Source organism: Eucyclogobius newberryi, unplaced genomic scaffold, assembly GCF_026437365.1.
Source record: "Eucyclogobius newberryi isolate DKJ021-1_F unplaced genomic scaffold, fEucNew1.0.hap1 SCAF_3, whole genome shotgun sequence".
NCBI lineage: Eukaryota > Metazoa > Chordata > Actinopteri > Gobiiformes > Gobiidae > Eucyclogobius > Eucyclogobius newberryi.
The window spans coordinates 19,883,944-19,944,891 of NW_027315945.1; the positions used below are offsets into that span (position 1 = coordinate 19,883,944).

A 60,948-nucleotide genomic window follows, 5' to 3' on the forward strand; every position below is an offset into this window, starting at 1 on the left:
TTGTCATATTTTCAGCATGTGTTGATCCATCTGGAGCCAGAGCAGAATTAGAATAAGGACAAGCCTGGCTGCATGTGCCTGCGCTCAGTGGCGGCAGACACAAGCTCACAGGCAAAAAAAAACAAAAAACTGAAAATGTTTATAAGATAAAGTAATTCAGTTATTTTGAGCTTTGTTGTCTGTAATAAAAACAGGGGGCATATTTTAGAAATGTGGACATTTTTTATGACATACTCATACTTTGGTTTGAATAATAATAATAATAATAATAATAAAGATTGACTGTAATTAAAATAAAAGTACTATAAGTAAGAACTAATAATAGAACAGCAATATAATACTGTTGCAAAGGGATCATTTCAAACCAACCCTATTTATTGATATCCCTGTTAAACTTAATAGATATGAGAGTAGAGCCGAACAATTTTGGGGAAAATATAATTGTGATTTGCAATTTTTGTTTTATTAATTGGATTCTGCATCCAATAGAATTGACAAAAAGACTGAAAAATCAACTGACAAGCTTCGTATTTCAGAAGATGTTTGTACATATTTGAACAACAGTATTAGCAGTTTTATACAGAATAAGACAAGACATTATGGTAAGCTACTACTAAAAATGTCAGCCTTTGTGACAAAATGCGCCCATTAAAATTGCGATTAATCTTGCAGCCCTATGTGAGAGTCTTATATGCAATACACTGCACTTCTTTCCTCCTCCAAAGTGTCCTATTTTGTCAAAAGGCTTTGAGCTACAGGGAGTGCTGCCTCTGCTCTTTGTGTTAAACATAAATTAATGAAGCAGGACTGTGGCTCGTGATCACACATGTCAGCCCAGATACAAAGCGAGTGTGTGGCCTGTTCTAATTATGTAAAAGTTGTCAGGGCGTTTGGTGCTCCTGCTTGGTATCTGTGAGTGGTACCGGCCCGAGAAACAACAGGCTGTGTGAGACCTGCCCCGCTCTGCTCCCGGGATAAAACCTGTGCGATCCGAGGCCTCGCCAAGTCACACACGTCCTTTTCAATTAGCACAAGGAGCCTCACGACCACAGCACACGGCACAAAGCTGCTACACACAAGTCACTCCTGTTAAAACTCACTAAATCTACTCCTTCACAACTCGCCAAGAGCAGGAAAAACCTATTAGTGTTATTTGTTAGATTTGGAGGTTCATTTGATCTGCACTTTGATGCAATGAAATGTGTCTGTATTTGTGAGAGGGATAACAGGCACCAAAACTAAAGCATTGTTCTTTTGTTTGTTGAGTGAGAGCCGTTTTGGTTTTAAATTCAAGTTGTTAGATGCATTTCAACGTCTGCATATTCTTAAGTTGTTCAAGCACATTGTTCATGTGTCAAAAAAGAAACAGTTGGTTTGCCTTTAACATCTCACCACACAATAAGAACAAAAGAAAATAAACATTATTCACTAAAGTAACATAGTTCTGCAGTAAATTAATTGTATTTTTCAGTTTTTTGTATTTCCTGCTATCTGAGGAAAATTAAACGTGTTGCAAGAGCAAACAAAGATTACTGTGGCAAAAATCCTTGCAGAACAAATCAATCGGTATATTGTATTCTGTCTGGAAATGTCACATATTTCTTAATAATCAATAACAGACTTCATTGTACATTGCCCTTGCATTGATTTTTCACTCCTATTGTCAAGATATAATTTGTACAAAGTAGAGCTAAAGACAGTGGTTAAATATGACCTAAATACTATTATTTCTTTAATTAGCTCTGAACAGGCACCACCACTATTGTCAGACGGAGAATAGACTGATATATACCAGCTATAGGTAATGCACATTAATGCCATTGCCACTCATGCAATTACATCTAATTGCGTTATTATTAACGTTCAGTTTCATTTTCCACCACTAAAGCAGAGGAAATGAATATCTGACACAAAGGCTTTGCACAATACAGGTGTCATTACAAATGTATGTATGTGGAGATGTAGCTTGGACTTAATGGTGGTTATCATTATGTGCATGGTTCGAGCTTGTGCCATTATATTGTAGGATAGTATTAATGGACAAGTCAAGGGAAAACAGTGTACCAAAAAATAATATGAGGAGGAGAACGAAACAAACTGGTGAAGTGACTGATATTACGAGTGAAATAAGTGTGTTAGAGCGCTCTCTGCTGGTTCTTTTTATTTTCAGTAGTAGGTTTACAAATGTATTTATTTAGTCATTGTTATGTGTTAGATGGCTTTTTAAATGTGCCATGGCCTGTATATTTGCACTGTTTTCAACTGTGACGGGAATTCAACTTGCGTTATTGTTAGAAAAATTATCCTCGTTTAAATGTTAAAAATATGTTGTACTCTGTAACTGGGTTCAGTTTACACTGTGCAGGTTATACCATACACCTATATCAAAAGGCCACATTCTTGTACTATTCTGATCAACTGTGCGGCTTAAGAAAGTAGGGGTGAACTATAAATACAGGTCTCTGTGTAACACTTTTCAGACATCTCTGTACATTCATGTATGAAGTTGTCTCCTTATGCAAGTAAAAACGCGTCCTGGCTCTACTTCAGTGACTCTGTCTTCCTTCTTATTTAAGATTTATCCAACATTATTTTCAAAGGAATGTGAAATTGATTATATAATGAAATGTCATGCAATCTAATGATTGATAACTGATATTATTGTATTTGTATGGTTGAAATTAAATTTGTTTTTAACTACAATGGACCCAGGAAGACTAGCAGATTGTATAGCTTTAAGTGAATAAGATCCATTTAAATAAATGAATTAACTTAGAGAATTATAGAAAAAAAAGTAACTAAAGGACTAAAAGTGTTACATTTGACCACTCCCATCTCATCGTACAAAAAACAGCTCTTAGATTTCTGGTATAATACAAATAAAGTAGGCTTATTTGATATTTCCTAATCCTGCTCTTAGAAAAACAAATTATATTATACTTCAATAGTAGTTCTAGTTCACATCTCATTGATGTGGGGAACACAATTCCCCCCATTTAGCAATTATAATTATTTTATACTAAATATGGTAAATGATGCAAAAGAAAACGGCTCCTGCACACGGGGTTCAAACGGTCAGCTGTAGTACATGACATCCGTGTGTGAGGTGGTGGTCACAGATTGTGGAGGGGGGGGGGAGAGTGGGGGGACAGACAGGGCTACGTGGACAGGCGACACTCCCGCGGGCAATTACTGATTGGCACTCATCACAAGGTCTGAGCAAGGTGCCATTTAATGTGAGACTGTAAACAAGGTCAAAACCGTGTCAGGACAACGGCCGGTCGAACAGTTCCAGCTGTGACCAGTAAGATGTCAGTGAGAGCCTCAGGGTGGTGAAGGTTAGGGAAGTGACGAATAGCTGCACAGGGTGAAATCAAATGTAAACAGCATATTATAGGATAGCATTAATATGAGGTTATAATACCACAATTGTTATAATGCTAAATTACGGTTTTGGAGAAATGAACACTGCCCATTCAGATGGAATTCTTGCCAACCAAACATATTAAAGCATAAAGCATATTTATCTTTATTTTGCCAACTTGTATTTTAGGTCTGACCTTGCAAATTCAGAGGCAACAATACGACCTGTTTTGCACTGATTTGTTGTACTAGCAAGTACCATAACTTATATAAAAGAGTTGTTACACAGTTTGATATGAGGAATACTCATGTAAAGTAATATCTTCTAATAAACAGTATCAAATGTCAGGGAAATTATGAAACAGCGTATTTTAAAAATAATAACAGATATTTTTTTCCTACAAGCCTTAATAAAACTTAAATTTGTGATATTATTCCAAATAAATCAAATACCTAACTTGAAAAATATGCTGTTAATGTAATGTAACACAATATAGATCCTGTGCATCTGAGTGGTGTTGACATCGAGACATATTGATATTTTGTCCACCAGGGGAGGCCTCGGGCAGATCAGTGTTTTTAAAGGGGGGTGAGGGAATGAAAGTTATGTTAGTCTCTCACAGTTGTCCTGAGGGGGGACGCTCATCCTTGGGTATGACTGATTGTGGCTTCTCTATTGATTTTTACACAGGAATGATCACTGGGCTAAAAAAGTTAGACAGAAGTCATTTAGCCACGGCCTCTGGTGGGGCAATGACCTGTCTGGACACTGAATAGTTAATTCCCATCTATTGATTTAACAGCACAAAACATACTTACACCATTGCCACTGACACAATTAATTCAAATAATATGTGTTATTCTTGACTTACTGTAAATGGGTCAATGTGTGCCTGAATTCTCCATCCATTCAAATACCCTATATTGCAATAATATATTTTGACCACCAGAGAGCAATGCAATGCTATAATGCTATACTGCAGATTGCGGGCCCTTTGAAATGACTACTCTGTAATACATATTAGGTGCGTTGAAAAGACTAAAAAATATAAAAACAAAACAATTTTTGGGTCTCTCAGAACATAGGCATGCTTTTTGACAGTTTTATTGTTCTGTGGTAGTATTTTACAGTTGTTTATGTGTACAAATTATTGTCCATATTACAGTAAACATTTTTTCTCCTAGAATAAAATCATGATTGTTTAATAATCCCTGCATGTCTCTTATTTATACAGTTAAAATACCATCTTGAACAAATATTGATATTGCACTTTTTGGTATTGTCCTACCCCTTATGGACCTCCATGTTTTAAAGCTTGCAAGACTGTATGCTCATATTGTCCTCGGGCCAGTGATAAGAGTCCACCACAAATTCCTCATAGTCGGTGCTGTAAACCAGAGACTTCAGATACTCTCGTTTGTCTGTGGGCTCTGGGCGATGGGTGGCCATGTTGTGCTTATAGGCAAACTCCACGATCTAAAATGAGCAATATTTTATTGAAGAGTTGTATGGTTGTGCAGAGAGGCGGACGCAGACCTAACTTTACCTTAGCAGCCAGTTTTAAGGACACATCCTGAATGGAGCTGAGAGGAGGATACAGTCTGCCCTCTGTCAAGTCTTTCTCTGTCACCTGTTCAGCAAGAGCCTAGGGAAAGAACATCAACTACTATAAATACAGTGGAAGATATGCATTGTTGTTGAACAATGGACTGCAACTAATGATTTTTTTGCTAATTAGTAAATGGTAATTGTAATTTTGATCAATCAATTAGTCATGCAATTGCAAAATTCTTGTGAATATGAGCTAAATTTGACCCAGATGCATATAAAGTGATAATACTGTGTATAAAGTATGCTAACTTACATGCTATTTTTGTGTGTGAATTTGATGTAATTACTGCTCTGTCATAAAACATATGAGTTTGTGTATATTCCAGAAGACAATTATTCACAATTATTTAAATAATTAGTAAATGGAGATGAATCAGATTCATTTTTTCAGCCCTACTAACTATGATAATATAGTCAAAACCCAATATCATAAGAAGCACCATGTTCTTTCACTATTCAGTGTTTACCTCTGCAGCTGTGAGGAAAACCTCCTCAGTAACATGTCGAATGCCACACGCTGTGACCCCAAGTCCTACTCCAGGAAAGATATAGGCATTATTTCCCTGGCCAGGAAACAGGGTCCGTCCATCGGGCAATGCAACTGGGTCAAAGGGACTGCCACTGGCAAAGATGGCCCGCCCCTGAATGGTGTAACGTCATAATAGTTTAGAAAACAAAAAAAAAAAGTGCTATGAAAATGTTATTAACGGTCCAGGTCTCTACCTCAGTGAGTACATAACACTGTTCAGCAGTGCACTCTGCTTTACTGGTGGGATTGCTGAGGGCAAAGATGATTGGACTCTTATTGAAAGAAGCCATATCTTTGATGATCTGCTCTGAGAACGCCCCAGGTACAGCTGCCACACCTAAAACAAGTCACCAAGTTATTTTCTATTCAGTCAAACATCAAACGGCAATTTATTTGCACTAGCATCCATAGGCTGTTGTGTATAGGTCATGATCATAAACACATTCGGTATTCTAAATGCCTGTCTCAAAATAATGAGTAAAACATTGGCATCTGTTTTACCAATGATGGCCGTGGGTTTAATCTCCCGAACCACATCCTCCAGTCTGTTCATCTGAGGGTGCTCGTGGGCGAACCTTTCCTTTTCATGTGTCAGGTGGTCTCTACCCTACGAATGCATGAAGAAAGGACAGATCAAAAACAACCTGCTATCACTCCCAAATACTTTTATTTGACATAAAAGCATCACGACAAGATGGATGGAGTGAGGAGGGAAGACAAGCTCAAAGGAAGGCCAGGAGTGATGAGTAAGGCAGAGACTGAGACAAATGAGGAGGAGGGTTGAGGACAAACTGTGCAGATCAGGGATACTGTGGACAAACCATATGTAAAACAGATGGGCTTCTCTGTGCACTTCAGAAGAAATCACTGTTACACATTTAACTGTGACATTATTCATCTTCAGGTAGGTGGCTATGATGTCATATAAAACGTCATTTTCAATCTAAAATATTACATTTTGGTCTCTCCTGTCAGTTTGAATCACACCTTGACAATGAGGCCCTTAGAGTCGACCATCCAGATCTTTTTCAAGCCTTGCTCCTTTGGAAGTCCTTCCTTCTCCATTGCCATAGAGATAAGCTCTGCAATCCCCATCGCTGCCTGGAGGCAACAATAAGAATATTAGGATCAGAAAAAGCTTAATTTACATACAAATGTATAGTTATATAGAACCTCTACCTCTCCTGCTCCTTGAAATACAATTGTGTGGTCACACATTTTGCTTTTAGTGATTCTCAGAGCAGCCAAAAGTCCAGCCACAGCCACAGCAGCAGTACCTAAGAGGCGAGAGAGCCACACACATTATGATACAAAAGGGGAAATGTTTTGATAAAATGTTGTAATCCGATTATTACCTTGAATGTCATCATTAAATGTGCAGTACTTGTTTCGGTATTTGCTAAGCAGCCGAAAAGCATTTATATTTGCAAAGTCCTCAAACTGTATCAAACAGTCCATCCCATACCTATGGGCAGAAAAAAAAAGAGTATATCAGTGAGGGGTACTCCAATGAGATTGATGTGCCCCACTATGGTATTAAACACATGTATTTTATTATTTTTTCATTATAGGTGTTTTTATTGCTCAAAAATACAGTGAAAAACATGCAATCGAAACATGCAATCAGTTATCAGTGACACCTCTCCACAGATCTCTCTTGTAACTTGGCCTAGTGGTGTCACACGCTTGTCTCCATTGAGAAAAATAAGAAAAGAGAGAAAAATAATATTTTTTGAAGCAAAGCAATAACATCTCCTTCAGCACAGTTACGTATTACACCTTTTAAAAAACAAAACAAAAAAAACAACATACCAACGTTCCAATGATGTATAAATATGCACCTACACTCCACAACATGTTTTTTGTTGGCTCTCCCATAAAACAAAGCATTTGAGAACAGTAGGATTTGACGAGCCGACACCTGTTTCCTTGATTTTATGACTACAGCTAATAATCAGGAGGTCAAACTCGAACAGAAGACAGGGATCACAGAATAACAGCATATGACAAAACACAGGGCCCACCCAACCTCCCAGTAAAGCAGCAGTGGACAACTTTACAAGATGTTACAGAGACCACCTTTAACACATACAGTTATCATTAGGACACAGAGCTGTGATATAATACAATACAGTGTGCCTGCAATTCAGATTTAGGAAGATCTCTGAATTCCCATGGATTTCAGCAGATGGATCTTGCAGAAGAATTTATGGCTCGCAGCATAACTGTTAACTACATCTTTGGAAAATGTCAGTTTTGCAAACAAATAACAGGCAAAATGCTTTAGGGTAATTCATTAACTTATCCATTTCAATAAGTTAGTATAATAAGTATGTTCTCCATTTTCCTGAAGTCTGCAAAATCGGTTTCTTTTGCTTTTTATCCAAATCTGTTGAGAGGTTTAGGATCAGGATTACAAAGCTGAGAGGAAACTGGGTTCATAGGAAATGGAGGATACTCCTGATGCAATAAAATGGTAATATCCACAAGATTAAAGAGTGCATTTGAAGGGTCAGTGCAGCTTCCACCACCACATATCAGACTGTGAAGCCTGATACTCAAATTGACAGCTCAGCAGAAGAGTAAAATGTGTTTTCTTTAAGGCAGAAAGTCCCACAAAGAAAAGAAAAAACAAGGGCCAAAATGGGCTGTAAACTTTTCATTGTGCTGTGACCAAGGATGGGCGAGGACTATTACATGCCAGGCTGCCCAATTATAAATCATTGCTATACAGAATTCTATGGGCTTGTATGGCTTGAATTAGGCTGTGTTATTTTACCCCAAAAATAAATAAACATGAAAGTAGCAAAAGTAAGAAATGTAATGTAAATTCAAGTATTGTAAAGGGATTAAAAACAAAGAAAAACAAAAAAAAACATGAAAACTATGTGTTGCTCTGATCTGATACACTCTACCCGTGGACCTTTTTGGATCTGGCTCCAAAAGGCTGGATGTAAACTATGTATTTGAAAATATGACACAATTCATTATGGCTGATAATCTGTCTAAATTAATTTCACCCAGGAGAGAACAAAGAAAGAGCTTTATTACATGGGTTATTTGGCGCTCAGACCCCAGCAGAAGACATTGCGATTATGGGAGCTCCATAATGGAATTGTATTAAATGTCTCCCCCAGGGGCCTGGAGACTGGTGGTGGTAGATATGGGGAGAGGGTAAAGAGGATGATGAGGACGATGAGAAGGATGCAGAGGAGGAAAAGGGGAAGTGGTGGGTAGCAGTTGCATGAGGGTTTAAATGGGGCCAGCTGTGCGCTGATTGGGAGCAGAGGAGGTGCGCCGTGCCGCGGGGAGGTGCGTTGATTGAGGCTGGAGAGCGGTGGACGTAGGTTGGGTTGAGTAAAGTCTTCCAGGCTGAATTTTCGCAGAATGAATTACTGTTATAATGCTTCAGCATATCAAATTTTCACCCCAAATAATATAGTACGGGTGTTTTGACTGTGAAAAGGTGCTTCTTCTGGTCTCCATTCAAGTCAGCCAAGCCCTTTCCTCTCAAAATCTTCTCCTTGACAACTTTCTGAATGAATCACTCAAATCCTGCTCTTTGCCAGTTGGATCAGGACAACCCAGACAAAAAAGGGATTTTCTTTTATCTGAAGGATCAAGTCTGAATAAATGAGCGGCACACCCAGGTGAAGGCTACACAGGCCTTAGACACTGACACTACACACACTACACTGACTCAAAAAGAGAAAAAGAAAGCTGGGCTAATAGAAAAGGCACCATTCACCAGCTCTTGTTGATGGAGATTCTAGTTTTTATAATGGATGAATTATGGAAACTTACACTAAAATACAAAATTTTGAGTAAACAGTTGTGCTATTGCCACTGTCAGCAAAAAGTCTGGAAACAGGGAGGAATGACACGCAAGACAACACAAGGAAAACTACTGTAAAACTCTAAACAATTTTATTTTTGAAAATGTTTCTAGATAAACGTTTCTGGATTTCCTCAGGGTGCAGAGATGGAGCACAAGGTGAGGGGAATTTATTAGGATATTGAGTGAGCAGACCACAGAGAGCGCCTTTTTCATGTGCTTTATTTACGAACCTATACAATCTTGTGAGTAAAACTCCCGTAATGGAATCGATAGATGAATATCTGTGGAATAACAAGGAGATGGATGATGAGGACGGACCTGATGGTCAAGGACTGAAGCAAAATAACTTTGGACATTAAATAAAATGGAAAGACTAACTTTTGGACTGAATTTCAAAATTAAAAAATTGCCGGACATTGTAACAAGTTTCAAAAAAAAAAAAAAAAAAAGCCAGGCTGTGCAACATTGGTACAGGTACAGAAGGAGACGTATGCTTGACACAGACTATTCTTTTTTGTCTTTTTGCTCTGTGTGTTTTTATCATATGTGATAAATAGAGCTCTCGCCTCCCAATAATGAGATCATGGGTTTGATTCCTGGGCCAGACCACCATCACATGGTCTCTGTGACTTCACTGAGAACAACAATGAATGCTATAAAAAAAAAAAAATAAAAAAAAAAGAAAATATATTAATAATGTACAAATTGAAATAAGATTGTGTGGTACTCTCAATTGGTGTATTAAAGAAAACATAATTCCAATTATAACGAGAAGTCTCCAGTGGGACGTGATGAAATGCAATGCAGTGGGGAGTAGGAGGAGGACACAAAGTGTGGGTATGAGAGATTCTTGAGGCTGCTGCTCGTAGAGGGCAGGAGCAGGCAGGACCTCAGCAGAAGGTCACAAACAAGGGTGCTCTGTCCAAACACAGCTGTCCAACCTGCACATAGTGGAGTTTGTGTGGTGCACAAGCAGCCTGTTCAGGACGTCCCACCGGACTGCAGGCATTAATAAATCCTCAGTCTCCAGAGAGCCAGCATCTCTCAGCACACATTTCTTCTCAAATCCCCTAAATAAAAAGAAAAGAATATTCTACATTTCCCCTCCATCCTCTGGTTTTAAATCCTGCATTTTTATAGACAGCACAATCTTAGGGAAAACGCCTACTTTCATTTTCTTTCCCCACATTAGAGAATGTGTGGCTGCTATCTTGACTGACTCGGTTCTTTCACGCAAAAGCCAATAATGTAAAACCCAGACAGTCTAGGTTAAATTTTCAACACAAGCCATGAAGAGATCTTCTGTGATCATTTAAGTATTATAGCAAAGCTTTGAGTGAGAAGTTAAAGGGATTTGTGACACTTGCAGGAGATAACCACACCGCATCTAACGTCAGCTACAGCAGTTTGTTAAAAGCAGGCACCATATCTATGAAGTTTTTCAGAAATAGTATGACATTTTATTTGTTGGTATGGTGGTCAATATTGCATCAATGTTTTTGAAGACACATAAGCATTAACATGCATATTAGGATATAAATCTTGTTTTAATGTCACATGAGTATGTATTTGTGCAATAAAGTCTCAAGGGAACAGAAGAAAAAGCATAGACGTGTTCAGACAGTAGCACGTGGCAGGGTTATGGTCCATTGCATCATCAACCACAGCATCTTTTAAGTATTTTTTTTTATAGTAGATTCAAATTATGTCTGCTCATGATGAGTCAGACTGGTGAATTTATCCCATGCTTCTTAGAAAAGTAAACATCAATATTCCTAAAAATACTGTTAAGCTGTAATCATTCATTCAATCCGTGAGCCCATAATTATCAATTTTCCGTCAATCTGGCTGTTTTTGGAGAAAAGTGGGATGATTCTTGGTAGTGGAGAAGCTACCCAGTTATTAGAGCAGTGGCTTTCTGTAGGCAGCTGGAGGAGGCCCAGACCCAGGACTCTGCCTCCGGACTGCAGCCGATTTTGGGTTTGTAGTTTGGGATCAGACCTAACCATCCCCATGTGTGTGGTTCTATACAGACACATGTGTAGAAACGCATGCCAAGGAAAGGTATACAATGGTCATGGGACGATAATAAAGACATATAAGCCCTAAGAGCAGACAAAGAGAAAGACATTTCTAATTTCACCTCAAAGAAACAGAGAAGATAAAATGAAATGGGACAATATGGAGTACTTAAAACGTCCTTCCTGTGTCCAGTCGAAACACTGGCCAAGCGCTGTGGCACATGACATCAGTCTGAGGGATGAATCTCTATGCTAAATAGATAATATATTTAAATACATACACTTAAAAACAAAAAAATATCAATCCCTCCACTTACTAAAGCCCTCGCAATTCCGATAACACGAAGGATTTACTGCTGAATGAAGTATGTCCTGTCAGTGTCAATATTTGGTTCATTTGAATTGGCAGGATTAAGGATACAGTTCACTAGTAAAATGCAGTAACTCTCAAAAAAAAATGAAAAAATAAAAACCCCAACAAAAACACAAAACTCTTAAAAAAAACACTTAAAAAATACAGGCCTTAAGAATCCATCAAATGCAATTGATATTTTAGGCAGGAACACTGGGACCCCATTTCATAACACCCGAATCCGTGCTGACAGAGGTTCTAGGCCCTCATGTGCACCCCCAATGTCCCTCAAATTCTTTTTGATATCGTCCATGTTAAACTCCTTAACATTTTTCTCTCCAAACTTCAATGTACCATCTGTTATGAAATGACAGCAACAGACAAGGCTCACAGAGGAAGTGAGCAGAAGATGAACCAGAGGGAAAATGGCTGTACCTGTCGGACACAGCCTTCATGAACTCGTCCAGAAGGTCGTCGTAGGCCTGCCCCCTCACTCTGCGATGCCTCAGGCCAATGTAGAGAGGGTCCTTTAACAGCACCTGGAAAATATCAACAGGACAAATTATTTACTCATGCAGTTATATTCTAATACCATTTCAGAAATCATAGGTAACCAATTACGTTTCATCAACAACTTGGCTAAATCACACAGAGCAACTTGGTGCCCTGGCAAATGTAGGTCTGAAATAACTCATTGTAACGCAGGGAGAACATGACAGACTCTGCAGAGAAATTGTATAGATGGATAGTTTGAGGATTGAACCCACAACCTCATTGCTAGAAAGGAAAAGGACCAACAGGTCAGACATCTACTTCACTTGTTAAACATGTAAATAAAATTGATCTTGACAGTCCATCTCAGAAACACTTACAACAATTCATCAGACATGTAGTCTTTTATATCATGTAACTTTAGTATGACAGCTTTAAGTTAAATCATTATGTCAGAATGTAAACTTCAATGGGCTGTGGGACGGACACGCATGAACCTGTGTCTACACTTGTATTGTATTGTATTGTGTGTTTCACAAAGCACATAACTCGCAGCCTTGTTATGTCCAGAATAAGTCAAGTGGTTTGTAAATATGTAAATGTTCAAGAATTTTGACAGAGGTGTGTGTTGGCGATAGAATCAATCATCAATCAATCAACCTTTATTTAAAGAGCCCTTTACAACACTCGAAGTGACCAACGTGCTTCACAATAAAAATCAAGACAATACAAAACATAAAACTAAGAATGACTGCGAATAACAGGCAACAAGTTACTTTGAAGGACAGAGCATGTCATTTGTTCAAAGAAAGAAAAAAAAATCTCATGTTTTAAAAAAATTAATAATTGTCTAAAATTTCATAAATGCATAATGCTGATTGTTATGAGTAAAATTTATAACTGTAAAAACTACATGTAGATTCATTCATCGCTATAGTTTTATACTTTTAAAACAAGAAAAGAAGGGATACATTTTCAAAGTTTCCTGCTTGACAGTCTTCGAGGAGTTTTTTTGTAGAATTTATACAAGTGACGTGGAGCACTGTGAAGCCTCATTGAGACGGCTGACCTTTCATTTCTATGGGATTGAAGAGATTGGTAATTACAAGTCGCCACAATGATGAGCCTGGAGACGACAGTGGCAATCTTTTCTGTGGCAGGACAGAGACATGTCATATCCAAGAACAAGTTTATTTGAAGCATAGTTTATTTAAAGTTGACAAAGACTTCTCTTTTAAAAGATTTCAGTCACTATTAGAAGACCAAAATCTGCATAAGCATCAGTAGACAGCCTTAACCTACAAATTTAAACTGATTTCTAATGAGATGTGGTCATATAACATTATAATTCTTCAATTTGGTAGTAAGAAACAAGCAATTTACAAGACATTTTCAGAGAATCTATTGTCTTGCCAATTGCTTTATTTTCTCTGTACAACGGTTCCTAAACACAGAAATGGAGAAAATGAGAAAAACACCACCACATTTTGTAGTGCTGTACTTTTTAACATGGAAACTTGAGTGATAAAATGCAGGCTGACTTGTAGGACAAGTGCCTGTGGAAAAGGACACTGGGTTTACACTTGTGAATGGCCACCCACCTGCCCCAGAAACAAACAGCATATTGTCCTGGCCGAAGTGAGCAGCTAAGTGTGTCTGTAGTGTTCGGTTACACGAGATGACAGCAGAATCACGGAAAAAAGGCTTGGTCGGTGAGAAGACAGTGAAGCAAATGTCTGAAACTCATCCAATACAGTTCTCTGTCCACAACTGAATGAAACACAGACCAGGGGTTCTCAAGCTACTGTATTTACACCAAGTACGTCACCAGAAAATAAAACCAAAAGAGAGAGTTATCATTGACTTAAGCAGGACTAATACAGGATCATTACAAAGACCAAACAAGGTCTTAACCAGGAGCTAATCCATCACTATGTTGTGCACTAATGGGCTGGAGGACATGACATGAATCTAATCCTAGACAATATGAAGCTTAAATGTGCAGTAAACGTTTCTGATGGAGGATTTTTGAAGTATACTGGTAGTTTAGCAATAAAACCAATTCAAACCAAATGTATCCATATATGGGACTTTCAAGGTAATAGCAATAAGTAAATAGGTTGATCTAATGGACTATACTTCCAATGTATTCCAGAGATGAGCTGTCACCTGGGCTCTCTCACTAAAATCATGACTTGACCAGCTCAAAGACCACAAGAAAAGTGCTGTGCCCACGATCTGAAATCCCTGTAGATAATCAAACAGCCCGAGAAGTGGTTAAAATTATGCAAGGATCCGTTTGGCTGTTTGGACGTATGCCAGTTCACGACTCCTTGTACCTCACATCTCCTCAAGGACAAATATAATCCCATAATGACAGCTATTTCAATAATTGGCCTGTGCTACTGCGGAGCTCACGTACTTCCTCATCTGCTCCCAACATGAATCCACATACAAAGCACATTGGCCAGCGGTCTAGACTGACTCGCATATGGATTAAGACGCATACCCAAACACAGGCACCCTATTCTACTCATTACAGGTCATTTAGCCTGTCATCTCTTCAGAATCATGAGGAAATGAAATGGAAAAGTTGGGTATAGACAAGTGGGCAGCAGTCAAATCCTTACTAAGGCATTTTAAAAAATCTAATAATGGGAATATACTATGATTAATACTGCGGCAACAAATATACTTTTTCTTCATAGCTTAAGTGACATTTTTTAGGGGGTTTGTAATGACCACAATGCACATGTTACGTTTCTGCAGCGATAAGGAGCTACAATCAATTACAACCTAAAAAATTGTAAAGAAAAATGAATAGATGATTAAATGCAAACCTTAGGATCTTAAACAATGACTTGTGGACCCAATAAATAATGCCCAGAGCTTCCATTTAGACTTGACAAAGCACTGTAGCAATGTACCATGAGCTTTTTATCCTGATTACGGTATTTATTGGCACTTAAAGCATCTTAAAACTTCAAAAAGGACTTTTTTATGACTGTCGGTACATAAACAGATTTGTGAAGAAAAACTAAGAAACAGTAGGAGATCCGGAGGGGAAACTTCATAAAGATAACTGAGGCCGGTCAAAAAGTACATAATAATAAAGATAAGTTCAGTGACAAAGGAGTTTCCAGTAGCACACATCTAACCATACACATTATGTTGCAGAGAGCATATAATGTTTAATTTAGGGTTTTCTTGGCCCTGAAGCTACAGGCCAGCTATTTCTATCTGGGTACTGCACCACATGTCAAATGCAATCCACTTGAGACACATTTGAATTACACCTGCAGGCCACAAGTTAGTTTTCTGTTGCTTATGGTAGTTTATTATCTCTGCTTGGCCTGCTGCTCCTGCATCCTTAGGCTATAATAACTAGTGTTGATATCGAGGCACAGACTTTTTTTCTCACAGTTTGAAGTATTAGTAGCATATGTTGTCCAGTGCTTGAGTTGAGATGTCAACGTGGAAGAGTGTTCATAGGTGGGAAGCAGAATGGTGCTGGCAGAGGCAGGGGTGCTTTCCCAGCTGGCACTTCTCAATGGAACCGCTGAGCTCACTGGTACAGAGGGTGTTTCCTGCTTCAAAACTGCCGGTTTTATCCAGTGGCATAATATGATGTACTATGACATTTGTAATTGAGGACAGCCAGCAGTGCTTAATGGTCTGAGAGGTGAACCCAAAACCATGCTAGGATGTTGACTATGACTATGATAAGAACTAACAACACACTACTGTCTTCTCTTCAGAATAGATAAATGCAGGTGCACCAAGGCAGAGGGGCACGTCTGTCTTTTAACACATTCAGGGTCTTGGGTTGTCAAATGGCATGTTTTGAGTGTACAAATATAAAAACTCTACGCCTATCATGATCATTACTACCGGTATATTGACTTATACTGATCATTCAATAAATAATATTTTTGGGGGGCTCAATATTTATCATGTGTAATTTTTTTGTGCAAACATTTTTGTTATTGCCGGTATGTAGTGCAACAAGATTTGAGCAGTAGAGGGTTGAGTAACTATAGATACAACTAAAGTAATTATGGATACTAAATCATTAAGTGTTTAATTATGTTATTTATTTATCTATTTGTTGCAGCTCATCTTTTTTCAACAATATTATACATTTCAAAAAGGGTTTACTGTGATTATCCGGCTGTTGAGATAATGTGTCAGCAACGTAAAATTGTTTCAATATTATCATTTATTGCGATAATATTCTGTAGCAATCTCTCTTTATAAACGATCTCTGGATTCAAAAATCCTAACCCCAGAAAAAGTGTATGATGGTTATTATTTGTGGCTATTACATGTGACTAAGATGAGGTTAAGTGAAGTTATTGTGGTGCATCTCACCTCGTTTTCTGTGCCCACATCCAGCATGACAGGCAGACACTGCTGGGGTGGCACCCCTCCACAGGCAGTGTACAGGGCCAGTTTACCTACTGGGATCCCCATCCCATTGCAGCCCAGGTCTCCAAGTCCGAGGATCCTCTCTCCATCTGTCACACACACAGCCTACAAACAACACAACAGACTGTAATGCTTTTAAAATGTAATGTTCTGGATGCATCACACACTTTCTTTGACCTCACTCAAGTATTTTTATGATTAGTTGATTACATTTTGTTAACCATGCAACATCTTTTACGTTTTCTTTTGCATTGACTGCTTTGTACAATATGAAAGTAGACCTGTATGTAATGAAATTAGCGTTCCAAACCAAAGTCTGCCTAAAATACTTTCCCAGTTTCTGCTGAGATATTAAAAGTAGGGCCCATTAGGTGAGCCCTGGATAAGCCCCCTGTGACATTGCGCTGCAGTGTGTCAGGGCTGTGCTAAATGCCCAGCTGCTGACAGCAATGAACAGGTGTTAGCGACTGCAAGTACATTAGACATGCCAGGGATGCCTGCTGGTGTCGTCATTGTGCACAGGGCAGATTATGATGTGCAAATATTTGAACTATACAAGAGCCAAGGAATATTTCTTAAGGTATTTTTGGGAAATTGGCCAAAATCAGCAGGTCAAGGGACACAGAACATTTCTGGTATAACCGAGGTAAGTTAAGACGCTAACGTTAGCATTTTAAAATAGGCTTTTTTGTTTTTACCTTGATGTCTTTTTCTGGCCAGTTCTGGAGAATTGAAGCAATGTGCCCTCGATCATGGACAGTGATGAACAGGCCCCTGTGATGAGAAATAAATACACATTTGGAAGATGAAACCAACATTTACAGAATAATGTAAGTTTAAAGTGTTAAAATGTCATTCGGTGACACGGGTCACATGCATTAGAAGATAATTTATCATAGACAAACATTTTCAAAATCAACCCTACAGAGAACCCTGTATAATGTCATAAATACATTTGTCCTCAAAAAATTCATCAATGTATTTCAGTAACCCATAGTTTAAGAGCCATTTTAAACATTAATCTTATGTCTTTTGTCAGTTATCATATGATGGCATCATTCTTAGGACCCTGAATGAAGTGGACCGATTTGGCCCCTTAAATTTAGCTGGTGACACTTTTGTCCAGAGAGTATCTCAGTTGTGGTTGTCAAAGGTAACACATACAAAAACTGTTTAAAATGGTAATGATAATTAATAAAATATTTGGAATGAATGCTTAGTATGAACTGTCAATATTCATCCCTGCTTTTCTCAATAAAGGATAAATTATAGACCAGATTACAATAGAATGATAGGACATTTTCCATTCGTAATATGTCATGTGTTTCTGTGAAAAGCATCAAAACATTTAGTGCTAACATTCTTAAGTTTTAATAACTTTTACAATTTTAAAATGTTGTAAACTGTTTGCCAATAGATCTCAGTGTGTGTTTTTTGTAATTTTCAATAGTGTTAAAACAGAATTTTATTAACCAAAAAATAAAAATACTTTTTTTTTACAAGATATACAAAATAAAATATAGAAACTATATATCTAGCATGCCTTTACATTTCCATTATGGGGGATATTGAAAATTATAAAACTTCACTGATCCTTATAAACCTCCACCTAGAGGCTGTTTCAAGATAGGGAGTGAATTCTTCTCACCTTTTGAACTATGGGTTTTCTTCAACACGGACGGCACACAGAATTTCAAAGTTGTGCCCTAAGCAAGAACTCTTTGCACGGGAGTTTGTTTAGGCCCCTTTAGGCTGTCCAAATCTGCGTCCTGTTGCTACCCCCTCCTGACTGGTTCTCTTACTCAATCCTTAGTGTCTCGTGCTTCTGGACAATCCATGTGTGAAGGGATTATGTCAGTGTGTGAGGTCCCTTTTGCAGGCAGCACATCCAACTGGAATGGGCTTTCATATGATCCACACAGCATGATAGTAAAAATGTGGACTGCTCATTAAAAGGACAGCCTGGTCAAAAAACGCAGAAAATATAGAACATAGGTAAAAATGTCCAAGCGTGAAACTACTTCTTGGAGAATGAACAGATGTTTTTTTTTTTTTATTAATGGTACTTGTAGCAAATCCATAATGTTTTATTATGTGTGAACATATAAGAGAGCAAATCCCCTTTAACTGACTCATTAACAAGCCATGTACAATATGAGCTTCAAGAATCACAAAGTTGTAAGATCAATGATGGCTATATTATTCTCCATAGGCCAACATGAAAAACAGAGACTTTCACACAGTTATCCACACATTTTAGATCGTTCTAGCATGAGTGTAAAACTGCTTATTAAACTTGGAGAGTGTAGTAACTCCTGCCTGTAAGCAAGAACGTTTGATGCTAAAGCCAAATGACCCAACCAAACTGAGTAGAGTCAAATATAGGTTCTTAATGAACACATAGAATGCACCAAAAACAATACAACATGGAGAAATGAAGGTTTCTGGCAAATCACTTAATACCAAAGATCTTTGAAGGCCAAAAATGTCACTTGAGGTCTACAATATATACGTACTTGGGAGGTGGGATGAACCTTTGTCAGAGCAAACAATTGGAGGAATGAAGAGACACAAACTGGCACAGTGCAGTAGTGCAATACAATTACAACAATTAGAGCTAAACTAAAATAAATTACTGCCATTATTAATACTGAGCAAGCCCACGCTGTAAAACTAGTGCCCCATTTAAATTCATCAGTAATACTAGAAAGGTAGAGATAACTTCAGCCATTATGTCCTCTAAAAGGCCAACTTGTATCTCCTCAAAGAAATTCTCTCCCTAATTATAGATTATTTTCTTAATATAATAGATGGCTCATTAGAAAGCGGTTATGTCCCACAGTCATTAAACCATTATTAAAAAAGCCTTGTCTTGATCCTTGAAAGAGTCATAGTTAAACAGCTTTGTCGCCACCTACAGGACAATTATTTATTTGAAGTTTTCCAGGTTCAGAGCTCACCACAGCACTGAAACTGCACTCGCTAAATTTGGAAATGATTTTAGATATCTGCTGAAGATGGACTGGTCCCAATCCTGGTTCTACTGGACCTGAGTGCAGCGTTTGACACCATCGGCCACAACATTACTACTGCAGAGGTTTATCAGATAGGTACCAGTTTGTTAATGTAAACCAGAGCTCCTCACCTTAATCTACTCAGATTACTCGATTACCGATCAGGTAGACAGATAAGTGCTCGCGTAAAGGATGAAAAAAACTGGATGATACTTAATTATTAACTTAATCCTGTAAAAAAAAATATCTGTGAGACTCTTTATCTGAGCAGATACACTGGACAATGTCAGTGTAGCCTCCTGTTCTACTTTAAGAAAGCTTGGAGTCTTATTTGACCAGGAGCTCTCATTCAAGGCACATATAAATCAAGCCTGTAAAATAGCTATAATTAGCGTAATATCGATAAAATTTGAAAAATCTTGCCTAAAAGTGATGCTGAAAAACGCATTCATGCATTTGTAATGTCTAGATTAGACTACTGTAACTACCTGCTCGCAGCGTGTCCTAAAAGCTCCATAAAAAGCAACTGGTTCAAAATGCAGCAGAAAGATTACTAACAGGAACAAAAAGAAGAGCGCACATTACGCTGGTGCTGGAGTCTCTTAACTGGCTCCCTGTTGAGTTTAGAATCAAATTTAAAGTTCACCTCCTGACTTATAAGGCCATACATAACTTGGCCCCATCCCACCTCAAAGCTGCTGTAGTACCTTATCATATATCATCCACCTTCTGGTGGTCCCAAGAGTCTCTAAAAGCACAGTTGGAGGTAAGAGCGTTTAGCTACCAAGCTCCTGTATCATCTCCTGTCCATGTTAAAGAGGCGGACACAGTCCCTTCATTTAAGACCAGACTTAAAATGTTCCTCTTTGAATTAGTAACATACATAAAAAACCTATAGTTTTTTAGCTACGCTGCCCTAGCAGCAACATGCTGGAGGAAGAATGGCAGCTTGAGCATTATCCTCTCCTTTTTCCTACTTTCCCTACCAACAATATTTAATATTTTAGTTCATCTGTAGTCTGTTCACATGTTTTTCTCCTTCTTCCACTCCTCTCGGAGAGTCAGACACGACTGATAGTGATGACTGCACTTTAGATGCCCCATCTCATGACCCTGACCTATAGACTATAGATGCTCTTCAACTGCCTGGAGGAACGCTTTCTACTCTAGATGAACAGCACTCATCTGCAAATGAACATCTGCAGCCTGTCTGTCTGTGGGAGTAGGATCTCTCCTTCACTGTGGTTCTCCCCGACGTTTCTACTTTTCCCCTCAGGGTTTTTTATAGTTTTTTGCCGAGAAGGAGGGTCCAAGAACAGGGGATGCTGGGACAGTTATCCATTTGATAAATTCCTGTTAACATCTTTTAATCCGCTTCTCTATGTAATTGTCGCCCATTGAGGAAACTGCTGTTGTGATTTTGGTCATTACAAAAACAAATTGAATGGAACAACAGATGGTGTGTTGGTGAAAAAATCAAGACAGACCGACAGAAAGTAAATGAGAAATGTCTTTGAATACAGATTATACTGATCTAGACTGATCATAACTGAAGAATGCTACAAAGGGGCACTGCCGTCACTGAAATAATGTTTGGCCTCAGTCATCACAGCCTTTGAAGATAATCACAAGATGTTTTGCACCAAGGAGTATAATATATAGAATATGAAAGCTATCACTGACAACATACAGCAACCTTTATTGTTTAATGTTTTAAAAATTCTAAACATTTAACAAAAACACAAACAAGACCAGACATTACAGAGATAATTTTTTTTTAATTAAATTAGAAGCCATCCAAAGAAAATTGTGACATATGAATAAACTGCAGAATTAAACATTGAAAGTTTTAAACAATAATCATTGTAGCACAGGTGATTTGGGCAGGTATTCCAAGATTGAAATTGTGTATCTTTAAGTTATAACTTTATGTTGTTTACTGTTTTGTCTGTTAGCTCAGTGTCTAGGAAAGATTACTACCCAGATATTCCTTTGCAACTCAATGTCCTTTGAGTCCAAATATGCCCTATTGCTGGTGACCGAACAGCAGTGGTCTAATTTTCTGGCAGAATGAATGGCTACAAAGAGTGTGGCTGCGTTCAGAGGAGGAGAGAATAAAGTAAACAACCTGGCAACCAGAAAGTGTTGTGCCCAATGACCTGTGGTTCAACACAAAACACACCCAAGTGACCAACCCGGGATGATGGGTGGAAGGGAGCACTGAGGAGAAACAGTGTGACCCCAAAACAGAGCGTCCCACAAGCGTTGACCCGTGTTCTCACAAAACACCTCCAATCGCCACCTCTGAAGCCCCCCAATGGCATAACCTTAATCTTCACACTGCAGTTAGCAAGCCACGCAGGGTTGGACTGACACAATGGGCACAAATCACTGAGCAAAGCCTGTGAAAATGGGGTCAAAGATCAGCGGCTGGAAACACTATGAAGTTTTGCCATTGAATTAAGCTCCAAATGGGATAAAAACAGGACACTTTTGGGCACTGCAACAGTTCTGCTTGATTGAAAATGTGTTTGATTGGACTTGAAAGAACTCGCCTCTTTTATTATGATTGTGCCCAAAGGAAGCGAAAATGTGAAGTTAGTAAGACTGCAGTTTTTATACATTTATGTAACCAGGATATTAGGAATTTCTATTGCAAGAGGGACAAAATATTACATTATAACAACTATTCTCTCGAGAATCAATAAAAAGGTTATTAGCAGTCAAAGTATCTATTCCTGAACTCAAAGGTAGCTGGGTTTTAAACTGGAAGAGCAGACCAGCTAGTCCAGGATGTTTGGAACAATGTCCTTGTCTTATGTAACAGCTAATGAAAGAGAAACACAAAATATAGACATATATCAAAGTAACTATTTGTATTTTACAGAATAAAGTTTAAATTATTATTATTGGACCAAATAAAGATGTAATGCCTCATATTGTCAAGGTTGGCATGGCTGATGGTTCAAATGTTTTACTATGATGCAATAGAACAGTTTTATCAGTTATACAGAGACAGATTTAACTCTGGGACTGATGTAATCCTCTCCCAAAGGTCACTGCAGTGCTACACACACAATTAGCTCTGACATGCACTGGAAGATATGTCTGTAAACACTCGAGTGCTCTCTGCGGCATTAAAATCCACTGAAAGATAAAACCTCTACTGTTTTAGTATAGATCTGATTTTTCTTGAATTATTTGCAACGTACTGCAAATCATCTGGGGGTCAGCACGGGGACTGTTTCTACCTAGTAAAAGGATTAAGTGGACGTTAGTTGAATCCGCACCAACTAATTCAGAGCAAATATTTTGATGAAAGAGTTCATACAAGTTTACAAAGATTATTTTAAATATATCATTTGGACGTTAGTGATAAGTAGCTTGCAATGAAAAATATTACAGCACAGTAGGAATCCTTTGGTTTAACATCAAAATACAGCTGAAATGACACATCTATTCTGTGGGGGGGTTCCTTGTGGTGATCCAGAGCACTTTATGCAAGTTTCAACATGGCTAATAGGCCAAAGTTAACACAAAAGAGCCAGTCACAAGGATGCTATTTTCAGGGTTTGGCAGTTCAATGTACAAAAACAGCACAATCCTAATTTGGAAGAGCACTAAATGTTTCAAGCAGAAAACAAGAGACAATATCTGTTCATTCTTAAAGCAGTTGGTATTTTTTGTACAAGAGGTAAAAAATAAATAAATAAATAAATGCTTATTGACCTTTTGTAACTATCCAACTTCTAGTGCTGATGCTAGTACTTTTTCTTTTCTCCGGTATAGTTTCTTTATCCATTGTTGAGCTCCGTGCACCTTGAATTTCCACAGAGATTTCCACATTTTTCTGTTGTTCCTTCAGAAAAAGAAGCTTTTGTGCCATACTGAGGGCTGGACGTTTGTGTTTTCACAAGCAACAAGAAGCAAGTGTACTTTGTCATTTTTGTTCAACACCAAGCTCTCATCACTTGGAAATGAATAATGACGGGCAGGAATCCTCTGTCCAATGTGTATTTTCCTATTACCGCCTCGTGTCTAAGTCTGAAGGGACAATGCACTCTTCTTCTCCCCTCACACTGTCCACGACATGCTCAGGCTATAACAAGAATTCTGCACAAGTTCTCCAAACTACTCAGCACTTCATCTGACTTAACCTCTCTCTCTGCACAGACATGGGACAGTTCAATGTTTTTAACCCACCCTTACTTCATTCCACTGCATCTGACTGAAATCTATCTTCACACTGATCGTTCTTTCTGACGTAACCAGGATATGAGGGTATTTGAGGGCAAAATGAAGCCAACCCGATGAAGGTTTCATCACTTTGGGTTACATGCCAAATGGAGCATAACGTAAGCCCCTTTTAAAATGTGTCTACAGAGGGATTTAAAGAGGGTGATTAGAATGACAGAAAAGCAGTGATGTATTACATGTGGGCGCAGGCAGTGGTTTGGGCAGGAGTCGGGCAGTTTACTACAACTTGACTTCTAGACTTTGAGCGTGTTCAAAAGATTGATACTGGCAAAAAGGTTATTGGGCTACAGCAGAAAGAGAAAACAGCAGATATTATACCGGCAAAATAAACAACATATTGTCTAAGTATAATGTATTTCATGATTATAAATTAGAATATATATATATCAAATATTAACGACACACAAAAAGAAGTTCAATCTTGAGAGAAAATTATGGTTTGAAGGAAAAGCAAAGTGTGTCTTGGAGAGACATTTTGAGACTTTAGTTTAAATCTTTATACCCTAAAGATGCACAATAGATTTATTAAATACACTCCCTTTTAGGACTGGGTGATATGGAAAAAATAAATATATACATTTTTTCCTTGTATTGATCAATCTCGATTTTCAATTTGATTTGATTTATTCTTTTCAAAAACAAAAATATATTTTAGTAATGGTTTCATGAACAGAAACTACACAGGCCTTTGATCTGTGCCATTTAACACACCAGTAAAAAAAATACAAAAATCTTTCACCAAAATCTCATTCTGCTCCAAACCCCATGTTTTTACTGACAGAATATTGGCCGTGGACCTCTAGATTCAAAAACCCTCACTGACAACATGACTGAATGTCGATTAATTAATTAATGAATTTAGTGCCTAGCCCTAATCCTTTTGTTTAAATGTATACTATCCAATCACAGGAAGACAATCACCAGTATTCTTCTCTAGCTGTGCCAAAGCATGGACAAATGAAGATAACTGCAGGAACAGCTTCTGGCGTAAAGCATTATACACCAAATCAACTTCTAAATGAGTGCCTGTTTGCTTTGATGATCCCAGAGTGAAAATGCAAAAGGGAATGCATACACGCAGACAGGCAGAGAGACTAAAAGGAGACGTTTTAAGACAGAAGAGAGCTTGATAATGACATCAAGAGACTGGAATGTAACACTTCATATGTAACCAAAGCATATGAGTCATCACCATCGCTGACTACTGTAGCTAATGGGGTTGAAAGAGCAGTGGTCAAACGTCCAGACGACTGCAGCAGATACAGTATCAGCTTCAGCCAGACTTACCTAAATAAGAGGAGGAAAAGTCTCGCTCCAAACCCTGCAAAAGAAATCAGAGCCACAAAACCTGATGAACTCAGTGGCTATTAGACTCTACTGTTAGCAAAGTTTCCAATCATTTCTAACCATTTCCGGACTTTATGAGAATGCTGATAGTGATAAGCTTGACATGCAATTAATGACATTAATGTTTATGTGCAAACTGAGGTTTTCAGCAACTGTGGCCAGAACAAGTTCAAAGTTTGAATGGAATTTGCAGAATCTTACAAACTAAAATCCTCCAGAAATATTACAGTATTATTATACAGTAATTATACAGTATATCACAAAAGTAATGAAGTATTAAAGGATCCACAGAATGCATTACGTTTTACAAGTACAACGTTAATGTTAAAAATGTGAATGGCTAAGATTGTATGCTCTTATTGATTAAAGCACACACACACTCATTTGAATGTTTGGATCTCAGAAAAGACTTCCTCGGTTCCTTGGATGCGGTGTATATGACGTACAGTCCTGAGGTATATCTCTGAAGCTTACAGACAAATCTGGATCTAATTTCATGGGACATCTGGGTTAGAGGCAAGAAAGTGTCAGTCTGTTCTTTAGACAGACGGAGAAGTGCTTTGAGAGTATCCTTTTCTTATAGCAGGACATATAATTCACACTCGACGAGACTACAACTGTCATATTTTGCTTCTCAGTAATAAAACTATAACTTACAATACACTTTTATCCACTGAGGACACATTGGATTAGCTGAGAAACATTGGAAATACTTCACATTTTATATCAGTCATGCATATATTTAAAAAATATGTGCGGCTTAAAGATTTTGGAGGGAGATAATTGAAAATGACATGACTTAAGCTGTAGCCTTAAATAAAGAGATGCAGGTTTCTAAACCAAAAAGTGATAGCTCAGGGCTTAGGTCACTGCCGTATAAGGAAAAAGGATCAAGACCTGCAAGTTATCGGAGGTCAACCTCCAGTCACACTTATCAGACTGTCATGAAATGTCATGAACCTGGACATTTTCTAGAAACATTTTTTCTATTGAGAGGAGCCGAAAAACTTTACATAATAGTATCTACAGAAGTATATACTACATTTTACATGAAGCAGCCGGTTTTAAGGATTCTCAAAAACACATGATCGTACATACATTATATATCCAGTAAATTAAACTAAAGATTTTGTCAGTGTGAATTGTCTCTTTATGTTGTAAATCTGACAGTGAAAGAGTAAAGTCTGAATAAAGATGTAACATTTCATCCAGGTTCACAAAAAAATAGCTCGACTTGGCCACTATTATTTTTTCTGTCCAGACTCCAGCGAGTGAGCAGAAGAAAACACACAGCATGCATGACTAACTTATGTCAAAGGCTTTGCTTTGTTAGAACTGATCCAATATTCTGAATCAACAGCGCTTTCTAATATAATCAGTTGCGAATCCAACAAGCTGGACCATAAAGTGCGGGGTGACAGTTTTGTGGCAGAAAGTATTTGCTCAATCAAGCATTAAATTATTCAAACAAACAAAAACTTGTTTAGATATTCACTCACGTCTGAGATATGTAAATTCAGACGTTTGTGTCATCATGAGACTATGCACAGCCCAAAACATGTGGTGTGGGAGCTAGTGGATATTATCAAGCTAATGCAAGACAGTTCTGCTATAGCTCTGAGCCAAGCCTTCTGATTGGTGTAAACCATCCAAGTGTCCCCTTTCTTTTTGCTAAATAAAGCTAATAAAAATAATCTATGGTCAAAGATGTCTTGGCTATCAACAGTAACAAAGTCCTATCTGTAGATAAGAGATTAACCGTGGTTAGTGAATAATTGTTTTATTATAAATCAAACTTAACTTCTAGTTGAAAGAAAGTAATCAAAAAGGTAGATTACATTTAGGAGCAATCTGTATAATCAGATGAGTTTTTCTAACTAATCTGACCAACATTGATAAGCATACAGAGTTTTCTGTATTGTGTCATACCATTATATTTAAACCTATTACAATCCCCATGAGAATAAGTCCAGAGGGTCACGGGGTGAAAGGACTGCACAAAGCCAGTGCTTTGCTTTGGCTTGTAAAATGTCATCTCCAACATCTGCTCTTTTGGCACTACGGCAACACAAACACATTTCAGCCATGACAGGGGCAATAAAGCAGTGATAGATGCATTGAAATTCACAGGCACTTTGAGGGTTGTGAGAGCCACTGCAACAGTCATTATGGCACAAATAACATTGTTAAAATATATAGAACAGAAAGGAACAAAATAGTGCAAGAAGCTAAAATATAAAGGCAGGAAAATGACAGAATTTAACACTTTAAATGATAATAATAGTTGTTGGCAGGGAAACTTTACTTATTTTTATAAGTTTGTTCCGCTCTCTTTTCCACATTTTCAAATTGACTGCTTAGGTCAGTCTAACTGATATTGCCTACATTTACAACACTATGGTATTTTTCATAACTTACAAACCAGGCTGAGAGGTTCAGAGACATCAGAAATGGGATCAGTCCTTTTTCCACCGGAGGAAGGCTGTAGAAATACTGCTGTTGTGCACCAAACAAACCAGTGGAGACAGTAAGGAAAGCAGCCAAAACGATCTGCACTCTGTAATTTAGGTCTTTAGTGATGGCGTCTGAAAAATGCACTGGAAAAAGCAGTTAATAGCATCTAGCTGCATATTACTCTGGACAGTGAATAATCTTAAGTCTTTTTCCTTGCAAACTAAAATCTGGGGTCTTTGTTTAAGCAAGTTTATTAGAAAGAACAAAGAGATTGGAAAAAATATACAAAAAGAGAACACAACAAGAAATTGTATACAGCAATAGTGATTTCCAGCTGAACAGACAAGATTCCTTCAGATATTTAGCAAAAATATACTGCATATGAATCTGTTTTATGCAGCCCGAGTGATTCTGGGAGAAAGTGTTCATAAAAATATTTAATTACACTACTTCCACCATGGTCTCACGCAATTTGTTATATAACATTGAATATAATCAGTGTAACAGATATGAACAAATACAATTAAAACCATTATTGTCCAGGCAAGTATACTTAAATGTACAATATGGTTCTGTGAAACATCACCAAATCCTATTACCATCAATGACAAGGCCGCCAGGTTTTTCAAGCCTCTTGTTTAAAACGTGTATTTAGCTTGAGTGCTTTCCGTTTATTCAACGGTGCAGTGGAAATGGCAATCAGCTACATTTGTGTTTTTTCTCATGGTGTCAGTGGTAAAAATGTACTCCATGCCATTATAAGTGCTCTGGCTATTAATGCAAATGTTTACTTCAGCAGAGGTCAATATAGTTTCAATGTATTCCATTCTTCCCACATCTGAGTATTTTGTGTCTTGGAGTCAACCAAAACGTCACAACAGCAGTAAAAAAATACATCGACCTAAGTCACGTAATCAGTCATAACCACCAAAAGGATAATCAGTGGAAAAAGTGGTTGAACCAAGAGTTCTGGTTGTAATTAGGTCACCACAGTTCAATAAGCACATCGTTTTTTGGATGTCATCTTTTTGTGTGACTCTATACACAATCCAAGTAAACTGTGAGTATTCTACAAACTGCATTTTGTGCTCAACAGTGTCACGTTACAACTTAATCATGCTTTTCAATTGGCTTTATGATTTAAGAAGGGCTTAATTCTTTGACTATTAAGGAAAGGCTTTGCAATATAAACTACTAATATTTAGTCTATACTATAGGAAAGACCTTTGGCCACTCCAGTCCCAGTAAAACCTCCCGGACCAGACTGGGTCTTCCTGTGTGGATGCTTTCCTCCGTGTCTGGGTGTATTTCTTCTGGTTTCTCCCATGAACAAAAAACATCCACAAGGTAAAATCATCCAGGTACAGTCCTGACCAAGCCTAGCACAAAGATCTGGAGATGAGGCTCCAGGTACATTGACCACTGCTCCTGAGGAGATGCCCCAGCGGCACTGGATAATGGGTCAAAGCAGAGGACAAATTAGCCTATGGGGAACCTTAACCTTAACCTCAAAGAACTGTAGGCTTTGCGATGTGATAATTGCTGTAGGCAAATTAGTGATTTTACTTAAATTGGGACATGGTACAGAACATAATTCTGCCATCTATAAAAAATAAGTTTATATAGTTGCAACCATGAACATGATTTATTTGAGAATGTGCACTGCATTTGGTTATCTACAGTAAGTTATTCCCATGTAATGCATAACCTTCCTTATCATATATAAAAGAGGGTTTTTCTTCTTTGTTTTCATGAAAGCTGAACCAATCTTAACACCAGCACATCTCCTGGGAAGTGGTGTGTATATCATACTTTCCACACTTTGACAGGCAGCCGTAGTTGCACACACAAGCGCTGAACATTCAACCTGAACCAGGAATTCACTAATGCCTGGCAAAGATCATCTATCACCATCAGCATGATAAATCTGTTTCTGTCACTTCCCCCGGAGCCCCTTGATGGAGCTTGTGTCTTACATAAAAAGCGCCTTTTATAAGTTTATTTAGACTCTGGGTTGCACTACACCACAGCATTAAGGCAAACACTGGCAATGACTGAAGTATACCTAATTACTTTAATGCAATAGTTGGGATCATTTTCCCTCTACAAAACATTATCATTCATCACCAGTGAGTTTGGAGCTGTCAACCAAAGCACACAACCTACATTTAAGTTGAAAACAAAAACGTAGTACACAGTAAGTTTCTGTGCCAAAACAATGTGTGCGCTTATGAGCTTAAACAGTAATAAACGTCAGCGTGTCCACAAATCTCCTCATGCGGTGAATGTAGGGCTTTCTACTCGCCCTCCTCCCTGCCTCGGAACTACTCGGAGATCACTGAATCATCACTGAATCAACCCTGTTTTGACACCTAATGACGCTTGACATTTGACCCTGGTTACTGAGCACCGTGTTGAGGCAGATTAGCAGTTCAATTCACAGGGAGAAGCCGCTACTGTCATTCATAAAGGAATTGGAACTGGAAGCTTATGATTAACTGTAATCGGCTACAGTGGTGGTCCTATAGGAAGACACACAATGGTAAACTCTTAGTAAAGTAGCTATGGGAGTTTATGGACCAGATATCTTCAGCAGGTAGCGCACTAACAGGGGGCGGCCGGTCTTATCCCCCGATACAGAAACATCACTCCTGAGCTTCTGGCAGAGAATCTTGGCCCACTGCCCTTTGGGAGGGTGGGAGTGTATGAGATGACTCCTTCAGTCTGAGCATGAGAGAGCCAGCGAGAATGCTAGGAATATTTTTTTCCACATAGTTGTTCAGTGCTGAGGGAGAGGGAGCTGTTAGGAAGTGTAATAGAGAATGAGAGTTTCCAGGTTTTTTAAGTACTCAAGGTGACTATTAAAAGAAGTACTTATTAGACACCATTAGAAACTATACAGGTCACAGCTGCTGTTGAAAACTCGCCCAATAATGCATACAGATTTTTTCTGAGCTGATGTGTTAGAATCCATAAATCTAAAAAAAATGTCTAATGGCAAAGGTGTGATGTCTGTAACCGAACAGAGCAACGTATAAGAAGATTTGTTTGTTCAAGTCAGAATGGATGTCGATTATATGGCCTCTTTGTCCACAAACCAAACGCATCTGAAGCGCAACACCGCCGCTATACACGGTCAAATTAATTTACCATTTCTTGTGTGAATATGATATATCAGAGCCGCAGTCACGTTGCATCTCAAAAGTACTGCTGCTTTTTCTTTTTCTTACAACCTATAACTTTTCCCGTTTGTAAAATAGTACTAGTGTTGTTTCTCTTACCTATTCTCAGTGGACTATGTAAGTGGTGGATTGTTCAAAAGTAAATGTACTGTACTTGAGTAAAAAGGCCATTGTGACATTCTGCCTAAAAGAATTGAGTTATAGACCGGATTTTAACAAGATAAATTAAGTTATGAATTCAGTTGCTTCATTTGACCAATGTTTATCACAATTCTTTATCAAAATCATATTTGATGCTGTAGTGCTCAAATATATATGTGAAATATATATAAATTAGATCTTCAAAGTGACTAATCCACAATGCATCATAAGATTAGTGGGGTTAAGAGGCTGTGAAGCTCAGATCTGGGTTGTAGAGGGATAGGGCCAAGTAAAACACTATGCTATGCTGGGCTGAACCCCGTCAGAGAGAGAGGTTACTTGAATCAAATAAAAAAGCTGGGGGGAGAGCAGACACTTGCAGAGCTCTGAGTGTGATAGACTGAAGCATGTTTGCAGAAGAAGATGGTCTAACAGGAGCCAAATTCACTCAAGGTGAACTCATTTCAACAGCTTAAAGCAGTCTGCCTCAAGCTCAGCTGTCCAACCAAACTGCAGCTGGAGTAGCTACCGCAAAGTACAGATTGGGTTCAGGGCTAATGGCATTACTGACAAGCAATACCAAAATATAGAAAAGGTTAAAGTAATTCCACTGCCTAAAATACAGCCTACTACATTTATATTTTTTCGAAGGCCTCAGACCCAGATCCTACCTTAAAATTTGGAAGATACCTGGTCCAGCTTTGAAGCCAGAATACACACTTCTTCAATTCTTTATGAAGAGTGAGTCTGGTCACCACTTCCTCCGTCACGTCTCGAGCCAAAATCAAACTGATTTATTTATTTCAGTGACGTATGTGAAACAAATTACTTTGATTTGGCAAAAATATGCAATGTTTTCAGTCCCCTGAGAATTTTTTGTCCTTTATTTCTTTTGTTTAAAGGTTGAATGGACGATTTTTTTTGACCAAAACTGAGTTTTATTTCCTCGTGGAGTGGACTGCCGATTAGTCCTGCCACGTATCAATCATAAAACGCACTTACCGCTCACCTGCAGCCGCGTGTGGCTCGTCCCCACGTTTCTGCGTGTCTAAGCGCATTGATCTATCATAATATAGTTCCCTCAGTGTACGAGACAAAATGAAGACGGAGAATGACTGTTCGAGCTGACGCAGAAGAAGAAGGAAATCTACGGGAGACGAGAGATGCGATGAGATCCGTTGCGCTAATAAACAAACGCACTTGTGTGTTGTATCAGTTCGCACGGGGGAGTGCGTATGCGCACTTCTGCCTGCGTTCTCAAATCGCCGAAAAATCGTCCATTGCGCCTTTAAGCAGCCATTTTGTTTTGATATGGACGGAATTTGTGGAGATGAAACTAGTGACCAGACTGATATTGATTGATATTGTATAAAATCAGGACACTGCTCTTACAGGTTGCCCTTTAGACAAGAAGACAACAATTAAGTGACAACAGGCATTAAAGTGTATTTCCACTTGTACTCATTAACTGGATCCACACAGTAATTAAATTCTTTATTTTGGCGTATTAATTAAAGAAAAGTCTAAAGGTGTGGCTATATTGGCCAAAAATGCAATAAGATATAAACAAAGGGATTAATTGTTTGCAGATGGCTTTTGGAAGGCTGGAAAGAAAAGTTCTTAACATAATTAACAGCAGTAACTAGTGTTGGTATCATAATAAAAATGAAATATCTATTTATTTGGATAAGAAGAATGTGGAGAGAGGAAACCCTTTGGGCTGACTCACCTGGGCCGTCTGAAGATGAGGCCGTACTGCTGGCAGGCGAGGCCCACTGTCGGGGTGTAAATGACAGGCATGAAGCGCTCGATGTTGGAGGTGAGCACTCGGTAGAAGAGCTTCTCACTGCGGTCCTGGAGCCCCATCAGGAAGATGTATCTGAGAAAACATGACCCGTCAACCTCAAACATCTGAGAGGGTTTGGCAGCACGGATAATTCAAGTCAGATGTGGAGCATTTACAGTATATGAGAGTGAGATGTAACAGACATAAGAGGTGAACACCATAGTGCTGTAGTACAGACATTACAGTCTCATTTATTGCACATGTTCCAAATAATGGGGAAAAATACACACTATGAAAAGTTTCCAATTGTCCCATTGTGCTCTGACAGGAGATTGACCAGAACCTAAATCTTTGCATTTGACCTAAATGAAGTTGAGCATGTAGAGTGGAGTCTACTGTTGAGTTTCCATAAGAGCAGCACAAGGTGCCTCTTGTAGAGGTGGATCAAGGACTGGAGCAGCTGCACAATACACCATGGTGACAGTTGCTCTTAATGGAAGGCCTTCATATTGAGACAGAAATTAGCTTCTGTTGTAAGTCATTTATCACATGAAGGGCCAGTGTTTCCCCTCAAACAACAGAGCTCAATGACTATGTCAGATGTTCTGTCTGATGTGCAGTAGCTTTCATCTCAAAGTTAAAATTATGTAGGATAACACTGTATGGGCTGTGCGTCAGTGCTTTGCTTATCTACATACTTGGTTCTATCTTGGGTTCTTTTGTTCAAGAATTATTGCCAAAAGCTTGTCAGGCTTTATTTTTGCTGGCAAGCACTTGCTTGTATAACATGATCCACTCCCAGGAAATGTTTCTATTTACAGTACACAGCATTTAACATGCAGCTTCATTCTAATACATATTTGAAAGAGGTGCAATCAATGATCAGTAAAATTATGAATCTCTTTATGAGTCTTGATTCACTCTGACAGAGACACTTTGGGCTTTCTTAAAACTCAATGAATTGAGGAGGTTTTTTTACTTAACAAATACCTTCACATAGCACAAAGCCAAAGCCCATTTCCTCTGTTGACAACACAGTCACAGTGGGTAATTAACTTACTCTATCATCGAGGATCAGAAACACAACCCTGTTTGGTTGAGCTAATTTGTTGCAAGAATTTCACAAAGCAAGAGGGGTTAAAGTAAAATGGTGAGCATGATAAGTTATGCTCAAGGACAATGTCTAGCATGAACTATGTGGACGGATCAGACTGTATGTAAACACAGCTTGTGCACACTGATGATCATTCATACGCAGAGCATGTTGTACTGGACCAGTTTGTCAATGACACTGATTTGATAAGGCATGGGAACGGCATGGACATAATCACTGTTATTGTGAGATTTCTATGGGAGAAAACACTTCTGAGGCTCTGACTCTCTCCACTATTAGACAAAGAGGAGTCATCTTTCACATAAAGGGTAAGCACAGTGATGGGTAATTAAGTATTTTACTTAAAATCCAGGCTTCTTCTTTTCACAGTTGAAGAATGGGAAAATATATGTACTGTACATTTCAATGGAGAACCACAGGGTCACATGGAAAGAATTCTATTGGAAAATGTGTCACGTTTTTTCATAACGAAGTGCACTATTTTATTCTACCAGTTGGGAAAACTATGGCAGCACACCATTATCATGTGTTCTGGGACTGTCCTGTTGCTCAAAAATACTTTGACATCATCATCCCACTCAATTTCCAAAGTATGTTCCTGGGCCTCCCATTATGGACACAGTAAATGGATATCACTGGAACATTATTCTGGCTATAAGGAAAAATGGCATTACTAAGAAATGGAGGACACAACCAACAATTAAGGACTAAATCACATTTGGACTTAATTTGAAATAGGGCAAATTTGTTTGACTTTAGACCTAATAGAACAATCACTCCGGGCTGATTTAGGACTACGTATACAGTCCCAACTTTCTGTCTTGTTCAATTGTGTTGTTTTGTATATTTTTAAGAAGAATAAATAAATAAATAAAAAGCCATGCTTCTACATTTTACATACCGTACTTTTTGGACTATAAGCCGCTCCTTATCCCCATGCTATGAATAAAATGGTGTGGTTAATTTATTGATTTTTACTGGCTAACGGCTAACGGCCACCGGGGGGCACTCTAGCAGGAAGCGCAAGCATTTGACACACTGTAGAAGAAGACGTCAGTGGACAGTGGTCACTTTATTTAAAGCTTCAAAACGCTGTTTTACTACAGTCATTCTCATATTCAAACTTGACCTGATCATCTTTCTTTGTGAATATCATATCACAAATGATACAATGGCAGCAGCGGCCTGAGGCGCAGCAGATGTGCTGCGGACCTCGGGTGCGAGACCCCCGGTTCAAAAGACAACCAGCGTGTGTAAATATCTCATGTTACAAAGTGGGCACTTGTGGCTTAGTGCGGCTCGTATAGTAACATTTCTTGTTTCTTTGTAAATTTTGTTGGAGCGGCTTTTAATCAGGTTTTCCTTGTCGCTGTGGATGTTGTAAAAACACTTGGAGATATGGGAATGCAGGGAGCTGATGCAGAGGCTGAGGTGATCTCAACTAGGGACGTCCCGATCAGGTTTTTTTGGCCCCGATCCGATTCCTAGTCATCTGATTTTGAGTATCTGCCGATACCGAGTCCCGATCCGATACTTTTGTAACACATTAAAAAAATTCACAAATGCATCAATTACGAAATTTCCCCATGTGTGGACAATAAAGGAATATCTTATCTTATAAACAGGTTGTCCCCAGTTTATTTTTCATTTTTTTTTAACACTTTAACAGTCTTCTTTGAGGTAGCTTGAATAATAGTGTAATAATAATTTGAATAGTGCAAAATTTGAATTAAATAAAAATAGCAGCTCAACTTAAAATACCCAGCAGGCATGTAAACAAATTAGCAAAGTGCGTATTAAATGAAAGTGCAACAGTGTCATAAAGTAAGGCCAGCAATGTGCTTTTCAGAACTGCTCTCTTAATTCTCTTCTGGCTTCCATCCATCCATTTTCTACCGCTTGTTCCCTTTCGGGGTCGCGGGTGACTGGAGCCTATCCCAGTGACTTTGGGCTTTAGGCGGGGTACACCCTGGACAGTGGCCAACTTGTCGCAGGGGCTTCTCTTCTGTCTTAAATAATACAATTTATGTTTTTCTTGATGAAATCCGTCTGTGTCTTCGAGTCGAGAGTAAGCCAGGGGCAAGTGTTTAAAGTGACCTACAATCTTCCTCGCGTTAGCCACGGTGTCCATCACGCCGCACAGCCCGCACTCCGCACCCCCGTGTCTGTGCTCCGGAATGGTGATGACGCCCTCGCCCAAACCGCACCATCACGCAAAATTACATCGACCCGTTGCTTGTGGAAGCCCGAGTTGTTGAGCATTTTTCCTTAATCTGTTCGACGCGCTCTGCTGTGTGGGATCCTCGATGATGCAGGGTTGCACGGCGTAAACAAAACTAAAGTTTACTGCTGTAAAGTGTGGGCTTTACGACAGTAAAATGTTGTGATCCATTCATGCATTATACGGAGGTGAGAGACTAATAATAAGCTTGAAATGTATAGTGCTGATCAAACTAATAAGAGTAAAATTTATATCCGATCACTAATCGGGACGCACCATCCGATTTCGATCGAGTCTGAAACCACGTGATCGGGCCCGATTTCTGATCACGTGATCGGATTGGGAAATCCCTAATCTCAACCCTAAGTTTTGTAGTGTTTTGAAATCTTCAATATGAAATTCCAAATAATCAAATTTCAGACAATGATTAAGAGTTCTTATGGAGGGAAACACGGGGACGAGTGGGAATCACCGGTCAAGGTCATCTCTCTTCATTTCATAGTTCTTGAGCACTTGCAGCAGTTGAACGTCCTGGCTGAGAAAGCAGGGGGGCAGCAGGCCATGGATCCCGAGCTGTTGGCGCTCCTCCAGGGAGAAAGCCATGCCCTGAAGAAAAAAACAAAACCATAACATTAACCATTGAATCCATTCGACAAATGATTTGACAGGGATGAGTGAGATAGAGCTTTTACACAACTGTAGCTCTTGTTGGGTGTTTGGCTTTGGAATGGTCATATTCAATTAGAAAGCAGGAAACATAATGTCTCATAATTATTTTTTATCAATTTCTCATCAACAATGCGTCTCTCACATACACACTTCTGATGCTACAAACATTGTTTGAACTTTGAACAGACTTTTTAAGTTGGCCAATCCTTTTCAGTTCAAACATTCCCAACAGATGATCGAAGAAGCATGTCAAATATGTTGCCTATGTTTGCTCTCAGAAGGCCGCTATGAGGACACTCAGAGAGGCTGCTGTTTGCTCACATTTCAGTGTGATTTCCATCCTGAAAGTTCAAGAACAAAACACACCTACTAACAAATAATCTGCATCCCTTTCCTTTGACCTCTTTACCCTCTTGACCCAAGAAAAAAAATATTAAGACCTCACACTTCTGACCTCTAGTGGATGGAAGAGCAAGTGATTTTAAAACCCAGTGAAAGGTTAAGAGACTCTAAGGTGTAACATTTACCTTTTTGATCAAGTAGGAGCCTGTGTTACAGCAATTGTATGAAATGTGTTACACAATGAGGTATTAAGTGTATTGCTTTGTAGCTTTGATTGTCTTTTGAAACAGCGTAGCGTCTTATTGGTCAGAGCCATAGTTTACCACTGAAAAGAAGAGCATGCTGTTATTACTTTAGGTCTCAACTATTCATATACAGTATAATGACAACATGAGACAACACAATTTTGAATGTAAAGACATCTTCCATTATGAGTTTCCTATTTTTCAAGGAGTCTGTCTCTGTTTAAGAAGGCATAGAGCCCAGCAGACTGGGATGAACATGAGAGAAAAGAGGGCTCTTAAAATACACAAGGCCATCTATAAAACAAGTCACTGAGTCACCCTGCTCTTTCATTAGCTGAGATACATGCACAGTGCTGTTTACAAGATGTTTGACTTTCGCTTTTTGACCAAATCTTGACACAGCCTCTGCCCTAAATAACCCAGACGAACACACACACACAGCTACTCTGTCATTAGAAAACCCTTTATTGTGTATAGCTGTTTGTACATTTACAAAATGATCAATTTGACGTTATTGTATGTGAAAGCAGTGTCTCATTAGAAGAAATGAAAACACATTTCTAGATGATGAGTGGTGTCAGTGTGATAATGACCAAATTAATCCTCCATACATTGACTTTAGAACAAATGACCAATTAGCTTTCAACACAAAAGAGCATGTGTTTTTGGCCCTACAGATGAAAAACTTTGGTCCATGGAGTGAGGAGGATATGGCTGGTTGGTTCCAATGTGAACTGCAGTGGGATTAGGCGACACGGTCTGCAGGGTTTTGGCAGTGGCATCATGGGAATGTTTGCCAGTCTGAGTTTTGTTTTGCATTGCATAATACCATATCAATCCCTAGGTGTTTTAATCACCCTTGGATTTACCCTGGAACTGCCCTTATGTCCTTTATCCTTTTTTGGGGAAACTATTCTTGGAAAATATTAGTTCTATTTCATCCCTACTGACCGCCAGAGGCGGTGCATAAAGCACTGGATGATCATCCTTGCGCATACACAGGTCGAGAATTAATAACAAAAAAGTCACCTTTGACCCCCCGGAGTCTATATAGTCACGTGACACCGGGAGCTCAGTCCCTTTTCACCTTCTCGCATGCAGGTTGTATACGTGGTTGTTCGGCTAATATTGCTGTTTTCCCACAAAGTTTGGTTTGTTTTGCCGCTTGTAGCCTGTTAGCCCTGTGACTGTGGTACAGTCGGTGCAGCGAGTTCGCTCGCCCTCCTGGGGCTGCACAAGCGTGTCGGACCTGTTGCAATAGGAGGTATATTTACGTTGTTTTCTACGACTGGTAAGTACCCCTTTAATGCATTTCGCCGTAGCCGTGCGCTCGGTAGTTTTTTGTTAAATTTGAACCGTACAATTGTACCCGGTTCTGTGTTTATCCGTGCTAAAGCCGGTTGTTTGGTTTACTGATACAGCCGCGCGGCTCTAAGTTCTAACTATAGCCGTGTTCGGGTCATTAGTTCTGAACTGCTTTGTTTTCAGCCAGTTACACACCAGCGGTGGCGTTTTCGGCTCGACCTGGTGGTTACATGTAGCTGGTTTTGTGTTTACATTGGGTCATTAGTGGCGTGCTCAGCTCAGTCTGATCCCGCGCGTCTCATTCACATAGCGGGTCATTAGTGGCGTTCACTGCTCGACCTGACCCCGCTGCGCCCCTCTTACTGGGGTAGGTAAGAGGTTTTACATCTTAGAGTCGCTAGTGGCGTTCCGCTCGACCCGACTCTATTGGCTCCGGTCTTATCATGTTGGAGTCCCTGTGCTGCCGGTCCTGCCTGGCGCCGCTGCAGCCTGACGATGGGCATGATCTCTGCCCTGCTTGTCTTGGAGTGGATCATCTTCGGGAGGCACTCTCCGATGATGCTTGCTCCAACTGTTCAGTTATGCCCCGGTCTGTGCGCGTGGCGCGCTTGGCGGCTTTCGAGGACGCTTCAGACTGGTTGTCTGTGGCGCCTCCGAGTCAGTTACCAGCTGGCCAGACTGGGGGCCTCAAGCGGCCGTCCACGGCTACTCAAGGCGGCCCCCCATTTAAGAAAAAGAAGGGCCCCGGGAAGTTAGCGGCTCAAGTGAGCACGCTGACATCTGAACTGGCCCAAATGCGGGCAGTTATCCAGACTCTCCAGACTGATGCCAGTCGTGTGGTGGCACAACGGCATGAGGGGCATGGCACAGCCTCAGTATATGATGACGTCATATCTGTGGCTGCTTCAGACACGCAGTTTCAGCTGGAGTCTGACCTTCTGAGCTCCAGAGTTTCAGAATCTGGCTCACTGGCCTCTGCCGGCTCTCAGGCCGACAGTGATGACACTGTCACAGCGGCTTTGCGGACAGCACTTTCCCGCTTAAAGCTGGATGTTCCGCGGGATGAGGCGGCACCCTCGAGCGCCTTCTTTCGGCGCCAGGCTGCAGCGTCCCACTTTGCAGTTCCCCCCTCGGAGGAGTACATTAAGGAACTGCATGCCTGTTGGACAGACCCAAAGGCATTTTCGAGGCCTACTTCAGATGGCAGGGTTTTGGCACTGATGCAGGATCCTCAGAAGCTTGGCCTGGGACATATGCCGGCAGTGGAGCCGGCTATTGCCTCCTTCATCGTCCGCCCAGAGGAGACTTTACGGACTAATGCCCGGTGTCCACGACCACAGTGCCAGGTTACAGACGACCTTCTGTGTAAGGCGTACGACATGGGAGCTCGTATGGGTCGCATTGGGAACTCATTGTCTCATTTAATGCTTGGCCTGTCCGTTTCCCTTGAGATGGTGCCAGTGGACCAACCAACACATGGGCTGGTTGATGCCTCCTTGCAGGCTTTTGCCCTCATGTCAAGGGAACTAGGGCGACTGCTCTCTACATTACTGCAAGCTCGCCGCCAAGTATGGCTGGCACAGTCTCCGCTCTCTGAGGCCAGTAGGAAGACCTTGAGGGGTGTTCCAGTTCTTCCCGGAGAACTATTTGGCCCGGCCGCCCTGGAGGCTCTAGAGCGCAGGGCCCAGGCTTGCCGTACACGGCAACAGTTGGCGGGGCTTCATAGGCGGGGGTCTCATCGACCGGCTCAGGCCGCCCCTCCCGTTTCTTCACGGAGATACACACCACCGCCCCATCATGATTCAGACTTGCAACAGGCCCCAAGATTTGGATTTCGTCCGTCCCGTGCGTCCCGTTCCTCACAGCCCGGCCGTGGCCCCCACAAACCCGGGCGGGGTCGAGGGGCCTCCAGATGAGGCCACAGGGCCGTCGGTAGGACATTTTTCCCCAGGACAGCTGGAGTACTGGATGGCTCACTCCCCAGATATTTGGGTGCTGGCCACGCTGTCCGAAGGGTATCGTCATGGTCCCAGAGGCAGAGCAGGCTGCACATCAATGTGCTGGAGTTCTTGGCTGTCGAGCTAGCGCTGCGCCATTTCTTGCCACACCTGCGCGGCCGTCATGTCATGGTACGGTCCGACAACACCAGTGTGGTTTTTCACATAAATCACCAGAGCGGCACTGGGTCGGTGACCTTGTTCAGGATTGCACAACGGGTCCTGACTTGGGCTACCCCGCGCCTTGCCAGTCTGAGCGCTGTTCACATTCCGGGGGTTTGGAATGTGTCCGCGGACTTCCTGTCTCGCCATCGGCCGCTGCCGGGGGACTGGCAGCTTCACCCGGAGGTGGTGAGGGACATTTGGGAGACCTTCGGCAGGGCACAGGTGGATCTTTTTGCCTCCCGCGACGCGACACACTGCCCTCAGTGGTTCTCGCTGGCGGACAGGGCCAGCCCACTGGGTCAGGACGCACTGGCTCACGACTGGCCGAGGACGATGCTTTATGCATTTCCCCCATTCCCCCTGATTCATCAGACGCTTCTCAGGGTCTTTCAGGAGGGCCACAGTCTCCTGCTTGTGGCCCCGTTTTGGCCAGGGAGGACATGGTTTCCTTTGCTGCGCAGGCTCTGCTGCGGCACAGCGAGACGTCTCCCCCCCAGGCGGGATCTCCTCTCTCAACTAGGGGGTCAGATTCTGCACCCCAATCCCGAGCGCCTGAAGCTCTGGGTATGGCCGCTGCAGGGCCCGGCCTGACCTTCTCGAGGTATGCCGGGGAGATTGGGAACACAATAAGCAATGCTCGTGCCCGGTCTACCCGTCTTCTGTATTCCTGCAAGTGAAAACTTGCAGGAGGATCCAGTGCATTGTGCTGTGTCAACGGTGCTCGCATTCCTGCAGGAGCTACTTGGCCAGGGGCGCTCTCCATCTACCCTGAAGGTATACATTGCCGCAATTTCTTGTGGGCATGTGGGGTGGAATGGTTTCTCGGTTGGCCGTAACCAAGATATTTCCCTTTTTCTAAAGGGTGCTCGGCGTTTGCATCCGCCGGCCCGGTCTGTGGCCCCAGCGTGGGACCTGTCCCTGGTGCTGGAGGCGTTGCGATCCTCTCCATTTGAGCCTCTGTCGCAGGTTGACCTTAAATGGCTGTCAATGAAGACGGCATTCCTTCTGGCGATGGCCTCTGCGAAGCGGGTGAGTGAGCTCCAGGCTTTGTCCGTGGCAGACTCCTGTTTTCGTTGGCACCCCGACAACTCTGGGGTTTCCCTTTGGCCGAATATAGATTTTGTTCCAAAGGTGATTTTGTCGGAGGGGCACAACCGGCCGCTACAACTTGCACGTTTTGGTGCGGGATCTGCCGCCGAACAGCGGTGTCCTGTCCGTGCGCTTGAGGCATATGTGCGTGCTACAGCGTTGATACGCAAATCTGAGAGCCTGTTTGTTTGTTTTGCCGGCCCGCGCAAGGGCCAGGCTCTGTCCAAACAGCGTCTCGCGCGCTGGATTGTTGATGTAATCACGGAAGCCTATACTCGACAAGGGCGACCGTTGCCGTCCGGGGTGAGGTGCCACTCCACAAGGGGGCTCTCAACTTCGTGGGCCGCTATGAACGGGGTGTCCTTGGACGTGATCTGTGCGGCGGCCTCTTGGACATCCCCGAATACATTTGCAAGATTCTACAGAGTGAATGTGGTTTCTCCACAACCGCTGGAAGAGGTTCTCCGGCAACACTCTTCTGCGTCCCATTGAGGTATGGTTTTGTCTATTCCTCGGGACGCTGCTGGTATTCGTCATCCAGTGCTTTATGCACCGCCTCTGGCGGTCAGTAGGGATGAAATAGAACGAAAGTTACGACTGTAACTACGGTTCTATGAATCCCGGATGACCGCCAGAGCATCCGGTCCCTCGGAATTCTCGTGCTTTGCGAGAAGGTTTCCAGGGACTGAGCTCCCGGTGTCACGTGACTATATAGACTCACGTGAGCCACCGGGGGGTCAAAGGTGACTTTTTTGTTATTAATTCTCGACCTGTGTATGCGCAAGGATGATCATCCAGTGCTTTATGCACCGCCTCTGGCGGTCATCCGGGATTCATAGAACCGTAGTTACAGTCGTAACTTTCGTTAATGTTTGTCTTGCTTGAAGTCCAAATGTATTCGAGTGTACGACATTTTGTTATACACCGGTTGTTCACAGCCTTTTATGTACAGTAAACTACAGCTCGAGATAGAAAGCCACACATTGACACCCAGCACTCACAAGAGTGTACCATACGGCTCATGGGGCCAGTGTTGGCTCTGTTCAAGCTTTTACATGTAGGGTTGCTGTAATACACACTCCTGTCCCACCGTGAGCCCTCATCAGCACGAGACAGGACAAGCCTTAGAGAGCTTCCACATGTCTTCGACCACATCTGACGTCCTGTACTCTGTGCCAACACATGGGCCGCCCGCAGGCTCATGTCCCAGCAGTGGCGGTTACAGGCCCAATCTGTAATCTGCACAGTGGGCAGTGCCACCCCTAACCTCGGAGTGCAGTCATGCCCACCCCGAAACACCCAGGGCAGAGGAAACAGGTAATTAGTCCTCCAGATGGCCAAACAAGCAGCATCAAAGTTCTTTGAATCTGATAAAGTGCATTTTGTGCGTACCAAAGGTCTATGGGGAGAGAGCCTGAAAACTAAACAGTGCTCAGCCAGGCTTTCAATTTTCATGAGCCACAGCCACTCCCTTCATTACAGTCGTCTCCTCTGAAGCCAACAACTTAAATTCTTTACAACACTGTTTGTGCTACAACATCCCCAGTAATAGGCAGTTTATGTTCATATTAGCACATCTCAAAAAGCAGCATGCCCATAGTCTTTCATTTACATAAAGTACAGCACAAAAACTACTTAAATGTATAAATGGGAGTAGGGATTTGAGCTGATGCTGCAAGAGGAGACTACAGATTTAACTATTTTAATGTACAGGATTATTTTATTATTTTATTTACTCAAGTAAAAAAGTTCTCAAAATACTTTAAATCTTGAAGAATATGTCGAAGTGGCAGTGATCTGTCTTTCTCTTATCCCACTAAAATTCGGTTGCAGTTGGATTCCCAGGTGTTGTTTGAAATGCATCTCCAAGCGTCATGCCCTCATACTCCCAAACAAGCCCTATTGAGAGAGAGCGTCTGAGCTCAACACTACTCCAAGTCCATTCCCCTTTGTGCCACTCTAAACCACAATCTCCCAGCTCAAGGACAAAGGCCTGCAGGAAGGGCTCAAATGTTAGGCAATGTGACGTGTGTGGCCACTTCTCTACGGTTCTCTCCATACAAAAGCCTTTGAGGATGACCGTTTTATCAATGAAATCATGTAAATGATTACAGAGTCTAACTTTTAAAATATGGACATCAATAGTTTCACACAAACTTATTTCACCTTCACAGAATTATTGCAACAATCTTACACTAAATGGAAACTATAATCAGGACTGCACCTAAGTAAACCAACCCAGGATTCAGGGGATGAAATTCTTCAATTCGGCCAAACAATAATAGACATTTCAAAGGGTGCTAATAATGGTTTACCAAATGTTTGATTAAGATGGTTTACAAAACGTTAAGATGTAAAAGGAAACACTTTTAGTGGGTTGATAATTACTCTAATGATGACAGAGATTCAGTTCCATAAATTCTAGGCTAAATTTGAGCAGAACTGTGGGAAAGTCCTCTAAAGTGGTTGTTTTCATCCCACAGTATTATACCGTGGGCCAAATTAATCTGGATTCACTTGTGCCGGTGATGTCAGCGCACACTTCAGAACAGCTGACCAAACAAGGACAAGACCAAGGCTCTCACTGACACTGCTAGTATGTCACAACCTGCTCTGGTAGACAAGTAATTTATACAAACAAGTACAATAAAGCAAAAGGGGAAATGAGTAATTGGGTGGGGATTAAGTTTGTCTCGCTTTAAAGCAGAATTAGGTAACATTTTCACCTTATTGAATTCCTTTATAAGTCTCTGTGGCGGTTGAATATGTAGTTTCGTGGCCTTTGAAGTGTTCATCGTCGCTCCCTGTTGTCTTTGGGTAGAAAACCAGCTTTGCCACATTTGCAGTCATCGACTCGAAGACAACTCGGCTGAGAAACCCTGGCTCTTTTTTATGATTTGCCATGTGAAATGTTTTTGTATGTGATTATACTGTCTTGTTATGATAAAGAAAAGGGGGGGAAAAGAAGCTTTTGTGTCTATTTTCTGACAAAGTATTCTCACAACGGAGCTGCAGTGAAGCTCTATCGCTAGAGTTACTTTGTTCTGCTTTAAATGACAAAACTATTCTATCTGAGGCAGTGTTCAGACTTGCATATTAACAACAATAAAATTAGTTTGAAACCAGGACTAAACCCAAAACTAAACCTAGACCATGATTAAACAAGGATTAGAACAGGACCAAACCAAGTCTACACTAGGTCTAAATTTAGGACTAAATAACGACAGATGTGAACCCACTCTTAATGACTCTGAGCCCCATATATGCACAATAAGCACATTTGAGAACTGCAAAGTCATGCAGAAGATTACGCAGGCCATCAAAGGAGGTAAACTGGTGAGTTCCCTAAGGATTGTGCTGATAATGCTGAGCTCCAGCTGGAGGAAAGGCGGCGTCATCCCTTCTCTTCTCATTGTGAGTCCATGTTCAGGTTTCTTTTTATTGTCTCCTCTGTCAGAAGCATTACATATATAGACAGAATAGGACATAAGATTAAAACAATACATTTAAACATCTTGGATTCTCTGTTAACAAACATGAACTCCATTGGTTGGTTTTCTACAAATGCTGCATGCCTTCTCCTCTTAATTAAATCATCTTTATTCTGAATAATTACATACACTTGATTACCTAAACTTGATTTAAGACAAAGAGCTGAACCTGTTTAATCAGGCTGGATGCTCCAAGAGCCACACTTCACTCCTTACTGTGGAAAAGCACAATAAGAGAGTTTGATCATAGGCGGCTTGTGTGTCTAGACGCTGTAAAAACAGCTGCTGAGGGTAAGTGGGTGGACAACACAGTGGAATGACAGATTCATCCCACAGTTATCACAGTTGGGATCAGAACCCAAAGATGAGCCAAACAGTGGACAGCACAGCCAGAGGAAAACAACGAGAAACGCGGGAAAGAAGGTGGCGTCCCACAGCAGGAGGTGGGGCAAGGGTCAGCCAAAAACAAACTGATCAGTGCATTGGCGTCTGGTCATGGAGAGACCTCTCAGGCTGAGCGTATTTTCACAGCTTTTCAGAAGAACAAAGAAGAGAAGTAGTAATAAGAGGGGCTCAGTAGTCCACCAACCCAAAGGTTGGAACCCTGCTCAGGTCGGTGCATAATGTTTTTCATCTTGTTCGTGAGAGTGACAATAGATGGAAATTAGGCCATGTTTACCTAATGCTTAGTGGTGGGCAATATTGACTTATTTTTTTTTTTTTTGAGTATCCTGTTAACATTATGCGGACAATATTGTGCAAATCTAAAATGTGTTGAATGTATTTGTTGATGTTGAAGTACCAGATTTTACTTTTTTTATACTCTACTTTAATTTGCACATCTTCAACAGAACATTCACAATATTATCTACATTTTGATAGATTGCCACCTCTAATAATGTGTCTCTTTACTGTTCATTAACTTGCACTGTGCCCACCCAATAAACAAAAATAGACCTAATGGGGAAAAAACAATGATATAGAAATATCATATCTGAGTAATTTACACAAGTTTTGTATGAGTGACAGGCTTTGCAAAAGAACTGGATGACCCTGAACTAATCATATCTGAAGAAGTGGGGGAGGGCCCCCGCTGACACATTGCTATGAAAACATAGCTGACCTTCATGGACTTCTTCAGCATGAACTTCAACTTTTTGGCAAAAATAGTCTGACAAATGCAAGATGGGGACACTCAAGTACATTTCTCACAGTAGTTCAAGCACTGTTCACTGGACATGGGACGCATCAATTCAGACATTCTACTACATGTTCAAAAAATGTTTCTGCCAATGCTTGTTTTTATAGAAGCCATCTATAACAAACAAACCAAAGTGAGGAGTGGTTATCTTAGACAATTGTTGTTTTGGGAACTGCTACAAATCAGTTGCTTTGTCAATCATTTTAAATTACATAGGCAAATGGAGACCACATGTGTATTTAGGTATAAGAAAGAATACTTTTCTTTCTAAACATGGTAAAATTAAACCACATATTTGCAAAATCATGCATCACTGAAATGTCGTACCTTATATTCAAGGGCAATGGCATTAATGTTCTAATCAAGCACACTCCAAGTGTTGCATTTTACAAAACACAACTCAGTGTTCTTATCAGGACGTTTACATCCATGAAAACACATTTATTTCAATAAATGACATAATACAATGGAATACTCTTTTAGGTACATTTCGACTGGCTTCACTGGTTTACCAGTTCTCCAGTTCAGTTTGTGGTGCGTTATGCATTATGCACTAGAAATACAATATTTTGGGTCTTAGTGCAAGAGTCGTGTGTCTATTAACAGGAAACAGCTAATGCTAACGTTTGCTAGCTTTGTTTTGCTAAGTTACTCAAGTTGTTCTTGTTCAATAATCTTGTGCTTAAGTGTTCTATGGGAAGAAAGTACTCTCACGGCCCCTTTGGACCCCTCGAATGGGGTGGTATGGATCCCTTTGCTCAAACAGTAACATTAACATAGGACCACACCGCTCCGCGCAATACCGCTCCTATGGAAATGTGGCTTTTGTCTATGGTCAGGGAGTTAGTTTCATGGAACGTTGGGTTATGATTTTTAACTGTGAACCTACACAATAATTTGGCAAAATCTGTTGAGTCCAAATCTGTCAGAATAAATGTATAAACTAAACAAACAGAAACTAATGAACGTACATCAGTGGTGTTTTCATAACTACTGTCCCTCTGTTACTGACATGAATCATGATATTTTAGAATTAGGGATAAATATAAGAAAACAAACAAATGACAAACCAACCTTTGACACAAGGTCTGTGCGCAACATGCCATGATTTAATCCAAGTCACCTCTCTGACACCTCAATGCTCCCCCCCTTTTTGACAGAGCAAGTGCAGCTCAAACCGCAAGTCTCAAACCTATACAAAGGTTTGTCCCAAGAAACTCCTAATTGTGCACAGTGAGTGAAGGGAAAATGTATTTATGGACTTGACTTGCTGCCCGCAGGTGTAGGCCCAGGCTTGCATAAATTGGAGTTTGGAAGCGAGTGTGTCCAAAGTATTTAGGGGAAATGCTGAAACAGCCCAGAGTCACAAACCAGAAGTTCGCTCTGTTGGAAATTCCATTACAAAACAGCCTGAATGAATCTCCTGGTACGACTCAAAGAACAACAATTTGCCAAGTGCTGCACGAACCAACATGAAAAAGGAAAGACATGTCATTTTAGTTTCATTTATTCATTCAACATTGGCTGAACACAGGAACGGCGCACATGGGAACTGGGTATGGCTTTGCTTTTCAACCACATGAAGTCACTTAGTTCATAATATAAAACAGGTAAGAATTGCCTACGGAAAATAATTTATTCAATATGTAGGGGCTACACAAAACAATTGTATTATTTATTAATGTATGTATTAATTTATGAAGATACACGTTTTGTTTATTTCCCCCTCTGAAGTTTATTTAAAAAAAAAATCTGTCAGTAATTTATGCATAATAAATACAACATTTGAATATATGGCATATTATTAATAGTAAAATATGCCACAACAAATAACATTTTAAAGAAAAATAGTTATGTTATAATGTTGAGATATTATCTTGTGTCCATATTCCCCATCCTACATGAAGAGTATTAGGAAATACATTTTTTTTAGAATGAAATGAAATTAAACTTTATTACCATGCAGTATTATTTCAATTCTGTCAGTTATTGTTATATGAACACTTCAAATTAATAACTTTTTTGACAGTATACAGTATCATTAGTGTCTCTAGGGTATCAAGTTTAGAACAACCCTACCCATACAATGCCACTGTAATAATTTCACACGAGTTGAATTTTGTCCATACTGTGCAATATTGCTTTTGTAAACCCATTTCATTTTTCTCCCCACAGCGTTAGCACTGCAGAGACAGCCGTCATGTCTAAGAGGGCTGTGACAGACAGGACTGCACTCTGAGGCCAATAGAGCTGCCAGAGGGAGAAGACCACCTGCAGTGAAAAGACAAACACTTCATTCATAGCAACATACCTAGCAACCATATTGTAAACGAGCCAAACTCCATATAAATTACACACTAGTTATGATTTGACACACAATAAAACCATATAATAACTTATTTTGTTAACAGTGTATCAGTTAAGTGTAAATTGTATCCGTGTTTTCAATGGCACGTCGCATATTGATGACCTGTGTTAATTTCAAACTCTTATAAAGACTTTATTGCCTCTTATTTGTCTGTATTTAGCAGCGTTAAACTAGAGGAAAAACAAAAATAATAATCAAAAGTTAGACATGGTGCTTGTCAGTTGTGCATTGGTTTGAGGCATTGCATGTGTGGTTGTTGTCCCCTCGGTGGTGTGGGTTTACTTCCTGGCCTCAACTGTTTTCCAAATGTCTTTACCTTTTCATGCTACAGCTGTACTCTCAAATAAAGCATTTGGGCAAGAACATATTCAATAAAAAATACATTTCCTGCTCATTTATGAACATATAGTGTCATACAAAGTGCACGTTAATAATTAGTCAAGCAGATTAACATCAGATCAATGTACAAACCATAAAATGCTAGAATAGGTCATTGAGTTCAACAAATATTTGCCAAAGAAGCTGTCATTTTAAATATGAGTATGTGTGCCTAGTGTTGTTAAACAGGTTGTCATTGTGTTCAAATCCGACAGCTCTTCTCTCTAAAGAGCATCTGTTTCCTGCTAAAATGGCAGCGTACAACAGGGTTCAGGAGGATTGCCCTGCAGATAAAGCCCTTTAAATCCATCTCTTCCTCTCAGGAGGAAGAGAAAGAGCACACATCAGCCCCTGTCCCGCTCTTGTCAGGAGCCTGCAGCCTGACGCAGCTTTTCCCATTCATTTCCTCGCAACAAATGGGCCCTGCGGCCAGCAACCCTGCTAGCATTTTGGTCATGAAATTTAGTTTAGAGGGCCAAATACCACTGAAACTGATTTCAGGAAAGTGAATCAGTAAAATATAGCAAACTGGAAAGTATTGCAATTTGATGCACGTTAACATACGAGAAATACTTACATTTGAACTGCTAAATTAATACTCCCTTACTTGTTTCCATGCTTGTGTGGAGTGTTGTACAGTCAAGCATTTGGCATTCATTCATTCATTCATTCATTGATTTTCTACCACTTTTCCTGTCGTCATGGGTGATGGAGCCTATCCCTATGACTTTGGGCCTTAGTAGGGATTCACCCATTCACTCTCAAGGGGGAATTTACCAAACAATAGTTGCGAATTTACCGAACACATACAGGTGTTTGGACAGTAAGAGAAAACCGGAGAACCTGGAGAGAACCCACAGAAACACGAGAGGCCATGCAGACTCCACCCAAAGGGATCATGTGATCATTAGAAATTTAGCATCATATTAAATGGCAGATGTAACGAGAGTTTCTTCATGGCTATGCCTTGAAAAACAAGAATTCTTACTGTGAGCAGGCCCGCCTCTCCAAAGATCTAACCCATAACATGGCCTGTAGATGTTATCTGCTTGTCTTGCAGTAACAAGTTTAAGCCCTTTCCAGGCTAAGTCTTCATGGAGACAAGAACTTTTGTGATAAAAAAAAAACCCTTAAGTCTTATCACAGTTTGTTTGATGTAAATTGCAGCAGATGTCGAAATCAATGAGCTAAGTGCCTCTCATCATGACGGTCCATTAGGAGAGTTTAATGTTATGAGAGGAACACGGAATAATGTAAAGTGCTGAAATTATGGTCGCTTTGGTGAAAAGGCCAGAACAGAAAAGAGCAGAAAAAGACATCCGCCGAAGGCTTGGGATTTATTTTGTTGTAGTCTTGTCGGACCCCATACATTAAAACTTCAAACTCGATTTTAATACTAAGAAAAGGACTCGATTCTCAATACAAATTTGTTGCATGCTGTCTCGCTCTTATAATAACCTTTTTTCCATGTATTTATTTATTGCATTTATTTCATCAATCGCAAACCTGGAAAAAAGAGCTGTGCTGAGAGAAGACTGAGAGAAGCTGATGTTTGTGAGATGGATTTAAACAACAATTGGGTGAAGTGTTTTTTAGAATCATTCCTTTATAGACCAAGACAAAAAATATTCATGAAATGTAAAAAATATCTCCTATTTTAGATGTTTTTTTCGAATTAATTATGTATCAATATACTTATTCAATTAAGTATCTAGTTTTGATACCTGTTTTAGTATCGATTGGTATTGCTAGTTGTATTAGTACTATTAGTATTGATTATCATCTATGATAAATCTAATAGAGTAATTCTGCTCAAAATGATCAAGATTAAAATATAAAGGCAATGATGCTTCAACTATAATCTATCTTTACCACTTGAGGAGTAAGATATTATTATTGAATGTATATCAGTCTCACACCGCCACTTTGAAGCAAGCTTTGAAGCCACCAAAGAGAGCTTCTTAAATTCCTCATCCTAAGCAAATATGCAAACGCCGCTCTCTTCAAATCAGGAGGTGTCAACCTGTGAATGTACAGACACACTTGTTAGTCAAAGAGCCTTAAAAACCGCGCTGTTGTTGACTCAGGGAGGGCAGAGGGCGGAGGCAGGGGACAGGCAGGAGCTCTTCAAACGAAGATCCCCCTGAGGCAGGCTTTTCATGCAGCCAGCAGGTCCCCCAGGAGCCAGAGTGCTGCTGGGAAAACTGGCAAAGTCCAGAGAGATATAAGCAGAAGTGTAAAAGAGAAGTAGTACTTAGTAAAGGTCAGTAATTGTAGGACAGCTTCAAAGTAAATATTTATAACGGACATATTTTGTTAAATCGACTTTATAAGCTTTTAGAGGTGCTGTACCTGATTTTTAGTCTCGTAAAAAAAAATAACTAGTTCATTTTAAACTGTTTGCAGTGGTCCAAACCTATTCCTCTCTTTTATATCCAATTCCTAGCATCCAGATTATTTCACATTCACCGCAATTAGTTTAAAAGAGCATTTCACAACTTTCCAGAGCAGAGTTCCGCCACTAGTTTTCTAACAGATCACCAGTCTATTCACCTTATTACGCAAGTCCCCCTGAACGCCGCCATCCAACGCAATCCTCCGTCAGGTTGTATTAGCTACCGACCTCGAAATGAAAACAAGTTCTACACAGACAAAAGACGTTTTCGGGCCTCCCAAGGAATCTGTGCTTTGTTGACTTGTTAGTCACATGAAAATTGAACATTTTGCACAAATTAATCTACTTTATAGCATATTTTAGCGATAAGACTTTTCCCTTGTTCTCCACTTAAGGGAACGGAATTCCCGCTCGCGCTATTACAACGGAAGTGTCAATCTGTGGCAAAAAGAGGCTAAAGTGGGCGGGGCAGAATAATCACAGTGGTGAGACGAAACAAACACACACAAAAAAGACAGCTATAGCTCCTCTATATTAGAATGGTGTTCCATTATCATTACTCAGAGTTGTATTTTGATTGATTCTGAAAATACAAAGAGATATCATTCTGGACTTTCCTGGCAACAGAAATATTCCATCTTTCAGCTTATCTCTTGGCTTGACTACGACAAAACTTGAAAAAGAGATAAAGCCAACTGCAACAGATAAAAAATAACCATGCCAAAGTTAAAAGCATGATCTGAGCCAAAACCTCACGACTGCTGGAGGAGAATATCCTTTAATTCTGACGCTGAAAAAACATGAAAAGCTTTTTAAAAAAAATAAACATTTAAAGACTTTTGAACAATAGGAGTAGTTTAACTGCAACTTCAACGGACTTGTACAATGTGAAAAATGTGTCTCTGAAAGATGTACTAATCCTACCACACTAAGCCCTCTTACTCTTGTGTAGCCCCTTTTAAGGCTCCTGCATTGAACCGTCATAAACCCTGTCAATCATTTTATAGTGTAGCAGCAAAAAACATCTCCCTAACCAGGAGCATTTGTTCATCACCTGGACTATCTTGTGGACCACCGAACTGAAATTCTAGCCTAAAATGCTCTGACGACAAGACCACCAGCACTCCAAACAAAAGTGGCATTGAGGCTCGGCAGAGGGGAGACTTGGTGGGATGTTTGGGACGAGACTCCTCACTATCTAATGGAATTTCTGTTGTTCAAAAAAGACAGCTCGAGTTACGTGTTTTTAATTGAGGTGTTTTTTTTCACGGTTCTTATTTTTACAGTCCAACATGCATTCTTCAGTCCACGGTGCAGCTCATGTTCGTGGGTGGTTACTGACGAGGAAGTCTGACACCTGGCCACACCCGATGCGCTCAAACTTTGTGGGTCACCTAAAAAGGACATTGGCAAGTGCAGCTGCTCCACATTAGAACAGATACACATTTGTGCTGCTTTTGGAGTTTGGTTTAACTCAAGACAAGTGAACACAATTACATGGGGACTTTAAACAACATTTGAACCATGCAGGCCATTATTTCATTTTTCCTAGAAGCGCGTTAATTACTATATGTTTGTTGTAATTTTAAAAAACAGATCCCTAATCCTGTAAACATTAATTTATTTTATGTACAATTGTGGGGAAACTGAACTTGCTGGAAGTTTATTTTGAGTGCTTAGTATCAGAAGGATGCAAGTGTACAGAATAGTCCTTATTCTGTGTGAAACAAGCTCTGTGCATGTCATGAATTAGATTAGTGAAGTCATACACCAAATTGAAATCAAATCAAAGATGAATTATTTCTTGACATGTGTTTGTTCAGCTCAGTTTCAGTTCAAATAAATAGGAAGACTCTTATGTTCGGGCCAAACCAGAGTGAATCTAGTGGAGGACAATGACTTCCAGTTGTAAAGTATTACCGGCAGAGTTGTTATCATTGCATCCTCACAGTCATGTCAGAAATGTGGGTTATTTGTTTCCCAAACTACAATGCTATGACCTGAGAGAACACATTGTATTTATCTGGGGTCAACCTGTATTAGTGACACAAAAGACAGTGATAAAAAGATGCCTAAGCCAAAACGAATAGCATTTGGAGTAAAAATCAATTCACAAATATATAAGCATATAAGCCATTTAGTGCATGGCAATGGAAAAAAAATAATAATAATCCGAAACGATACCGTTTCAAAGTTACTGTAAAACGACTACTAAAAAAAAATCCTGGGAGCATTCGTTGCAAGCCTCATTCCTTTTATCAGTGACAGCAGGTCAATTGATTGGATGCTAAGAGTGTTTGTAGAGAGTGTGTTGTTGTTTTTCAAAGGCTGAGCAGCGGAACCGCGTCAGAGAGTCCATCGCACAGATGCCTCATTAACGTGTGATCAAGCACAGACAGAGACAGGTTTGTGCATGGAGCCGGGCCAGCGCTCTCTCCTCCACAGAGGGGCCTTTCTGTACCTCACTCCCCTCTCCAGCTCTTTATTGCACCCTAACCCACCTATAATATCCGGTACGACCTCCGCACGCTCAGAAAGGAGAGCAACGCAAGAGGCAGTGTATTTGTGCCATTGTGTACCTGAGTATGAGTTTGGGGGCGGAGAGATTAACAGGATATCGTGACCTCTAGATGTGAGGACAGCCAGCTTTTAGCACTTGCATCCCTCTGCTTCAATTAGCAGGTTGTGCTGAGATTGGCTCCATTTTGGAGGTGTAGTGGGCCTGCTGAGCGAGGTAAACACACCTCATCCCCAGGGCTCAGTCAAATCACAGGGGGGCCAACAATACACCACAAGTCCAACCACAGACGCCTGCTTGTGTGAGCCCCCAACACGCTTTAGCAGTCATTTCCTATCTTCTACTCCAATTTCCTTGGTCCGGTTCATGCATAGACGCGACAGTGGATGGTTCTGCGAGGTGCATAAGAAACCTTTTCTCTCTGGCAAAGTGTTTGAGTTTGAAGTCATTTTGGCTTAAGAGAAGGACAAGCTGATTATAGACAGCCACATATTGAGATCAACACAAGCAATGTTTGTTCTGCTCAAGCTCAAACCCCTAAAAAGGTTACTCTGGTGTAGGCTCTCATTAATGTATTCTGACATTCAGACTTTTTGGCTTAGCTGTTTGAGTCTGTTTAAAATTATAGCAGCAAAATTATGATATGGGCCAAATAGCTGATCAATGACACAATTTAAATGTGGTTTAATCTATAGCTGATAGCGGAAAAGGCAGCTAAATATATAGCCTACATTATGTCCGTCACAAGCCAATTTTCCACAACAATTCAAAATGCTAATGGTGGGATTATATGGATTCCCAACAAAAGACACACTTGCTGGTTTCGGCTGATCTTTTTGAAGCCCCAATAAGCACAAATAAAAACAAACTGTTGTAGTAGTCACACACACTGACCTTAAAACATGTTCAATATCATTAGCTGTCGACCAGCCACTACATGAATTTGGGTCAACCAATGCAGCCGTCCTTATGAAGCCCGCCGTACACTGGGCCTATTGAGAGCCAAAAGTGTAAATTGAGATGTAAACAAACAGTTTACTAAAGCAGGCTTAGGGTAATGGCCTCCTGATTGACCTCTACCACTAACAGACATCCTCTCAGTTTAAGGGGAGTGGTAGAATTGGTTCATATGAGATTAACTTAAAACCTCACACTAGAGCAACATAAATATCTAGATTTAATTAGGGTACATGTAACTTGAAACTGAGGTGCCGCTAAGGAGAAGGCAATGCAAGTACTACTCAAGAAACGTTGCAGAGTGTATTTTGTCAAACTATATTCATCCCTCCCACAAAATAACCAGAAACATGGCACATATTTAAGGGGTGGGCCAACAGGGAAAGTGAAAGCAAGTATAAGACAGCCAAACCTAATGGACAGAGGATGTGGCTTACTTTCAGCTGCTAAGTGTTGGACACCACAAAAATGTGCTATAGGCAGCGGCCCAATTTGTTTCGGCAGAGAACACACGACGACTGTCGGTAAACCGAATACGATTTTGGATCAAAATGATTCCTTTCCTCGAGTAAAACAACTTCAAATCGAGAAGTCCACAAACTGATAAAGCCATTTTTGTGATGGCCCATACAACTCTTTACCACTCTGTATCACAATTGATTTATTCACTGGGTTCTTGAATTGGTACTTATTCAATTACTTAAAATTATTACTCAAGCATTGCTTTTGCAGCATAACAATTAAATAATGAGTGTAGCGTAGTGGTTTACGGCGTTGTCTTTAACCTCTGCGTCGTGGGTTCCCTTACTGGCCTTGGCAATTTGCCGAATGTCTCTAACTTTTCTCGACCCAAGCTGTAAAAACAATGGTGTGTTAAGTAGATCCTTGTGGGGTCATTGGCTGTCCAACAACTGCCTCTGTATCAGTCTCTGTCCCCCTTTGAGTCCTGCTGGGACACAGTTTGAACCAAACTGTTCGTCTTATCAGTGCTGATACCAGGCCATACACCAGCCGCATCGCCTGTGGTCATTTATCATTTCAACACGCGTTGGGCTAAAACAACCATAAAGACTCAACATTTCAACATTTCATGAGGGTGACATCGGGGCAGCAAAAGGAAAGACATGTTCAGCCTTCTACAATAGTGTATAATAACACACATTTCAGAGTGCTGTGGTACTCAATATTTATATTGAAAACCATGCAGACTCAGATCAGCTTTTGCATTGGCTAGAGAGAGTTGTTTTCATTCTTGTTTCCCCATGGCTACCACAGGACAGAAAAAATAGCTCAGGGGGCAAGAGCAAATATTCAGGGTCTAAATTTAGTCTGACTTTGACAAAGAGCCTTCAGACTGAGGCACTCTGCTTGTAGGGGACACTTGACATATACATCAGCTGAAATGGGTCGGTTGTTTTGATAGTCAGTCAGGACCACGGACAGAGGTGTGTGTGGACTGGCCTTTTGACCTAAGAGGGCCACGAGTTCAACCACACATTCAAGAGAAAACACTGGAAATACTGAATGCAGTACAGTGTCACACGCTCTTTTGTTAAATATACTGTACTGTGGGAAATAAAAATGATGAGGTAAGCATTTGGAATCGGAGCTTGTTTCACTGCCATGCTGAGACCAAACGTCATCCTGGGACTAACAACAAAGTCACCAGATCAAAACAAAGCAATACACTGGCCGAAAGCAGGTCTAACATTGGCCTACAACAAATAATAAATACCATAATGATAATATTGCATACAGCTTATATAGCCTTTTCAGGACACCCAAAGACGCTTCACAATGCATGTGATAAGCTATTACTGTAGCCACAGCTGCCCTGGAGCAGACCGACTTTACCCAGTCTAGCAGGGTGACTATATAAAAACATTTTTCACAACAAACGCTCATAAAATAATCAATGCATTATTATTATTAAAATAACAACAACTTGGCTCTTGACAAACGGTTTGTCAAACCAACCAGTCGACTCTCTGGAGTTTGTGTATATCACTGTTTAGTGGAGCTAGGCCCTGAGCACAGTGCATAGTGAAGTCAGTGGCGAGCAAAGTGTGCGCTGCCAAAAGATGAGTCACAGAGGAGCGGGGTGGTAATATGAGGCAGGTAGGGGGCTTATTTCTAAAATTTGAGTCTGACATTCTCTAAAAATACCTTTTAAAAACAAAATTGTAATAAATCTGTATGCCCAACAGGAATAAATTCAGATTTGTATCAATAGAACACTTTATTCTAACATATTCCTTAGAAGCCAGTTCATCGTTTATTTTGTTACATTTTTAAAAAGTAGTTGTTTGACTAGTTGACTTATCAAAAATAAACTTTGCAGCCCTTATGACTGCTAAACCACAGCTATATTCTCCATCAGAGACAACAGGCCCACAGTTTGATAACCAGCTTGGACCTTCAGGAAGTTGCACATCACTCTGTAATTCATGACTCTGCAATTATTAGTCAAGACTTATTCACAGGGTGTGCAATCTATACAAAACGCTGAAAAACTGAACAAATGACAATTACAAATCACATGTAAAAGGCTCAATCGACAAGAATCTCTCAGCTGCCTTGTCACATGTTTAGCCATTGCCTCAAACAACTAGCTTCATTGTATTGCAAATTGTTACAGCAATTATACAATAGCCTACAACAAGTAATAAAGACTGGTAAACAACTTTAAAGAAACATTTGATCGCTTTAAATCTAAATATAACATTGCTTACAGCTGATACCCAAACCCTCTGACTAATGCTGCGTTCAAGTTTCTTTCAAAGTTTGGACATAGCGTAAAAGATGCAATGTCTTATTATATAGCCTGTGTCCTACTGATAACAAAGTAACCCACACTGTAGATATAAGCTATGCTACTATTAATTGACAAAACAATACACAATAAACGCAATTTTATTTCACTATACCTCAAAAGTACAACGTTTTCCCAGTCTCTTTAAACGCAGCCGCAGCTAGCGTTGAAGGCTAGCCATTCAAAACAAATAAAAAGTATGTCAAACTTGCGTAATGAAGGGAATCAAACTTACCTTGTTGAAATTGGGGTTGCGGACGACATCGTAACCTCTTTTCTTTGTGTACACGAAGGTTTTTGTGTTTAGCTCGCTCTTCCGCATCTCTGTTTCCACCGACTCCCGTCTCACCAGTCCACCGTTACGTGCCATGTTGTTGTCTCTGTAAATATCGCCGCGACCCCGACACTTTGTGAATGCGCACGTCCGGATTGAAACGATCCAGCCTAGTGTAAACAGTCAGTGCACTGCTGTAATGGAATAATGTTCGACGCTATCTGGTTTCTTTTATCAATGAGATGCTTTATTGTGTCAGCAGGAAGTTCAAGTGGACTGTGTCACCAGGCAACAGGTGCATGAGGTAAATATAAGCTGCATGGCAAATACACGCCTATTTAATTACCTTAAGTTATCTTTCTTTCAAAGCTTTTATAATCTATGGCCAGTAAACGTGGCTCAATCAAAAATTAGTTGGCGAATAGGTTAGAAAAAGTCAAGTAGCAGTAGTATAGCCAATGGATGAACCCCACTTGATGGAACATTAGACATGAGGCTACATTATAATTTTGGTCAAAGTGATAATATTGTCACTGACATTCAAGGCCAAGTCGAGTCCTAAGTCAAGTCTCAAGTGATCAAATAATGATTTACCTCAGACACGAGTCACGAGGTGCAAGTCCACACCTCTGCCAGAATCTAGTTAAAAGATGCCAAATTGAATGCCGTTAATTTTGATATGCTGATGCAAATGTGTTAAACTAGACCTTTTAAGGAACTGAAAATGTGGTTTGCACAAGTCTTCCTCTTTAAGCATCAGGTTTCATAATAGTCATGTCATGTGCATGAGGAGCCTCATCTGACCCATACATTTTAATGCAATGTCAGGAGTTCAGAGCTAAAGGTCAGCCTTTAGCCTTCACCTTGTCACCGCACATGAGTTTTGCAACATTACACTGCAGTAGAGAGTGTCTCAAAATAACTGGCATTCTGGCAGTGGGAATTGGGTCAAACCCAAGCTCAAGGTATAATTGTATGTGTGACACTGCATTAGATTAATCAAAAATGAAATATTACTATGTGTGAAGAATAAGACGCTGTTAATGACAAAGGACAAAGGATTAGATGTAGGTATACGAGCACTATAAAGATAACAGAGATGATCATGTGGAAATGTCACATAGTGTCTCTCAAGTTCAGTTTTAATGTCAAATTCAAATGTGAATTTATTATTTTTCATAACTAGGTCACAATTATGGAATTCAATTTTTGTTTTTCAGACTGGAGAATGACACAAGATGATACGATGTGTATGGTATACAGTATATTGTAATGAGATTTTTTCTAATTAATTGTAAATGAAACATTCACAATTAGACGTGATTGGAGACCAAGTACCCTTCTTTTTTGGTGTCATCCTGGTTTGGATTGGCTAGTCACTTTACTTAAACATAGTGAAAACTTCAATATTCCAACAATATAAATGTGTGTTTGTTACTAAAGAGTAGAGTAAACAACAGACTACCTGACTAATAAAATAGCTATGTTATCACTGGTTTAAATTCAACAAGTGTAGTGTGGGAAAGCAGAGAGGGACTCGATGCTTTGTGTGGTCTATTTATCATTGATCTGTTCTTGGACAAAAATCACCCTCTCGCTATCCATTGCAGCTGACAAACATTTCCATGTGTTTGTGAACGTGGAGCCAGAGGGTGCACATGTGAGGCAGAGGCAGGGTGCCAGCTGGCAGTGGGTGGGCAGTCCAGGGAACATTTAAGAAGCAACATTAGTCCACCCACACATATTTACAAGGGAGGCAGGGCAACAGCTGCTGTCGAGGTTTTACACTCAGGAATAATGTTTGTGTAGTCTACTTTGTATTTTGATCGGAAAATGTACAGTCATAACAGTCTTTATGAGCATATCTGAATTAGTAAGAAAACAATTAAGATTATTTTAGTTGCTTTCAATGTATCTTGGTGTAGTGGATGTCCTCCCTGCAGTTACAGTGGTTTCTCACTAAATTACCCTACACTAAATTAATGAATAGTATATGCATGACTAAAATTTTGATGGTCACTTCAAATGTGTACAGTGGCTAAAACAACACATGATACTTTACTGGTCCATATGCAAAGTAATGTTCAAGTGACAAATGTGAAATAGCCTGTAATAAGTGGTATTTTCTCATTGTATTTGATACAAGCAAATACTATTGCTTACCTTGAAATAATGCATGACTCCCATCTAACATTTAATTGTCTTGATAGTGTTATGTTATTTTAATTTTATTTGTGGCCTTTTAGAAATGTATAACTGTATGAAGCTATACTACAAACAAAAGGTACCTGTGACCAGAATAGCTATTGAGCTGATTAATGACAAACTATGGTGGTTAAGAGTCAAAGTCATTATTATATAATCTTGCAGCAGCATGTCAAGATGACCCGATGAGAAAGAATCATGATGTTGGTACAAATTATATCATTATAATACCATTAACATTAAATATCTTGACTTTATTGCTTTGTTATTAACAGCTCTCTCCTACACACGTCAGCCGTCGCCACAACAGCAGCCCCTCTCATGTCTGTGTTTTGTCTCTTGTTTATGCCTGCAGGGCTTTGGTCAGGAAGAGGAGATGCAGCAGA

General features: G+C 40.2%; 1 protein-coding gene across 1 annotated transcript; it reads right to left on the minus strand.

The window, feature by feature from the left end:
• Positions 1-4,436: 4,436 nt before the first annotated feature.
• On the minus strand, positions 4,437-58,541 carry me1 (malic enzyme 1, NADP(+)-dependent, cytosolic). The gene is made up of 14 exons (XM_072460682.1): positions 58,319-58,541; positions 36,624-36,757; positions 32,760-32,909; positions 17,334-17,409; positions 16,579-16,740; positions 12,151-12,254; positions 6,860-6,969; positions 6,684-6,781; positions 6,492-6,605; positions 6,006-6,111; positions 5,699-5,841; positions 5,443-5,616; positions 4,911-5,009; positions 4,437-4,840 (listed from the first exon to the last, which is right to left on the minus strand). The coding sequence occupies exons 1-14, from the start codon at positions 58,451-58,453 to the stop codon at positions 4,673-4,675; spliced, it is 1,773 nt and encodes a 590-aa protein (XP_072316783.1). The 5' UTR covers positions 58,454-58,541; the 3' UTR covers positions 4,437-4,672.
• Positions 58,542-60,948: the final 2,407 nt, after the last annotated feature.

Bases quoted from the DNA above. Each gene is read 5' to 3' on its own strand.
- me1 (XM_072460682.1), bottom strand. From the start codon at position 58,453: ATGGCACGTAACGGTGGACTGGTGAGACGGGAGTCGGTGGAAACAGAG. The intron at 16,741-17,333 runs GTAAAAACAAAA...TGTTGTTTGTAG, and splicing joins GGCCAGAAAAAGACATCAAG to GCTGTGTGTGTGACAGATGG. The intron at 12,255-16,578 runs GTGAGATGCACC...GATATTTTCCAG, and splicing joins ATGTGGGCACAGAAAACGAG to GTGCTGTTAAAGGACCCTCT.